Source organism: Moschus berezovskii, chromosome 5 (genome assembly GCF_049115385.1).
Source record: "Moschus berezovskii isolate FMDL1 chromosome 5, NW_MosBer_1.0, whole genome shotgun sequence".
Taxonomy (NCBI): domain Eukaryota; kingdom Metazoa; phylum Chordata; class Mammalia; order Artiodactyla; family Moschidae; genus Moschus; species Moschus berezovskii.
The window spans coordinates 77327530-77399618 of record NC_142464.1 but is presented as its reverse complement, the minus strand read 5'-3'; positions in this window follow the sequence as shown (position 1 = coordinate 77399618).

Below are 72089 nucleotides of genomic sequence, written 5' to 3'. Positions count from 1 at the left end.
TTTTGGTATGTGTGTGCTGGTGAGTTTAGGCCTATCCTCCTTAGAAAAGCACTGTTAGTAGAGTTCAGCTATTGTTCAGTGTCCCTCCAAAATTATACATCAGCCACTAAGCCAGAATGACCAGGCTCCACCAAAGAGTACTGAACTGAACAAATCAGGAAAGCTTCCTATACTCTGTAATTTCCTAAGTCAGCCTTTTTGACACTTTGAAGGATGAGGTAGGGAAACTGCTGGTCTCCTGGTAATTATCACCACCTGTTCTCTAAGCAGCCCTTCCCCAGTTACATCTCCCCACAGGAAAGCGAGGGAGGGTGGAGGAAGAGAGCCAGCTATACAGACTTGGCAGGTCTGCCTGGCAAGTGTCATTTCTGCAGACCCTGTCTGCAGAGTCACATTCTCCCGTTCTGGGAACCCGCCAGCCCTTGGCAAAATTGGGAAATGACCAACACATATTCGAGGCTCCCTGTCTCCTTTTAGTGCTTTCTTCTAAACCAGCTTTCTCAACTTTCTATTGATACCTTTCTCAGGCTCCTGGAGGCTGCCCAGCCCAATTCTCCTGCCAGGATCTCATTCTGTAAGATTATGTGAAACACCTCATCGTGAAGGTTATCTGGATCATGCCAACAGCCTCTGTTTAGCTTTCCTGCTCCCAGCTGTACTCCCTTCAAGGCAGCCCTCCACACTACCACAGTCTGAGCTTTGGAAAGCGTGAACTTGTTCCATAACCCCCTCCCACCTAGATTAAAGTCCTTCAAGGATCCCACATTGCCTGATGAATAGAGTTCACGTTCCTTGATATGATGCAGACCAGTGACTCTCAAAGTGTGGTCCCCAGACCAGTAGCAGCATCCCCTGGACCTCTATCCAGATCAACTGAACCAGAAACCCTGGGATGGGGTCCAACCATTTGTGTTAACGAGGTCTCCTGGTGGTTCTGATGTAAGGCCAATTTTGAGAAGCATTCATGTAGGCAATCCCTGCCCACTGACCCAATATACATCCCATGGTTTTAGCTCAAATAGGCAAAGAGACTTCACCTGATCTATCAGTCGAGAGGTTTTGGTGTCTATCTGGTGTGCTGTGCTGAAGATGCTGAAGCCTTAGCCTGAGTGTATCAAGCAAGAAAATGGCTCTGCAGTTGATCAGTGAAGTCTACGTGTGTAAGGAATAGGGTAATCGTGGTACAATGCCAGGCACTGTCCAGTCTCATTCTAGCCACAGATTACCAATCCCCCAATTCACCAAGGCTTGTGTTGAATTGACTTGATGGAGATAACCGGCTACCCTGGAGGAAAACCGTGTCTTTCAAAAGATGACAGGCTGGAGAGAGTTTAGTGTTAGCTGTTCACTCATGTCTGACTCTTTCTGACCCCATGGACTGTAGCCTGCCAGGCTCCTCTGTCCATAGGATTCTTCAGGCAAGAATACTGGAGTGGGTTGCCATTCCCTTTATCCAGGAGATCTTCCCAACCCAGGCATCAAATCCAGATTTCCTGCATTGCAGGCAGATTCTTTACTGTTTGAGCCACCAGGGAGAGGGTTAAATTTAGCCCTAAAGAACCAATCTCGAAGAAGGAAGTGACAGGGTTCAGGTACCTGGGTAGAGGCTGAGGCGAGAGGTGCTCTACCGTGGAGCCACGCTGTACCTTTTCTTTCTGGGCTGAGCTGTAACTGATTAGGGGAAGGGCTCAGCCCCAGGGCAGCAAGGAGACCCCATGGGAGGCGAGCCAGCCCCCATCGTCTGCTGCTGGAGATGGATGCTGTGGCAAGGCTCCTGCTCAGGATCCCTAAGTCCTAAGGGGGAATTTAAGTGTGATACTTAATTTGTCCTCCACAAGAGGCAGAGGGCAGGGAGGCCAGACGGGGAGGGGCCAGAGGGGCTGCAGGAGCCAACACAGCTGGAAGTGATTAAGACTCAGCCTAGAAGGCAGCAGACAGGTAATAGTCTGGGGCCTGGCAGAGCTACAGCAAGAAACCTTTGCCCCAGAAGTGTTTGGCAGTCCCTTCTGCTACACTTTGACTCACTGTTTGACACGGCTATGGAGGCATCACAGTGAAAAATGAAAAGTGTTTAGCAAGTTCCTCTGCACTCTGGAGATGGGGAGGCTATTTCTCATTGTTTCACATACGCAAGGGGCCAGATGCTCCCTCCAGACCTACCTGGAGAAAAATACAGCTTAGAATTTCCTGTGAACCTTTTTCCTTTCCTGAAGGCTGAGGTTTCCATTTCCTGCTTGGGCCATTCAGCTGCACTTTCTTTCAGATGACGCTACAAGGTACGCATGGTGCCTCTCCTTTGTTCCCTCACGTCCTCCCTCACCCAGATTTGTCCCAGACCTGGCCCGGCTGGGTGACCTTGATGGCAGCCAGTTCCCTCTCTCCCCTCTACTTTCGAAGTTTCACACCTTCCTGGAAATTCTCAAGCTTAGCATTCCTCTTGGACATTATAAATGTAACTCTTACACTGGAGTTTTTCAAGGAAATCTATTTAATAAAAAAGAGAGCTCTACGTTCCTCTTTATGATGGGAAAAAAGTGCCCCAGGATTTATTTACAATGATCCACACATGAAATATTCCAGTACAGCCTGCAGTAATTCCCTTGTCATAATTCACGAAGGAGGAATGCCAACAAAAATGGGATTGTGTTTTATTTTAGAAATTTCACCTATGCACCTTCTAAGAACAAACTTAAATGCAGAGGCAGTTGAGGAACCCTGCTTGACACACTGTTTGCCCTGAATTGAGCCTGCTTTGCAGGAGTACAATCTGTACTCCATTATGCCTCATTTTCTAAGTCCTTGCTAAGTAGTATCAGGCCTGCCACCCTGGCTGTTAAATGTCAGTTAAGACCTAATTAATCTAACTGCTCTGACAAGTTTAAATTAGTTCCCACAGAGACCATAATTTGCCTTTTCCCAACTGATAGTGCTACAGGCATATTTTTAAAAGACTTTTAAAAAGTTAACCAAGTAGTACATGTTCATCATAGAAAAATTTAAAAAAAATAACTGACATCAAAATAAGATTTTTAAAAATCACAGTTTTGTCATACAGTTTTAAGCACTATAAACACCCTCATGTAAATCTTTTCCCTTTTTTGGTATGTGTCAGGAGGTGATATTTCAAAAACGATTAATGAGCATTTTTCTTTTGCACTTACATGTTCATGACTCAAATACCATTTTACAGGCAGGGACTCTTAAAGCCAAAGTGAAAGTGAAAGTGAAGTCGCTCAGTCGTGTCTGCCTCTTTGCAACCCCATGGACTGTAGCCTACTAGGCTCCTCCATCCATGGAAATATCCAGGCGAGAATACTGGAGTGGGTTGCTATTTCCTTCTCCAGGGGATCTTCCTGACCCAGGGATTGAACCCAGGTCTCCCACATTGCGGGCAGACGCTTTACCTTCTGAGCCACCAGGGAAGCCCCTCTTAAAGCCAAGTTTTATTCAAAGAGAGAAGAATTTTTTATTGAGATACAAATGACATACAACTTTACACTGGGCTTCCCAGGTGGCACTAGTGGTAAAGAACTCGCTTCCCACTACAGGAGATATAAGAGACACAGTTTCGATCCCTGGGTCAGGAAGATCCCCTGGAGGAGGGCATGGCAACGCACTCCTGTATTCTTGCCTGGAGAATCCCCATGGACAGAGGAGCCTGGCGGGCTACAGTCCATAGGGTCACAAAGAGTCAGAATGACTGAAGCAACTTAGTAAGCAACTTTATATCAGTGTCAGGTGTAAAACATGGAGATTCAATATTGTGAAATGATCATGACAAGCCTACTTACCATCTGTCACTATGCTGCTGCTAAGTCACTTTAGTCGTGTCCAACTCTGTGTGACCCCATTGACGGAAGACCACCAGGCTCCCCCCTTCCCTGGGATTCTCCAGGCAAGAACACTGGAGTGGGTTGCCATTTCCTTCTCCAATGTGTGAAAGTGAAAAGTGAAAGTGAAGTCGCTCAGTTGTGTCCGACCCTTAGTGACCCTGAGCAGCCTACCAGGCTCCTCCATCCTTGGGATTTTCTAGGGAAGAGTACTGGAGTGGCTTGCCATTGCCTTCTCCGTCTGTCACTAAGCTTCTGCTGCTGCTAAGTCACTTCAGTCGTGTCCGACTCTGTGTGACCCCATAGATGGAAGCCCACCAGGCTCCCCCGTCCCTGGGATTCTCCAAGCAAGAACACTGGAGTGGGTTGCCATTTCCTTCTCCAATGTGTGAAAGTGAAGTCGCTCAGTCGTGTCCAACCCTTAGCGACCCCATGGACTGCAGCCTACCAGGCTGCTCCATCCATGGGATTTTCTAGGCAAGAGTACTGGAGTGGCTTGCCATTGCCTTCTCCGGTCTGTCACTATACATAGTTATAAATTATTTTTCTTGTGACTAGTAAGATCTATTCTCCTAGCAACTTTAAAAATGTATATTTATTTATTTATTTAATTTGGCTGCACCGGGTCTTGGTTGCAGCACTCAGGATTTTTCCTTATGGTATGCGGGCTTCTCTGGTAGCAGCCCTCGGGCTTCTCCCTCGTTGCGGTTCTTGGATTCCAGAACTTTCGGTCTCGGTAGTTATGGTGCATGGACTTAGTTGCCCTGAGGCATGTGGAATCTTATATCCCTTCAGTTCAGTTCAGTTCAGTTCAGTCGCTCAGTCGTGTCCAACTCTCTGCGACCCCATGAATCACAGCACGCCAGGCCTCCCTGTCCATCACCAACTCCCGGAGTTCACTCAAACTCATGTCCATCGAGTCGGTGATGCCATCCAGCCATCTCATTCTCTGTTGTCCCCGTCTCCTCCCACCCCCAATCCCTCCCAGCATCAGAGTCTTTTCCAGCGAGTCAACTCATCGCATGAGGTGGCCAAAGTATTGGAGTTTCAGTTTTAGCATCAGTCCTTCCAATGAACACCCAGGATTGATCTCCTCTAGAATGGACTGGTTGGATCTCCTTGCAGTCCAAGGGACTCTCAAGAGTCTTCTCCAGCACCACAGTTCAAAAGCATCAATTCTTCGGTGATCAGCTTTCTTCACAGTCCAACTCTCACATCCATACATGACCACGGGAAAAATCATAGCCTTGACTAGACGGACCTTGGTTGGCAGAGTAATGTCTCTGCTTTTTAATATGCTATCTAGGTTGGTCATAGCTTTTCTTCCAAGGAGTAAGCGTCTTTTAATTTCATGGCTGCAATCAGGATCTGCAGTGATTTTGGAGCCCAAAAATATAAAGTCTGACACTGCTTCCACTGTTTCCCCATCTATTTCCAATGAAGTGATGGGACCAGATGCCATGATCTTTGTTTTCTGAATGTTGAGCTTCAAGCCAACCTTTTCACTCTCCTCTTTCACTTTCATCAAGAGGCTTTTGAGTTCCTCTCCACTTTCTGCCATAAGGGTGGTGTCATCTGCATATCTGAGGTTATTGATATTTCTCCCAGCAATCTTGATTCCAGCTTGTGCTTCTTCCAGCCCAGCGTTCCTCATGATGTACTCTGCAAAGAAGTTAAATAAGCAAGGTGACAATATACAGCCTTGACGTACTCCTTTTCCTATTTGGAACCAGTCTGTTGTTCCATGTACAGTTCTGACTGTTGCTTCCTGACCTGCATACAGGTTTCTCAAGAGGCAGGTCAGATGCTCTGGTATTCCCATCTCTTTCAGAATGTTCCACAGTTTATTGTGATCCACACAGTCAAAGGTTTTGGCATAGTCAATGAAGCAGAAATAGATGTTTTCTGGAATTCTCTTGCTTTCTCCATGATCCAGCGGATGTTGGCAATTTGATCTCTGGTGCCTCTGCCTTTTCTAAAACCTGCTTGAACATCTGGAAGTTCACAGTTTACATACTGCTGAAGCCTGGCTTGGAGAATTTTGAGCATGACTTTATTAGCGTGTGAGATGAGTGCAATTGTGCGGTAGTTTGAGCATTCTTTGGCATTGCCTTTCTTTGGGATTGGAATGAAGACTGATCTTTTCCAGTCCTGTGGCCACTGCTGAGTTTTCCAAATCTGCTGGCCTATTGAGTGCAGCACTTTCACAGCATCATCTTTCAGGATTTGAAATAGCTCAATTGGAATTCCATCACCTCCACTAGCTTTGTTCGTAGTGATGCTCTCTAAGGCCCACTTGACTTCACATTCCAAGATGTCTGGCTCCAGGTGAGTGGTCATGCCATCGTGATTATCTTCATCGTGAAGATCTTCTTTGTACAGTTCTTCTGTGTATTCTTGCCACCTCTTCTTAATATCTTCTGCTTCTGTTAGGCCCATACCATTTCTGTCCTTTATCGAGCCTATCTTTGCATGAAATGTTCCCTTGATATCTCTAATTTTCTTGAAGAGATCTCTTGTTTTTCCTATTCTGTTGTTTTCCTCTATTTCTTTGCATTGATCGCTGAGGAAGTCTTTCTTATCTCTCCTTGCTATTCTTTGGAACTCTGCATTCAGATGCTTATATCTTTCCTTTTCTCCTTTGCTTTTTGCTTCTCTTCTTTTCACAGCTATTTGTAGGGCCTCCTCAGACAGCCATTTTGCTTTTTTGCATTTCTTTTCCATGGGGATGGTCTTGGTTCCTGTCTCCTGTACAATGTCACGAACTTCCGTCCATAGTTCATCAGGCACTCTATCTATCAGATCTAGTCCCTTAAATCTATTTCTTACTTCCACTGTATAATCATAAAGGATTTGGTTTAGGTCATATCTGAATGGTCTAGTGGTTTTCCCTACTTTCTTCAATTTCAGCCTGAATTTGGCAATAAGGAGAGTTCATGATCTGAGCCACAATCAGCTCCTGGTCTTGTTTTTGCTATCTGTATAGAGCTTCTCCATCTTTGGCTGCAAAGAATATAATCAATCTGATTTCAGTGTTAACCATCTGGTGATATCCATGTGTAGAATCTTCTCTTGTGTTGTTGGAAGAGGGTGTTTGCTATGATCAGTGCGTTCTCTTGGCAAAACTCTATTAGCCTTTGCCCTGCTTCATTCCGTGCTCCAAGGCCAAATTTGCCTGTTACTCCAGGTGTTTCTTGATTTCCTACTTTTGCATTCCAGTCCCCTATAATGAAAAGGACATCTTTTTTGGGTATTAGTTCTAGAAGGTCTTGTAGGTCTTTATAGAACCGTTCAACTTCGGCTTCTTCAGCATTACTGGTTGGGGCATAGACTTGGATTACCATAATTTGAATGGTTTGCCTTCGAAATGAACGGAAATCATTCTGTCGTTTTTAAGATTGCATCCAAGTACTGCATTTAGGACTCTTTTGTTGACCATGATGGCTACTCCATTTCTTCTAAGGGATTCCTGCCCACAGTAGTAGATATAAAGGTCATCTGAGTTAAATTCACCCATTCCAATCCATTTTAGTTCACTGATTCCTAGAATGTCTACGTTCACTCTTGTCATCTCCTGTTTGACCACTTGCAATTCGCCTTGATTCATGGACCTAACATTCCAGGTTCCTATGCAATATCGCTCTTTACAGCACCGGACCTTGCTTCTGTCACTGGTCACATCCACAACTGGGTATTGGTTTCGCTTTGGCTCTATCCCTTCATTCTTTCTGGAGTTATTTCTCCACTGATCTCCAGTAGCAATCTGGGCACCTACCAACCTGAGGAATTCCTCATTCAGTATCCTATCATTTTGCCTTTTGATACTGTTCATGGGGTTCTCAAGGCAAGTATACTGAAGTGGTTTGCCATTCCCTTCTCCAGTGGACCACATGATCAAACCCATGTTCCCTGCCTTGGAAGGCAGATTCTTAACTACTGGACCACCAAGGAAATTTCCTCTCTCAGCAACTTTTTAATACGCAACACAGTATTATTAACTATAGTTAACCATGCTCAACGTTACAACCCCGTGACTTCTTCATTTTATAACTGAATGTGGTGGGGGGAGTTGAAAGCCCACATTCAAGTGCAGATAAACTACACAGAAAGACAGGGAGAAAGAGGCCAGATACGGACACACAGAGCTCAGTCTCTCTGCTTCAAGACATAGGAGTATGTCAGGTAGGATGAGAGGAACCCCAAGGATACAGGACTTCTGCCCACAGGATACATCTTAGTTACTCAGTGTAAGGCCAGGTGTGGTTCCTCAGACAGTAATCAGTTCCTTGTCTCTGATGTTGGAAACTTGCTGCTGAAACCAAGGACCTGACTGTCCATCATACTGTGACGGCTGTCTCAGGGATGAGAAGTAGATGAGGAAAAAGCCTGAAAAACAGTACATAGACCCACAAGGGACACGGTTGCCTAAACAGACTGTTCCTAAAATGGAAGAGTTGATCAAATTGGACTAAATGTATCCAACCCAATAGTTACCCAGCAGGGTAGGGAGCTTGTGAGCAAACTCAGATGAATCATCAGTTAGTAAAGAAACTACTGTTTTTTCCCTGCACATCTGAATATAGTCTGAATGAATTTTACCAACCCAAAGCTGACATATAAAAATGTCTGGAGGGATATCCCTGGTGGTCCAGTGGCTAAGACTCCATGCTCCCCATGCTGTGGGCTCAGGTTCCATCCCTGGTCTGGGAACTAGATCCCACATGCCACAACCAATGATCACATGTGCTGCAACTAAGGCCCAGTGCAGCCAAATACATAGATAGGTATTTTTTAAAATGTCTGGACACGCTGGAGCTGGGATTAGAAACAGCAGGCTGATGATATAAGCTACTTCTCATCCTGTCCTAGAAATTTGTCACAGAGACCCCAAATCACTTAGCTGCCTCAGAATACCTACTGGATATCAGGGGTCCCGTAGGAGGACACTTGAGCCTTGTAGAACTGAAATTCAGACATGAGTGGTAGATGGGGTAGGGACAGGGTCAGAAGTTTGATTTCAGGGACCCATGAATGAAGAAGGCTCCAGCGCAGGGGCCAAGTTCAGAAGCAAGACCTGGAGATCCAAAGGGAGAAGGTGTCTGGGTAAAGAAGAAGCTAGGTGTGAATCTTTACAATCCAGACCCCCTGTAGCTACTGTGAGCCCTATGAAGGAAGGGGGCAGGTTAAAGGGTATACGAAATCCTGGGAAAGGCATTCGAACTCCAATCTCTTAAAAGCAATTCTAAAGTCCCCAAAGTCTGAGCAAGAGAAGTTATTTCCAACTTGGACACAAAACTCATTAGGAGGAAACCCTCATCTACACTAAGCTGAAGCTCTTTTGGGGTTTCTATGTAGCCCACTTAGTATGGTTATTTCACTGCAGAAATAGTCATAACCACACACTAGGGGTATTAAGTAACACACTGTGTACTTACCACATTACCTTTCTCAGATCTGAACTTTTCTGAATTTGAAACACCTCTAGCTGTGTGTTTCAGATAAGGGATGCATAACATGCATTTTGACCCCTGGGTTGGGAAGATCCCCTGGAGAAGGAAATGGCAACCCACTCCAGCATTCTTGCCTGGAGAATTCCATGGACAGAGGAGACTGGTGGACTACAGTCCGTGGGATTGCAAAGAGTCAGACATGACTGAAGCGACTTAGCACAGCACAACATGTATTTCAGAATTCCCCTTGCCACCCATGCAAGGCACAGTCTTAATTGAATAAACTTCTCTTTGCTGTCCAGGCATTAGATTTTAATACTTTCAAAGAGGTTATAGAGTTTTATCTAACAGAGATACAACTGAGATTTATTTTCTTTATCTGATTCTTAATGCTGATTTAATGGATGAAGAAAAATTTAGCCAGCTTTTAAAAATTTCTAGTTTATGAGAAATTATGAGAACTTGGGAAATGCCATTTTGACTTACTTTCCTTTTTATGGTTTATTCAGATTGTATGGAGGAGCAATGTCATCAGACAATAGATGGGTAGATAATTATTTTTGCAACACTTAGTATTTGGGGATGCACTTTGGAAACATCTACTTAGGCTAGAGGTTGTAAAGGAGAAGAGATTAAGACTATCTGCTACAAGCCCCACTTTCTCCTGTACCATTTAATGTAACCTCATTACATTTACCATTTAATGTATTTACTATAATATTCACGAAATGATAAAATGGTAATTTTACCATTGCTATTAATGAAACCCCCATGAAAATTTTCTCAAGTAATAGTCCCATTTGTGTAGCTGAGTAAACCAAAGCTCAGACAGGTTAAATAAATTGCCCAAGGTCACACAGCCAGTAAGTAGCAGAGCCAGGATTCCCTGTCTCCTTCCTTCTTTTTAAAAGTAAATTTATTTATCTTTTAATATTTATTTGCTTATTTTTGGTTGCACTGGCTCTTTGTTGCTGTGAGGGCTTTTTCTAGTTGTAACAATCAGGCATCTCATTGCGATGGCTTCTCCTACTCGGAGCATGGACACTAGAGTGTGAGGGCAGCTCGCGGGCTCTAGAGCTCAGGCTCAGTAGTTGTGGCTCATGGGCTTAGTTGAATCTTTCCAGACTAGGGATTGAACCCACGTCTCCTGCACTAGTGGGCAGATTCTTAACCACTGAACCACCAGGGAAGTCCTCATTCCTTCTTAAGAGCTATGGCCTCCTAGCTGGTCTCAACACCACTGGTCTTGCCCACCTTCAGTCCCCCCTCTATGTGCCTTGAATCCATCCTCCAACACATCTTTCCAATGTTCATTTCTGTTCATGGAACTTCCCTGCTGAAAATTCTCCAATGGTTTCCCTCTGCCCTCAGAATAATACCTATTCTCCTTATTCTGGTATAGAAGACCACTTATCATGTGACACTTTCCTACCTTTCTAACTTCATGTCCAAGCTACAAAGAACTGCTTGACATTTCCCAAAATGTCTGTTCACTCTTCTTGTTTGCACAAATTATTTCCTCCACTCAGAAGACTTCCCACTGCTGTTCCTCCAATCCTTCTCACTAATTCAGTCTCATCTCCCTGCCACCATGGTCTGGTGACTACTGCAGAAGCGTATGTTTGTTAGCAACTGCCCTTTCACAAAAAGCTTTAGCTTCATGTCATTTTTGTCCACATATCTGTTCCCAGAGTTCCCAAAAGCCCAAGCTCAATTGTCTACACTGTAGTGCTCTTTACTGAAAGACCCCTCAACACAGAGCAACTATTCAGCTTACTGGGTGAGAGGGACTGCTGCTGCTGCTGCTGCTAAATCACTTCAGTCGTGTCCGACTCTGTGTGACCCCATAGATGGAAGCCCACCAGGCTCCCCCATCCCTGGGATTCTCCAGGCAAGAACACTGGAGTGGGTTGCCATTTCCTTCTCCAATGAAAGTGAAAAGTGAAAGTGAAGTCGCTCAGTCGTGTCCGACCCTTAGCAACACCACGGACTGCAGCCTACCAGGCTCCTCCATCCGTGGGGTTTTCTAGGCAAGAGTACTGGAGTGGCTTGCCATTGCCTTCTCCGGTGAGAGGGACTACTAGCCCTTTTTACCTTAAGGAACTGGGCCCAAGAAATAGGAAAGGACATGAGCTAAAGACCTGAGAGTGAGAGATGTTCTTAGGATTTCATCTTCTAGCCTAGGTCTGATGGACTCATCCACCCTGGCCTGTTACTTCCTGGGAAGCCACCTGGAGTCCCTACGTGGTCATTTTCTTCAGCTTCTCCCCTTGCTCTGCCCCTCTCCCACCCCTCCCCTCGTCAATGTGTTACTGACCCTGTTGGCTTCCCCAGTAAAGGAAAGGATATCTGAAGATGCTGATCACCCTGAACTAGTGCTTTCTCATGTATTGAACTCTTAAAAGTCCAGTGGAAAACCACATGTAATTTATTTTTCCGGTTTTCTGATTTTAACATAATACACATACATTTGTGGAAATTTTAGGAAATGCAAAAAGGACAATGAAGAAAATTAAGGATGCCAGCATTATCACGCCACAGAAATAACCACTATTAATATTTTTTAACATTCCCTTCTACTTCATATAATCATAATCAACTTCCTATGCCTATCATGTTTAAGTCTTCCTCTTCCCTTGTTTAGGTGCTCAATAAATGAATGAACACGTAGTTCTGCTTTTTTCCCAAAAGTGGGTTCATACTATGCATATACTGTTTTGTTATTTACCTTTTAAAAACCTAGCATCATATCAAGAACATCATTTCATTGAGCTTTTTCTACAAAAATATTTTAATCATTTAAAACAACCTGTATTGGACTTTTAAAAAAATATATAGCTGCCTAATATTCTAAAGTATAGGTACAAGTTTTTAAGCAATCCCTCATTGTTGAAAGATTTAGATATTTTTGCCTTCTTTTCTCACTTAAAATAACTCTACAAGGCTTTTCACTTAAAAATTTCTCACTTAAAAATAGCACTACAAGACCTTAGTGAGTATATATGATTGTTTCTACAGTATTCATTCCTAGGGGTAGAATTACCAGAATTACACATGCTTAACACTTATGACGTGCATTGACAACTTGTCCTCCAGAAGGTTGGTCTAGTCTATCCTCCCCAGTTGCCGCAGTCGATCGCCGAAGAATTGATGCTTTTGAACTGTGGTGCTGGAGAAGACTCTTGAGAGTCCCTTGGACTGCAAGGAGATCCAATCAGTCCATTCTAAAGGAGATCAATCCTGGGTGTTCATTGGAAGGACTGATGCTAAAGCTGAAACTCCAATACTTTGGCCGCCTCATGCGACGAGTTGACTCACTGGAAAAGAATCTGATGCTAGGAGGGATTGGGGGTGGGAGGAGAAGGGGACGACAGAGAATGAGATGGCTGGATGGCATCACCGACTCGATGGACATGAGTTTGAGTGAACTCTGGGAGTTGGTGATGGACAGGGAGGCCTGGCGTGCTGTGATTCATGGGGTCGCAAAGAGCCGGACACGACTGAGTGACTGAACTGAACTGAACTGATCCTCCCCAGTAGCGAGGCATGTGGGTGCCTTAGTGTTGCCTGGAGTTTAGTGCTTTTGAAGTATCATTTAAATCATTCCAGGGTAAAGTGCTATCAAAGCAAGATGCATTTACCACCTTATTCCATCTATTTCAGCTGAACATAATTGCTCTGAATAGTTGCGTTTTTCTTGTAAAAGGTATGCTTGTTGCTCGCACATCTTCGTGTCACCCAGAGGACAGGGGGACTTCACTGGTGATCCACTGGTTAAGAATCCACCTTCAATGAAGGGGATGTGGGTTTGATCCCTGGTCCCAGAACTAAGATCCCACATTCTGTGGGGCAACTAAGCCCTTGAGCCACAACTACTGAGCCCATGCCTAAACTAGAGAACCTGGGTGCCATAACTAAGACCTGAGAAAGAAAAAAAGAAAGGAAGGAAGAGAGAGAAAGAAAGAAAACCAGCTAAAGGACCAACTCTCCACTCCCAGTCTTAGACGATGTGCATCTTTGTAGATTCACAGCCTCCTCAGCCTGCCTTTGGTCAAGATGTCGATGATTCCTGGTTTTAGTTCAGATGAAAACACATCATGGCTGCTGCTGCCAATCCCCCTTACAGGAAGCTGAGCTCCTGCATGACTCCAGGTCCCTTCGGGATAACAAGGTGGGACGTGGGATACATCTTAAGACGTGTTCAACTTTGAGGTAGCCAGCTAGGCTCAGCTAGCCTCTGAGGCCTGTGCCAGAAACCTCCTCAACAAACAGTCCCGCCCAGCGCCTGAGGGTCCCCAACCAAACCTCCTGCTTACCTGCCAGATACGAGCCTTCTGCTTTACAATAAGTCCATTCAGCCTATCCTTGTCTGTGCTCTTTCTAAATGAAAAAAAAGTACTCCCAAATTCATACCTCTTTGTGTGCTCTCAGCTTCTTCAGTCGTGTCTGACTGCTTTCGACACCATGGACAGTGGCCCGCTAAGCTCCTCTGTCTATGAGATTTTCCTGGCAAAAATACTGGAGTGGATTGCCATGCCCTCCTCCAGGGGAGCTTCCTGATCCAGGGATCAAACCTGTGTCTCTTGTATTGTAGGCAGATTCTTTACCTGCTGAGCCACCAGGGAAGCGCCATACCTCTTTATAACCTACTAATTATTTATAGAAGATAAAGTGGAATGATTATCAGATCAGATCAGTTCAGTCGCTCAGTCGTGTCCGACTCTCCACAACCCCATGAATCAAAGCACGCCAGGCCTCCCTGTCCATCACCAACTCCCGGAGTACACTCAAACTCATGTCCACAGAGTTGGTGATGCCATCCAGCCATCTCATTCTCCGTCGTCCCCTTCTCCTCCCGCCCCCAACCCTTCCCAGCATCAGTCTTGACACTGTTTCCACTGTTTTTCCATCTATTTCCCATGAAGTGATGGGACCAGATGCCATGATCTTTGTTTTCTGAATGTTGAGCTTCAAGCCAACCTTTTCACTCTCCTCTTCCACTTTCATCAAGAGGCTTTTGAGTGCCTCTTCACTTTCTGCCATAAGGGTAGTGTCATCTGCATATCTGAGGTTATTGATATTTCTCCCAGCAATCTTGATTCCAGCTTGTGCTTCTTCCAGCCCAGTGTTCCTCATGATGTACTCTGCATATAAGTTAAATAAGCAAGGTGACAATATACAACCTTGACGTACACCTTTTCCTATTTGGAACCAGTCTGTTGTTCCATGTCCAGTTCTAACTGTTGCTTCTTGACCTGCATACAGGTTTCTCAAGAGGCAGGTCAGGTGGTCTGGGATTCCCATCTCTTTCAGAATGTTCCACAGTTTATTGTGATCCACACAGTCAAAGGCTTTGGCATAGTCAATGAAGCAGAAATAGATGTTTTTCTGAAACTCTCTTGCTTTCTCCATGATCCAGCGGATGTTGGCAATTTGATCTCTGGTGCCTCTGCCTTTTCTAAAACCTGCTTGAACATCTGGGAGTTCACGGTTTACATACTGCTGAAGCCTGGCTTGGAGAATTTTGAGCATGACTTTACTAGCGTGTGAGATGAGTGCAATTGTGCGGTAGTTTGAGCATTCTTTGGCATTGCCTTTCTTTGGGATTGGAATGAAGACTGACCTCTTCCAGTCCTGTGGCCACTGCTGAGTTTTCCAAATCTGCTGGCATACTGAGTGCAGCACTTTCACAGCATCATCTTTCAAGACTTGAAATAGCTCAAGTGGAATTCCATCACCTCCACTAGCTTTGTTCGTAGTGATGCTTTCTAAGGCCCACTTGACTTCACATTCCAAGATGTCTGGCTCTAGGTCAGTGATCACGTTATCGTGACTATCTTGGTCGTGAAGATCTTTTTTGTACAGTTCTTCCATGTATTCCTGCCACCTCTTCTTAATATCTTCTGCTTCTGTTAGGTCCATACCATTTCTGTCCTTTATCGAGCCCATCTTTGCATGAAATGTTCCCCTGGAATCTCTAATTTTCTTGAAGAGATCTCTTGTTTTTCCTATTCTGTTGTTTTCCTCTATTTCTTTGCATTGATCACTGAGGAAGACTTTCTTATCTCTCCTTGCTATTCTTTGGAACTCTGCATTCAGATGCTTATATCTTTCCTTTTCTCCTTTGCTTTTCGCCCCTCTTCTTTTCACAGCTATTTGTAAGGCCTCCTCAGACAGCCATTTCCCTCTTCTGCATTTCTTTTCCATGGGGATGGTCTTGGTCCCTGTCTCCTGTACAATGTCACGAACCTCCGTCCAGAGTTCATCAGGCACTCTATCAATCAGATCTAGTCCCTTAAATCTATTTCTTACTTCCACTGTATAATCATAAGGGATTTGATTGAGGTCATATCTGAATGGTCTAGTGGTTTTCCCTACTTTCTTCAATTTAAGTCTGAGTTTCGCAATAAGGAGTTCGTGATCTGAGCCACAGTCAGCTCCTGGTCTTGTTTTTGCTAACTGTATACAGCTTCTCCATCTTTGGTTGCAAAGAATATAATCAATCTGATTTCGGTGTTGACCATCTGGTGATGTCCATGTGTAGAGTCTTCTCTTGTGTTGTTGGAAGAGGGTGTTTGCTATGACCAGTGCATTCTCTTGACAGAACTCTATTAGCCTTTGCCCTGCTTCATTCCGTGCTCCAAGGCCAAATTTGCCAGTTACTCCAGGTGTTTCTTGACTTCCTACTTTTGCATTCCAGTCCCCTAGAATGAAAAGGACATCTTTTTTGGGTGTTAGTTCTAAAAGGTCTTGTAGGTCTTCATAGAACCGATTAACTTCAGCTTCTTCAGCATTACTGGTTGGGGCATAGGCCTGGATTACTGTAACATTGAATGGTTTGCCTTGGAAACGAACAGAAATCATTCTGTCATTTTTAAGATTGCATCCAAGTACTGCATTTCGGACTCTTTTGTTGACCATGATGGCTACTCCATTTCTTCTAAGGGTTTCCTGCCCACAGTTGTAGATATAATGGTCATCCGAGTTAAATTCACCCATTCCAGTCCATTTTAATTCACTGATTCCTAGAATGTCGACGTTCACTCTTGCCATCTCCTGTTTGACCACTTCCAATTTGCCTTGATTCATGGACCTAACATTCCAGGTTCCTATGCAATATTGCTCTTTACAGCACCAGACCTTGCTTCTATCACTGGTCACATCCACAGCTGGGTACTGGTTTTGCTTTTGCTCCTGCTCCATCCCTTTATTCCTTCTATAGTTATTTCTCCACTGAGCTCCAGTAGCATACTGGGCACCTACCGACTTGGGGAATTCCTCATTCAGTATCCTATCATTTTGCCCTTTGTTACTGTTCATGGGGTTCTCAAGGCAAGTATACTGAAGTGGTTTGCCATTCCCTTCGACAGTGGACCACATTCGGCTGTGGTCCATGTGATCAGATCGACTAGTTTCCTGTGATTATGATTTCAGTGTGTCTGCCCTCTGACGCTCCCTAGCAATACCTACCGTCTTATTTGGGTTTCTCTTACCTTGGTCGTGGAAAATCTCTTCACAGCCGCTCCAGCAAAGTGCAGCCGCTGTACCTTACCTAGGACGAGGGGTATCTCCTCAAGGCCGCCCCTCCTGACCTTGAACGCGGAGTAGCTCCTCTCGGCCCTCCTGCGCCCGCACAGCCACCGCCTGTTGGATGTGGGGTAGCTCCTCTCGGCCGCCGGCCCTGGCCTCAGGCGTGGGGTAGCTCCTCACGGCCGCGCCTCTTTGCATGGTTCGTTGCGCCGGGGCCCGGCGTCTCTCGCGTCGCGTCCGCGCCGCCGGGGCCCGGCGTCTCTCGCGTCGCGTCCGCGCCGCCGGGGCCCGGCGTCTCTCGCGTCGCGTCCGCGCCGCCGGGGCCCGGCGTCTCTCGCGTCGCGTCCGCGCCGCCGGGGCCCGGCGTCTCTCGCGTCGCGTCCGCGCCGCCGGGGCCCGGCGTCTCTCGCGTCGCGTCCGCGCCGCCGGGGCCCGGCGTCTCTCGCGTCGCGTCCGCGCCGCCGGGGCCCGGCGTCTCTCGCGTCGCGTATACATGCTCTCAAATAATTCTCAGCTTGTTCCTTATTCCATTGTCTCTGCATCCAGACTTAAGTGGGAGGTAGCAGGGAGCTAGCTTATCTTTCAGTTCATTGCATTGCTCAGAATATCCCAAATCAGTGAACGCTGGGCTCCCTGCTCCCTGATCTCTTCTTCTCTCTCACCTCTCCCTAGGGAGGTTGTCACTGAAAGAGATTTGCCCCAGACAAGTAAACCCTGGGTAAGTGGGAGGGAGGAAGCCCACTGACTTAGGAAAAAACATATAAGAATTCCTTTAAATATATAATCCTTTTAATATACAGGGCAATAGAAAAGGTATCTAAGTAGCCATTTTTGAAATAAATATTCTGTTAGTATATCTTAAAATTCCATTTCTATGTTTTAATTTAATTTTATTATTATAGTATAATCAGCTAACTATTAGTAGCTATATACTTACGCATGCTCAGTAGCTTCAGTTGTGTCTGACTCTGTGTGACCCTATGCACTGTAACCAGGCTCCTCTGTCCATGGGATTCTCCAAGGCAAGAATACTGAACTGGGTTGCCATGCCCTCCTCCAGGGGATCGTCCCAACCCAGGGATCGAACCTATATATTATACCTCCACATTAATAGATGCCTGATACTGAGGCTGCCTGAGGAAATAGCTCTCCATCAAACATTTTACAATATTTAAAAAAAATTTTTTTGGCTGCACCACGAGGTATGTGGGATCTTAGTTCCCCAACCAGGGATTGAACGCACACCTCCTGCTTTGCAAGGCAGATTCTTTACCATGGTACCACCAGGCAAGTGCATATTTTGTGCAATATGAAAATGACATTTGTCATTCTCCTCCTTTATCCTCATCCTGCCTTACTACTCTCATACTGTTCTTTTGCTAAATGAATTCTTTCCCCTATTCTTTTGCTAAAAGGAATGAATTTTCCCTATTTTGTTTAGTGCTTTAAAGAAAGTGACTGATTTCAAAGACAGAGGAAAATAGACTTCTTCACTCTCGTCCAGCATAGGTCAGGGAATGGACCAGGAGAAACCAAAAGTTCTAAAATGATGTGAACACGCATCTGAATATTCTACCCATTGGGAACCTGGCCCCACAAGGCTCCAATTATTATTAGAGGAAATAACAGGACACAGATGCAAAACTCTCTGACCCAGCCTCTGCGGTCATGCAGGGCCAGGCCTCGCAGAAGGCTCTGGAGTGGCATGGCCTTCTGCACTGGCCTGGAGGCCTGGAGACTGACCTTTAAGAGAGATGCAGGCCCCCTCAGGAAAACAGGGCTCTCCTTGGCACCATCAGAACTGACTAGTGTGGCTCAAAGCTGTGCAGGCACATTTTCTTGCCCCAGTAAGAGTCTCAGGGGATGTCATGCAGCTGTGAGAGCTCATAAAGCCAATGTGGTGACTTCATCTCTGGCCAGCAAGCAGACCATTAACAGAGCAGGAGCCAAATAGGGGTGAGCAGGAAAGCCTGGAGAAGATGGAAGAGTCACCTGTGGGTGTTAAAAACCACACCCTACCAAGAATAAAATCATTCTACTATAAATTAACAATATCCCACATAAGCGTTGAGGGGACTGATGAGAATTCAGGCACATGACTCAGGTTTTCTTTAACAGATGCCCAGTGTTCTTCATCTGGCTCCTCAATGGCTGACTGGGCCCCCATAGGACAGGGAGTTCATTTGTTTTAAGCTGGTTTCATTCATTTCCTAATGCTGGGGATATGTGTGTTTGCTGCTGCTGCTGCTGTCACTTCAGTCGTGTCCGACTCTGTGTGATCCCATAGACAGAAGCCCACCAGGCTCCCCAATCCCTGGGATTCTCCACTGGAGTGGGTTGCCATTTCCTTCTCCAATGTGTGAAAGTGAAGTTGCTCAGTCGTGTCCGACCCTTAGCGACCCCACGGACTGCAGCCTACCAGGCTCCTCCATCCATGGGATTTTCTAGGCAAGAGTACTGGAGTGGCTTGCCAATGCCTCCTCCGTATGTGTGTTTAGTAATGTCCATTTATGTAGGGAGCTTGCGAGATCTTCCCCTTTATGTTTTTTTAAAAAAATTATTGGAATATAGTTGATTTACAACATTATGTTAGTATCTGCTGTACAGCAAAGTGATTCAGTTATATATACACATATATTCACTCTTTTCCAGATCCTCTTCTCATATAGGTTAGCACAGAATGTTGAGTAGAGTTCCCTGTACTACACAGTTGGTCCTTGTTGGATATCTTGTTGTTATTGTTGCTGATGTTGATCAGTTGCTAAGCAATGTCCAACTCTTTGTGACCTCATGGACTGTAGCCTGCCAGGCTTCTCTGTCCGTGGGACTTTCCAGGCAAGAATACTGGAGGGGGTTGCCATTTCCTCCTCCAGCATATATAGTACTGTGAGTATATTAATCCCAAACACCTGATTTATCCCTTCCCAAAATTTCCCCTTTGGTAATCACAAATTTGTTTCCAATGTCTGTAAATCTGTTTCTGTTTTGTAAATTAATTTGTATCTTTTTAAAAAATTAGATTCCATATATGAGTGATATCATATAGTATTAGATCTTCCCCTTTAGAGCATCTTCAGAACCCCAAAATTCTCTTGCTTTGGAAAGAGAAATTTGGGACTTATATAGAGCATGTAATAATCTGTGGTGAGGACTGGTTCTGAAAATGCTATTGGTGGTGGTGCTTTTGACACTGAATAGCAAGGCAGCTAAGGTCAAATTCTCTCAATTGATCGTGTGGCTTTTCCATATTATTTAGGTCAACACATTGAAACAACCCTTCATTTTTGGACATTGTGATAGGTGCATATGTATTTAAATTCTAATTTCTGAATATTGAATGATATTTTATAAACAATAGGGCATTATGTTATTTAAAGGATATTCTGTGAATCCTTTTGTTTGGTTGGGCTTGGGAGAATAAACATTGACTCTCCTCAGACAAAAGAAATATCCTAGTAATGGATAGTCTTATTAATAAAAACCAGAATATATCAACCTTATTTACAAAGTCCTTCAGTGTTTTTTCAAAATAACAATATATTTTTCTTATCACTTTTTAATGGTACACTCCATCTTGTAATATTTTTCAAAGGATATTTTTTTAAAAACATACATCAAAGGACAGCTTTCAAAGTACCAGTGTACTAAATAATGGCAATTTTTTCACTTGTTGCTCAAAGTATTTTATGAAGCTGTGAAGTCCCTGGTATGTTCTGTGCACTACAAATTGCCCCTAATTGCTCTTTTCTAGGTATTTCCAGGTAGAAAGTCATTTAAAGCAAGGTTTGCCAGCTGAGATTGCCTATCCCAAGCTAGCTCTTAGTTACTCAAACATAGTGAATCTGCTGTACCATGGGTGACCTTCAGGACTGGTGGGATGTCACCAGGGCCATCTCCTTCTCAACTCTGGGATTAAATAAGGCTCCTTTAGAGTACAAGTCCAGAAAAGGCAATGGCAAGCCACTCCAGTACTCTTGCCTAGAAAATCCCATGGACGGAGGAGCCTGGTAGGCTGCAGTCCGTGGGGTCACTAAGGGTCGGACACGACTGAGCAACTTCACTTTCACTTTTCACTTTCACACATTGGAGGAGGAAATGGCAACCCACTCCAGTGTTCTTGCCTGGAGAATCCCAGGGACGGGGGAGCCTGGTGGGCTTCCGTCTATGGGGTCGCACAGAGTCAGACACGACTGAAGTGACTTAGCAGCAGCAGAGTACAAGTCAGAATTCTCTATGAGCCAGACTGCAGAATCCCTAGAGATCAGCTGAGAGACTAGGAGTCTCCAGCTAAGAAACAGTCATAAGAAAGAATGGAAGGAAGGTGCGGTGGTAATTCGCGACCTTTGCTGCATGCAGTCTACTTTCAAAGATGAGAGAACTGAGGCTGAGAGAAGTTATCTGCTTGATTTCAATAGTTGTAACTATTTAAACACCCATTTGGAGCCAAAAGTCGTGCTTTTCTTTCTACTATTCAACATGTATTTGTTCCCCAAGCACTGAGCATCTTCCATGAACTAGCACATTTCTGTGGCGTTGGAGAAGTGAACAGAGGCCAGGCTCTGAAGAGGCTTTGCATCCAGTGGGGCAGACAACCAGGAGTCAGGTGACAAACATTGCTGTGTTCTGTTGCTTCTTATACTATGGCTTTCCTTCCTCTTTGGTCTAAATTGAGATTGTTACCTACACTTGGTACAGCTCCATTTTTCCATCCCCTTCTTGTTATCAATCCTCAAGTGTTCCTCCCTTTATTTTCACAGGAGGCAATAGTGACATGTCCTAAGGGTACTTGCGTGCTAAGTCACTTCAGTCATGTCCAACTCTTTGAGACCCTATGGATTGTAGCCCTCCAGGCTCCTCTGTCCCTGTCCACGGGATTCTCGAGGCAAGAATACGGGAGTGGGTTGTCATGCCCTCCTCCAGGGGATCTTCCCAACCCAGGAACTGAACCCGCTTCTTCTGTGTCTCTTGCATTGCAGGTGAATTCTTTGCCCATTGAGCCACCTGGGAAGCCCCTGTCTGAAGGGTATAAGCCTTGATTTGCCTTATGGTTGTGGTGATGAGTTTCCACGAACACATTTGGCACTCATTCCATCCATCTTTTAATTAAGGATACCTTTCAAATAGCAAAAACTCTACAAATATTGACAGATTGACCCACTTTGGAACACAATCTGGACTTTGAAATGGAAAAGACCCAAGTTAACAATAGAATAAGGAGAATGGCTACATACAGGGACTGGATCATCATCTGCAGCTGTCTAGTTCATACTGTTTGATCGAATTCCCTCACTGGAGTGCAGCCAAAGCTGCATATCTAGCCACATTCCTGGCTTCGTTTTAGAACACCTCCCTCGTTTTCCTTTCTTTCATTCCTCTCTCAATTTATGTTTCCCTGCAGTATATGTAAATCCTTTTCAACTTTAATTTTTCCTAGAACGAGGGAAAACGTAAATTAGTAAAGGCTAATCAGTAACGGTGGTCATATTTCTTTGTCTTCTCCGCTCTCTTGGCTCACTGCGCTGGCTTCTGCCTGCTCTGCCTCCCGTCATGGACCTGTCTTCGGCCACCAGACTCTCCCTAGTGGCTTTTCTCACGCCTTTTCTCCGTGCCAGTTTAGCCCTCGGTCGTGGTAGTCGTCTCCTTGTCCTCTTTCTCAGTCTCCATTGTGATGCCTGGTTCTCTTCTTATCTCTTCAACAGCTTATTTGAGGACCCTTTTCTAGTTCCTCTTTCCAACCCCATTCACTAATTACGATTCTGAGAGTCAGTTCCTGGCACGCGTATTCTGCCATCTCAAAGAGAGCTCACTTTCTGCCATGGACCACAAACCCCTTAGGGACAGGGACCATATATTTTTCAATATCACAGAAGGCCTGGCATATACTCGGAGCTCAACACTCATCACTGCCTTAAACTTGATAATTCCAGGAGTGGTGGTCTATAGTGTCCCTCTAGAAAGTTTAGAGAAGAATTTTAAGAAAACAAACTACCTAGTCATGGAATATATATAATTTATGTTGTCCACTGAAGTCTCTAGTCTCATAAAACTGTGAAATGAAAATAGGCAAGGATTAGATTGAAATCTTTTATTATGACCAGCATTAGTTTTAGTACGTCTTACAGAGTGACACAGATGCAGTTTTGGCTGTTGCCATTGTTGTGTGTTTTCATGTATATATTTCTAAAACATATCTCAAATCCCTCCTCTCTGCCCATTCTCACTTCCATGATGCTGCGTGCTGTTTGCAGCCCTGTCACCTGCTACTTCGATGACCCAACGGCCTCTGACCGGTTACCCTGATGTCTTTACCTCTCATGTATTCTCCACACAGTAGCCAGAGAGGTCTTTAAGCAACCTGCGTGTGTTGTTCCCCTGCCCCATTACCTTTCCTGGTTCCCTATTGCTCTGTGGATAAATATCCAGTTGTGTGACCTGCAAGGCATTCCATGACCTCAACAGCTTTTCTCAGTTCCTAGGATGCTCCACACTCCTGACCTATGCTGTTACATGTCCTTTTTGTTGGGGAGACTCTGAACTTACCCTTAAGGGCTTGGCTTCTGCAGAGAAGCCGCCCTGACTCCTCAGATTGGTTCAGAAATGCTGATTATTGACTGTCATTCTTCACTATGCTCTTCTTCCATAGGACTTATGACAACCAGAAGGAAGCAACTATTTGGCTGTTTATTTGTAGCATAGTGTCTGCATTCCCCTGCTGGACCAGAAGCTCTCCAAAGCCAGGCTTGCTGCCTCTCTTGCTCACCACTTTATTCAGAGGAACTAGCCTGGCACATATATGTTTGTTGAAGGTATAGAAAAATAAAAGTTGTTAAAGAATCAGACCTTGCTGTCTGGTGTCCCAATAAAACCCTCTAGTTTAGAAAAATGTTAAAGGCATGGCTGAAGCTGGAAATTAAAGAGGCGGGCTGCGTTGGGAGTGATGTGGTGAAGGTATGCTTGAAACAGGTTCTGCTAGGTGCTGATTGGAATGTGAGTTGAATGAGGGTCCATGTGAATGTTGAGCAGAGAGGCCCAACTCTGAGAGCCAAGGGTCTTTTCCTCAGTCGTGGAACTCAAAGACTTATCTGATCTTACTTGCCAAGCCTATACATAAATGCCTTGATTTATTTCTGCATCCTATTTTTCACATAGTAGATAAATCTGTGATTATCTTTTAGGAATTCTGCTAGATGGAAGCCAACACACTAAATAAGTCACAAGTCATGATTCTTTTCAGAAAGAATCACAAGTTGAGTTTCACTTCACCTTTCCCTGGCTGATTGTTGGAATTTTGACATACTATCATCTCAGGATAAATTAAGAGCTTGGGGAAATTAAAAGCAGCATCTATGGTTTGAGAAAAGTAGGCATTAACTGTCAGATACTAACATCCCTGTAGTTCTCAATGTGACTGCTTTTTGGAGCCCCAGAACTGACTTCACTGCATCTTCTATTTGGTGACATTGATTTTGTTATTTTTGAATATATTAGCCATGGCAAAATACCTATGTGAAGCTTTTTAGTTTTTCATTAAAAAGACAGATTTTTTAACCAAAGAATAATTGGTTTTACAATGTTGTGTTAGTTTCAGGTATATAGCAAAATGGCTCAGTAATATATAAGTATTCTTTTTCAGATTCCTTTCCATTATAGGTTATTACAAGACATTGCATATAGTTCTCTGTACTATATATTAGGTCCTTGGTTTTTAAATCTATTTTATACATAGTAGTGTGTATTTGTTAATCCTTAACTCCTAATTTATCCATCCCCTGCATTCCCCTTTAGTAACCAAAAATTTGTTTTCTTTGTCTGAGTCTGTTTTGTAAATAAGTTCATTTGTATCATTTTTTAGATTCCACATGTAAGAATGGTATTTGTCTTTTTCTGTATTACTTCACTTAGTATAATAATCTTTAGGTCCATCCATGTTGGTGCAATTGGCATTATTCTGTTCATTTTATGACTGAGTAGTATTCCATTGTGTATACACACACATCTATACATCTGTCATCTGTCAATGGACATCTTGGCTACTATAAATAGTGCTGCGATGAACACTGGAGTGTATGCCTTTTAGAATTATAATTTTTGAAAAAAACACAGGATTTTTTTTATTTTTTATTTTGGCTCTGCCAGGTCTTATTTGCAGCTTGCAATATCTAGTTCCCTGATCGGGGTGGAACCCAGGGTCCTTGCATTGGGAGGTCAGAGTCTTAACCACTGGACCGTCAAGGAAATCCCAAAACAGGATTTTTAATTTTGAAAGAGAAAATTTTGGTGGGACCTTTCAGAAAACACAGAATGTGCCCAAGGATGTGCATAATTATTCTCTCAAAAGGAGTGCCCTGGCTGTCTGCACCTGACAGGGACTGAGAAGTGAACATTGGTGCTGCAGGAGACAGAACAAGACTCAAAGCCAGGCTTTGCTCTCAAAGTACTTAAATCTAGTGTGGGAGACGAGATAAGGAAACACTACTCAAATCTCTAGTTCAAAGAGGTATACTTACTTACTTTGTAAGTATTACAAAGGCACACATGCAATTCTGCGTATTCTACGTATGTTTTATGTGTCTTCTACATACGCTTGGGTATGGGAAAGATTGTTTCCAGATAGCACTGTCATGAAAGATTCTGAAAGGAAGTAAGATTTTAAACTGGTCATAAAAGATGGTAGGTGTTCTTTTCTTTTGCTTATTAATTTATTTATTATAGAGAAATAAATACATGTAGACTTCCCGGGTGGTTCAGTGGTAAAGAATCCAGCTGTCAATGCAGCAGATGCAGGAGAGGCAGGTTCGATCCCTGGGTCAGAAAGATCCCCTGGAGAAGGGAATGACAACCCACTCTGATATTCTTGCCTGGAAAAATGCCATGGACAGAGGAGCCCGGGGGGCTAGCATCCATGGGGTTGCAAAGAGTCAGACACGACTGAGCAGGCATGCAGACAGTATAAATGAGTGAAAAGGATCAAATAAAAACTTAGTAATATCACTAATCGGAGAAGGTAATGGCAAGCCACTCCAGTACTCTTGCCTAGAAAATCCCATGGATGCAGGAGCCTGGTAGGCTGCAGTCCATGGGGTCGCTAAGGGTCGGACATGACTGAGCGACTTTGCTTTCACTTTTCACTTTCCACTTTCACACATTGGAGAAGGAAATGGCAACCCACTCCAGTGTTCTTGCCTGGAGAATCCCAGGGAAGGGGGAGCCTGGGGAGCTTCCGTCTATGGGGTCACACAGAGTCGAAGACGACTGAAGTGACTTAGCAGCAGCAGCAGCAGCAATATCACTAATCACTGTTAACAGTTATTTTCCCTCTGTATATATTTATGATATTGTTTTTACAAACTTGGGATCATACATTGTATAACACTGATAATCTGATTTGCTCATTTAACATAAACATCTCTCTGTGTCTGCTTCTCGGTCAATACACGGATATATTTTTGACTGGGTAGCAGCTAGGCGGGAAATGCCTAAATCTGAGCTGCAGCATCTTCGAGAACAAAGTTTAGGAGCAAAGTATAGTCTTTGCAGGGAGAGACATGCTCAGCAAGGGCCAGGGAATCCCTGCTGAGTGTACAGTTCCAACTTGGCCATTTCTCTTCTTGGCATCAGACAATGCTGGCTGTACTTAGAAAACACAGTAAAGTGCACCTTGCCATTCTGGTTAATAACCTGGTCTATGCAATCAGCCCAAGTGCTACTGAGATGCTTGGGGAGACTAAAAGGTAAATTCTCTACCTGATGGAGCAGACCTGTGGTCACCACTGAGAGTGTGCCTGACTTTTGATTCATTGCCAACTGGAGCAAACGTGGCATGTGGGTGGCTGTATTTTTATTCAGAAAAGCACTGCCAATTATCTGGCAAAAGCCTGCAATTTTCTAAATGTTTATAATCTTAGTGGGTGTGCTCAGGGTGGGGTTTGGTGAAAAACTGAACACTTGAAAATGGGCTGACCAAGGGCCATGGTACATGGTCTGGTTGTTTTCCTCCGAAACAGAATAAATGTTAAAGTGCCCGATGTGAATGGAGGGTGATTCAGAACGTCTGACCTTCAACACAGGAAGTTAGTGTTTGCCTCCGTGGCAGGATTGTATCCATACGGATACAAATTGTGGATTGAAAATAATTAGCTGTGTGAACTTGGACAAATTATTTAACCTCTCAGGACCTTGCTTTCTGCATCTAAAATGGAGGGAAAATAATGTTATCTACCTCCTAGATAGATAAATACCTAGAATTATCTATGTTGTGAGGATTAAAAGACATAATACTCTTGAAATGCTCAGAGGTGTTTCTGGCACTTTGCTCATATTTAACATTAACTTTTATCATCATTTTAAAGTTATTATCATTATTACAGAATTGGAAAGGCTCTTGAACATTTACTATAATTTTAAAACTATTATTACTGTTTTAGAGCAGCATGGATGAACCTAAGGATTATCACACTAAGTGAAGTAAGTCAGACAGAGAAAGACAAATATCACATGGTATCGCTTATATGTGGAATCTAAAAAAATACTCAGTACAGATGAATTTATTTACAAAAAAGAAATAGACTCACAGACAGAAAACAAACTTATGGTTATTAAAGAGGAAAGCAGAGGGAGGGGTAAATTAGTTTGGAATTAAAATATACACACTACTACAGATAAAATAGAAGGTCAGCAAGGACCTACTGTACAGCACAGGGAACTATACTCAACATCTTGTAATAACTATAAGGGAAAAGAATCTAAAATAAATTATATATTTATATATCTGAATCATTTTGCTGTACACCCGAATCTAACACAGCAGTGTAAATCGACTACATTTTGATAAAAATTGGCAACAATAAAATGAAAAATTAAAGTTGTTATTACTAGTACAGAATTAGAAAGGCATGAATTTCATACCCTTTTGGCCATGGATAGTGTTTGTTACTCTCAAAATTTAGTGACTATACAGAAACTCTTCTATCCTCTTTTTCTAGCCCATCTCCCCCCTGACCATTCATCAGATAATGAGTGGAAATCAGAAATGAAGTCTTTGCTCTGGATCTAAACTGAAATTAATTTCCACTTTAGTTTCCTTGCCAAATCCTCTGGCTGGAGGGACTAGTGAACGCTGAAAGATTTAGAGCTGTAATTAGGGGAGAGAGTGTGGTTGGGAGCCTACAGCAGGGAACAAACGATGGAGAGGGGGCTCTGACCCTGGGTTCCCTGTGTCCCCCCCCCGAAGTCTCCTTTGTGCCCAGAGCAGTTGATTCAGATGAACTCCTGAGTGTGGTGGTTGTAGTTGCCTTTTGGAGTTGTTAGGATCTGAAGTATTATTTCAACAATGGCTGCGACATCTACTCCAAAGTTTTGCCAATGACATAAACCACCGACTCTTCCACCTTTGGTTTTATGGGGACTTTTGCTAAATAGTTTTCCTGTGCCCTCATGTCTGGACATTCCTCTGCTTCAAGTTGAGAAAATGATCTCTACTATGATTAGGAGACACCAAAGCATTATATTAAAATTTGATCAGGGTATCACATATTATTCCACAAGCCAGAAAGGAACATATAGGCCAGAGTGGCCTTTTAGGACTGCTTTATTCCAGACAACCCAAAGGGAATTTGGTTGGGAAATAGGGTGGCAGGCCCAAACAGATTTTTTTAATGTTCACCAGAATCTGCAAATTGCTAAGTAGTACATAAAGGTCACACTAAAGGCATTCTGATTTCCCAGGTGCTTCTAGTCGTAAAGAACCTGCCTGCCGAAGCAGGAGACATAAGAGACACAGGTTCGATCCCTGAGTTGGGAAGATCCCCTGGAGGAGGGCATGGCACCCCACTCCAGTCCATTCTTTCCTGGAGAATCCCCATCGACAGAGGAGCCTGGAGGGCTACAGTCCATGGGGTCGCAAAGAGTTGGACAATACAGAAAGTGAAGAGGAACTAAAAACCTCTTGATGAAAGTGAAAGAGGAGAGTGAAAAGGTTGGCTTGAAGCTCAACATTCAGAAAACAAAGATCATGGCATCTGGTCCCATCACTTCATGGGAAATAGATGGGGAAACAGTGGAAGCAGTGTCAGACTTTATTTTTGGGGGCTCCAAAATCACTGCGGATGCTGATTGCAGCCATGAAATTAAAAGACACTTACTCCTTGGAAGGAAAGTTATGACCAACCTAGATAACATATTAAAAAGCAGAGACATTACTTTGCCAACCAAGGTCCGTCTAGTCAAGGCAATGGTTTTTCCCGTGGTCATGTATGGATGTGAGAGTTGGACTGTGAAAAAAGCTGATTGCTGAAGAATTGATGCTTTTGAACTGTGGTGTTGGAGAAGACTCTTGAGAGTCCCTTGGACTGCAAGGAGATCCAACCAGTCCACTCTAGAGGAGATCAGTCCTGGGTGTTCATTGGAAGGACTGATGCTAAAGCTGAAACTGCAATACTTTGGCCACCTCATGCGACGAGTTGACTCACTGGAAAAGACTCTGATGCTGGGAGGGATTGGGGGCGGGAGAAGAAGGGGACAACAGAGAATGAGATGGCTGGATGGCATCACCGACTCGATGGACATGAGTTTGAGTGAACTCTGGGAGTTGGTGATGGACAGGGAAGCCTGGCATGCTGTGATTCATGGGGTCGCAAAGAGTCAGACACGACTTAGTGACTGAACTGAACTGAAGCGACTTAGCACCCATGCATGCAAAGGCTTTCAGCATAATTCAAAATACAAAACATTTAAAAATGTGCATGGTAGATTCTAATAAAATCTGGCACAGTTATGAGTATTTCCCATGAAGGGGATTTCTCCTTCAGATTCTGGCTCCACTATTTATCATCTGTGTGACCCTGAATCAATTTGCTGACCTTGCTACGCCAGTTTCCTCATCTATCAAATGGGAATGATAGTAGCCACCTCCTAGGGTGAAGTAAAGGAAGTAATAGTTGCAAAGCCCTTCAAGCAGCTCTTGGCTCAAAAAACCCCTCAGTTGATCTGAGTTATAAACATAATTTTACTTTCCAAGTGTCTTGTCAACCACCTGAGTAAAATCACAAACACATCTACCTTTAAATGCTTAAAAACAATGTATTTTTTAAAATCTTTTCATTAATATCTGACCAATGGGAAAAAATTACAACAGTAGTTTTATTTTTCGAATATATACAGACATACCATAAAGAAAGAATGTTTAAAAGTATCAGTTCAGTTCAGTGGCTCAGTCATGTCTGACTCTTTGCAATCCCATGGACTGCAGCATGCCAGGCTTCTCTGTCCATCACCAACTTTTAAAGCATAGGTTTGGTAAAATACTTTATCTAAGTAAAAATATCATAAGATTTCTCTTCTTTCCCTTGATAAAGAAGAAGAGGATGTTGACTTTCAGCTATGCTTCAATCTAGAAAGTTCTAGAAGGTTGCTGTCTATGGTCCATTGAGTGTTCTACCAAGTGAGCACCAAATGTTATCTAATACTCTTCAGATGTGGGCATGAATGGCCAGGGCTGCCAGCTTTCCATCCTTTCCCCAACAACCAGAGATCTTTATGTGAAACTACATGTCCCTCCTCTTCTCAATCTATTCTCTGGCCCGTGATTTTTTTAAAAAATATTTATTTGGCTGCACTGGGTCTTAGTTGCAGCCTGTAGGAACTTTAGTTGCAGCATGCAACCTCTTAGTAGCTACATGTAGAATCTAGTTCCTTGACCAGGGATCAAACCCAGGTCCCCTATATTAGGAGTGCAGAGTCTTAGCCACTGGACCACAAGGGAAGTACCATAGCCCATGGTTTTAATTACCTTCTCTAGAACACTCATTTTTTGGGCTCCAAAATCACTGCAGATGCTGATTGCAGCCATGAAATTAAAAGACGCTTGCTCCTTGGAAGGAAAGTTATGACCAACCTTGATAGTATATTAAAAAGCAGAGACATTACTTTGCCAACCAAGGTCCGTCTAGTCAAGGCAATGGTTTTTCCAGTGGTCATGTATGGATGTGAGAGTTGGACTGTGAAGAAGGCTGATCGCCGAAGAATCGATGCTTTTGAACTGTGGTGTTGGAGAAGACTCTTGAGAGTCCCTTATACTGCAAGGAGATCCAACCAGTCCATTCTAAAGGAGATCAATCCTGGGTGTTCATTGGAGGGACTGATGCTAAAGCTGAAACTGCAATACTTTGGCCACCTCATGCGACGGGTTGACTCACTGGAAAAGACTCTGATGCTGGGAAGGGTTGGGGGCGGGAGGAGAAGGGGACGACTGAGAATGAGATGGCTGGATGGCATCACCGACTCTGTGGACATGGGTTTGAGTGAACTGCGGGAGTTGGTGATGGACAGGGAGGCCTGGCGTGCTGTGATTCATGGGGTCGCGGAGAGTCGGACACGACTGAGCGACTGAACTGAACTGAGAACACTCATGTATTTATTGCTCGAGCCCAGACTTTCCAAGCTCTGAACCGTCTCTAACTTAATAAGTTCTCTAGGGTGCCCAAGAAACCTTGAAATAAATGTAACTAAAACTGAACTCATCATCTTCCTTCTCAAACTTGATCCTCTTCCAAGTATTCCACTATTTCACTGGATGGTACCACCATCCCATTGTTATTTCATGATTCAACCATAACCTTCAGCTCAACCCTGACACCTCCTCTGCCCTCACCTTTTACCCAACTTTTCACCAAATCTTAAATTTCCATGCATCTACTTCTGCATGCATCTACTCCAATCTCCACTGCCTGTACTTAAGTTCACACTACCTGTATTGCTTATCTGAACCACTGCCTTTTAGCTGGGTTTCCCAAATTCACTCTAGGTGAGTAACCTTTTCAAATCTAAGTCACCTCCCTTCTTAAAAGACAGAAATGATTTTTCATTATTTTTAGGATAAAGACAACTTTTTGACTTCTTAATTCAGCCTGCGAGATTCTACATGGTCTGGCCTCCACCCTTCCCTTCCTCTTTCATCTTGCAATCCTATTTCATTTGGTCTCTCCTCCTCTGCCCTTCAGGCCATCTTTCTGTCCTTTATCTTTTTTCATATTCCCTCTTGCCACAGAGTCTTTGCACGTTTTACCTTGAATGATCTCCCATAATTTATCAGCCTAATTCCCACTTTTCTTCTCAAGTTATCTCTTCTGCAAGGAAGTATTTCCTGACTTCCCTGATGAATCAACTAATTCTAATAAAAGATCTGAGAACACTGAGTACTTCTGATAGCACTTTATTAATACTTTCATCTAAAGAATATTTACTGAGAATCTACAATGTGTCAAGTTCTATTTTAGTTACTAGAGCCGCGTTACTGAACAGGCAGACAACATCTCCCTTATGGAGCTGCCATTCTAGGATGGGAAACAAACAGTAAACAAATAAATATAAACATCACAGAATAAGTACTTTTAAAACAGATAAAGCAGGGAAATAGAACAGAGAGAGACAGGGGGTGTCAGATTTGCAGTTTTCCATTTGTTTATGTGGTTACTTGATTTATACTTATATTCCTCACTAGACTGTAAGCTCCAAGAGAGCTGGATTTTCTCACCATTTATCTGCAGCATTTAGCACATATATGAGATAGTGTTGATCTAGTAAAAGACATCCAGTAAAAATAATTGAATAATTTGCCTTCTAACTAACAGCAATTATACAGAATGGAATGCAACACTGTTGGGTTGGGTTGCCTTATGTGAGTAGATATTAATATACTTTATGAATAGTATGTCTTACTTCAAAGTAATTTAACTTTTTAAACCCCTATATTTGAATGTAACACAGAGATCTTGGGAAATTTCACACATTGAATACTTTGAGTGCACTTTGTTCTAAGATGAAAAAAAAATCCTAAACACATTCTGCACTTTCTTAATTCTTATACTTGTAAATGATTTTCAAATTGAAAGTTAAAAAAATCAGTTAAATTAGTGAACTCTTCTGTGACCTAAAAAGCCAGCTAGAATGTGGTCCTGCTTCACAACTGGGTTTGCACCTTTGGAAAGAGTGTTCAGTTCAGTTCAGTTCAGTTCAGTCACTCAGTCGTGTCCAACTCTCCGCGACCCCATGAACCATAGCACGCCAGGCCTCCCTGTCCATCACCAACTCCCGGAGTTCACTCAAACTCATGTCCACAGAGTCAGTGATGCCATCCAGCCATCTCATTCTCTGTTTCGTCCCCTTCTCCTCCCGCCCCCAACCTTTCCCAGCATCAGTCTTTTCCAGTGAGTCAACTTGTCACATGAGGTGGCCAAAGTATTGGAGTTTCAGCTCTAGCATTAGTCCTTCCAATGAACACCCAGGATTGATCTCCTCTAGAATGGACTGGTTGGATCTCCTTGCAGGTAACTCTCCCCAAAGAACGGGTGATGGCCCTAAAACCATACACTTTAACTTGAGATTTTAAACTATTTCCAGGAAGCAAGACTAGCTACACTTCCAAGAGATCTTATTTTTCTTCTCTATAAAGACAGTCAGTGCTTTTGAAGAAACAGGGTTTGTCTGCTAAGCATATGTGGGTAAGGCAAAGTGCTCTCTGGTATATCTGCTTTATTTCTCAATTAGAATGAAAACTAAAATAGGAATGAGAATAAAAGGATGGTGAGGAAAAAGTAAATGCAAACAGGATTTTTTGTAACATTTAATTTTAAAAGCAGTAAATCTATCTACAATACCTATCCAAAATGTTTTTGTGAATTTATACTCCATAGCAGGTTTTCTCTTGGTTTTCACATTTTCTACTAAAGGAGCCCTTGAGAAGAATGATTTTGTAGAAATTCCTCCAGAAAATGAAGAGGAGGAAATCTCCAATAAGGCAAAAAATTGGGCTGAAAGCAGAATTCTAGAGAGATGGATATGAGGGTGGGTATGGGTCAAGGACCCATGAATTCATGGCCATTTGGTAAAATATGCAAAAAAGCAAAAGCACAACTAGTTTGAAATTTTTTCAAGAATGGATCATTGCCACCAGGCAGTGATACCAGTTGAAACATAGAGCTCTACTGACATCTAGTGCACAGAAGCATGATGACTTTCTATGAAATGAAACACTCTCTGTTGTCAAATAAACTAAAAAGTAAATACATATCCATATAGGTCTGGTCGTCATGTACTGATGTGAGAGTCGGACCATAAAGAAGAAGGCTGAACACCGAAGAATAATTCATTTCAAACTGTGGTGTTGGAGAAGACTCTTGATAGTTCCTTGGACTGCAAGGAGATCAAACCAGTCAAACCTAGTGGAAATCAACTCTGAATATTCATTGGAAGGACTGATGCTGAAGCTGAAAGTCCAGTAGTTTGGCCACCTGATGCGAAGAGCTGATTCATTGGAAAAAGACCCTGATGCTGGGAAAGATTGAAGGCAGGAGGAGAAGGGGACGACAGAGGATGAGATGGTTGGATGGCATCAGCAACTCAATAGACATGAGCTTAAGCAAACACCAGGGAAGCCTGGCATTCTGAGGTCCATTGGGTCGCAAAGAGTTGGACACAACTAACTGTCTGATCAACAACAACAGATCAAGAGAAACCACAGCAAGTCCTTCAGTGGTGAGCTTTCTTATATAACATTTGACTTCATTCCTCTGCAATCACCCTGCAAGGAAACCAGGAAAAGTATCATCAGTCTCATTCCACAAATGGAAAACCGAGAATCAGAGAAAGAAAGGTGACATGCCTAGTAAGGAAAAGACCAGGACAAAAACAAGAGACTTCTTCCATCTCAGACTTCTCTCTTCTCCAAACCTCTGCACTCCCAGCACTGCCCTTCTAGCCTCAGAGGACGTTGGAAGACATCCCCCTTTGGGAGAGGGGGAGGTGGGACAGGCGTGGTCTGATCTCAATCCCAGGGAAACTGACTGAGTTGTCACGCTAAATTTGTGCTCTCCTGGCCTCTAAAACCACAAATTAGAAAAACCCAACTCCCTAATGAAAACGGTCATTGAAAAGTAACAAACTTTACTGTTTTGTAGAGTAAATGTCCTTCTCCCCACTATTCAAGGGCTTTCCAGGTGGCACCAGCGGTAAAGAACCTGCCTGCCGATGCAGGAAATGCAGGGACTGGGAAGATCCCCTGGTGAAGGGTGACGCAACCCACTCCAGTATTCTTGCCTGGAGAATCCGATAGACAGAGAAGCAGTTCATGGGGTCACAGTCGGACACAACTGAAGCGACTTAATAGCCCCCCAAAAGTTAGAGTTTTTCCATCAGTATATTTTACACTGCAGGCAGATCCCAAGCATCTAATTTTAAGTTTCTCCATTTACTAGCACACAGTAAATAAACAACAACAAAAAGAATGCCAGATAAATAGTAAAGAAATTATAAGAAGAGTAACTGTGGGAAGTAAAGATGGTAGAGAGGACATTTGCTTTCATTTGGGTTTCTAAAAGGAGTTATCTGCAGATCGACAGCTCCAATTCAGACTTCTGACCTGATTTCAACCTTTCCAAAGGCTTTTTTAAAATGTTTAAGCTCTCATAGTTAAAGTACTATAAAGTCAACTTCTTATGAATGAAATTTAATAATAACTACACACTAAAAAGTGAATTGCTATGAATAATCAAAGTATTTGGGGGAATTACAGCTTTTCTTATTCATCTAGGGGACTCGTGATATGCTTAATGAGCATTATTAGAGCATTTTTACTGGTGAAAAAGTCATTACGTATGCCCTCATATATTTTAAAAGACATAATCTCAACTTCTTTAATTATAGCTCAAAGAGCAATCAACAAAAATGTACATTTGATCTTCATCTGACCTATAACCTGGATTAAATGTTCTGCAAAAAATACTTTTAATATCTCATTTTGAAATCTGATTATTTTGCACTTAGTTGATTTTTTAAAAATGTCCAAGAGAACACTCCAGAAAATTTAAAATAAGACGGGTATTTATAACATAAAGGTTTTCCCAGGCCTTCAATTTTAAGGTTTGACCCATTAGTGTATGTTTTCATTGGAATCCTAAAAGCAGAGAAAAGACTTTAATTGAGGGGAAATGATGGTTATTTGTTGAAACAATATAATTATTTGTTCAACCAGAAAATTACTATAATTAAACTCCCATCCAGTTCAGGATTTCATTTTCATATCTGTTCTTTTGTCATAGAAAATGAACATATTGGAAGCTGCTGAGAGATTTATTCAGTTCAGTTCAGTCGCTCAGTCATGTCTGACTCTTTGCGACCCCATGAATCACAGCACACCAGGCCTCCCTGTCCATCACGAACTCCCAGAGTTCACTCAAACTCATGTCCATCGAGTCGGTGATGCCATCCAGCCATCTCATTCTCTGTTGTCCCCGTCTCCTCCCACCCCCAATCCCTCCTAGCACCAGACTCTTTTCCAGTGAGTCAATTCATCGCATGAGGTGGCCAAAGTATTGGAGTTTCAGCTTTAACATCAGTCCTTCCAATGAACACCCAGGACTGATCTCCTCTAGAATGGACTGGTTGGATCTCCTTGCAGTCCAAGGGACTCTCAAGAGTCTTCTCCAACACCACAGTTCAAAAGCATCAATTCTTCAGTGCTCAGCTTTCTTCACAGTCCAACTCTCACATCCATACATGACCACAGGAAAAACCATAGCCTTGACTAGACGGACCTTTGTTGGCAAAGTAATGTCTCTGCTTTTTAATATACTATCAAGGTTGGTCATAACTTTCCTTCCAAGGAGTAAGCGTCTTTTAATTTCATGGCTGCAATCAGCATCTGCAGTGATTTTGCAGCCCAAAAAAATAAAGTCTGACACTGTTTCCACTGTTTCTCCATCTATTTCCCATGAAGTGATGGGACCAGATGCCATGATCTTTGTTTTCTGAATGTTGAGCTTCAAGCCAACCTTTTCACTCTCCTCTTTCACTTTCATCAAGAGGCTTTTGAGTTCCTCTTCACTTTCTGCCATAAGGGTGGTGTCATCTGCATATCTGAGGTTATTGATGTTTCTCCCAGCAATCTTGATTCCAGCTTGTGCTTCTTCCAGCCCAGCGTTCCTCATGATGTACTCTGCATATAAGTTAAATAAGCAGGGTGACAATATACAACCTTGACGCACTCCTTTTCCTATTTGGAACCAATCTGTTGTTCCATGTCCAGTTCTCACTGTTGCTTCCTGACCTACATACAGGTTTCTCAAGAGTCAGGTGAGGTGGTCTGGGATTCCCATCTCTTTCAGAATTTTCCACAGTTTATTGTGAGAGATTTATTAGAATGTCTTTAAAGCAAGAAATAATTAGAAATTGATTACCTGCCAATTTTGTGTATTCTTAAGAGTTTATGTTTTGTGCCCATAAAAGTTTTAGCCCAACAAGCAAAGAAGTGGTTTGGCAATTGCTGTGCTGATTTTAACAAGGAGACGCCAACCCAGGTCATTAAACAGCCACCTGGTTTGGTCATGGTCTACAGTGACTGAATTAACCTAATACTATACTTCCTCTGAAAGGGTGCACAATAGTCAGAAACCTAGAAGGAGAAAGAGGGATGAGGTTATTAGAATCTGATATGAGAAGTTTGTTTCAAGAAACTAATAAGACTTGTGACAGTCAAGAAATTACGCACAACAGGAGCCTTAAATTTAAATATCCTGATCTGTCCCTGGTGGGTAAGCAGTGAAGAATCTTCCTGCCAAGCAGGAGACCTGGGTTCAATCCCTGGATTGGGAAGATCCCCTGGAGAAGGAAATGGCAAACCATTCCATTATACTTTCCTGGGAAATCCCATGAACAGAGGAGCCTGGTGGGCTGCAGTCAGTCAGACACAACTGAGTGACAGACTTTAGGAGCCACAGATGACTTGGAGGAGAGGTGATGACTGGAGTGATCACCAAGGGTGGTAAAGAATATGACAAATTGGACCACACATGCCCTGATTCAAGAGGCATCATCTACTACCCATCTGTAGTCAATAACATGAGGTAAGAATGTCAGAAGGGGTCAGAAATCAGGAGTTTTCATTGAAATCGCCCAACTTTTAAAATATTTAAATAACAATTTTAACCTAAAAACTCAGACAGGGTCGAATCAAGAATGTCTGCAGATTGCATTCAATACATGAGTCACCAGTTTATGATATCTGACATGTAACATCTGGGCTGCATCAACTTTGCATTTCTTAGTGTGTATATATGTGTGTGCCCCTGTGTGTGTGTGTGTGTGTGTGTGTGTATACAGACATAGATTTACATATCTTAGATCTATCTACATAGCCAAGGATAAGTCAATTTGATGAATTAAAACAACAGTCCTCACCCCCCACAATCAGTCTGCTTGATGGATCTCCTTCAACTATGTGATAGACAATGGTAAGGTAAATAGGGTCACCCTCCATCAGATCCCCTCCCCTCTCAATTCTTGGACCTCCCAGCTCCTGCCCTCTCCCCAATTTCCCAACTTTGCTGTGGTATGGCATCCAGTAGGGAGACTCCACAGCTCTTCTGTGCAGGACACCTTAGACCAACTGGAGTCACTTTGCTGACAGGTGCAGAGAAACAGCGGCACAACCTCTGTAGGGCAGGCAGCCCTTAACAACCGACTTTCCGGCATGGGAGTATGAAAATCAGCTCCCCTGCCTTGGACTGGGGTAACTTTGAACTAGAACATCCACCCCAGAACTCCCCTGCAGGATTAGGGTGATGCTTCCTTCCTCAGACTTTGTCTCCATCGGACCCTTGTTTGGCTTCCTCCTCTTCCCCTTTCTGCTGCCCTCACCCCCACTGGTCCCCCCTGGGAGTAAGCCCTTCCTTACTAAATCACTTGCACATGAACCTTCATCTCAGAATTCTGCTGAAACCAACCAAAGAGCACCAGCCTCCACTGTTTCTTCGTTTCCTCTTCCTTAATATGAGGACAATAATGTTGCGTCAACTGTAGGTGATTGTGATGATAAAATGACTTCACATGTATAAAGAGCTTAGAACAATTTCTGGCAACAACTATGTAAGTGTTGGCTAAAAGTATCTCTCCTGATATTTAGAAAATACAAATAAAAATGAAGCCATCATCATGTCTTTCAGCAAAGTTCTGTCTCCTGATGCAAGCACATATTGATTGAAACTTTGGAGGTACATATATATACATTTATATATATATATATATATATATATATATATATAACTCAATACATCTCTCTGTTCTCCAGGATGCACACACGACTTCATGACATACCTCTGGGATGAAGCAGGACCCCAGAAAGAAACCCAACCTAAGTGCAGAGCAGGGGGTGTGTTTATAGGTGGCAAAACCACCAGACCGTGGCATGGGACACACAGATACCCCAGACATCCTAATGAAGCATCACAATTGATTCAGCTGCAGCCCATCTGTCAAATAAACAGGCCATATCTTAACTCCCATGGTCCATTTGTTTTTTCTACATTGACGTGGCTTAAGCTTTCTGTCTTTCCTGCAGAAATACGCATCTCTTTCCAAATTTCTCCATTGTTGTCAACAGCACCATCATCTTTCTAATCCCTCAAGATTACAAGCTTAGGATAGTTTATGTCCAATTTTATCCTCCCAAACCAATCTATCATCATGTTTTACTTATTGGTTTCTCACGAAGCCCAGCAGATCTTTTCCTTTCTGAAGCTGCCCCAGTAATTAATATAAGCACTAATACGTCGTGTTCAGAAAACAAAGATCATGGCATCTGGTCCCATCACTTCATGGGAAATAGATGGAAAAACAGTGGAAACAGTGTCAGACTTTATTTTGGGGGGCTCCAAAATCACTGCAGATGCTGATTGCAGCCATGAAATTAAAAGACGCTTACTCCTTGGAAGGAAAGTTATGATCAACCTTGATAATATATTAAAAAGCAGAGACATTACTTTGCCAACAAAGGTCCGTCTAGTCAAGGCAATGGTTTTTCCCGTGGTCATGTATGGATGTGAGAGTTGGACTGTGAAGAAAGCTGAGCACTGAAGAATTGATGCTTTTGAACTGTGGTGTTGGAGAAGACTCTTGAGAGTCCCTTGTACCGCAAGGAGATCCAACCAGTCCATTCTAAGGGAGATCGATCCTGGGTGTTCATTGGAAGGACTGATGCTAAAGCTGAAGCTTCAATACTTTGGTCACCTCATGCGACGAGTTGACTCACTGGAAAAGACTCTGATGCTGGGAAGGGTTGGGGGCGGGAGGAGAAGGGGACGACCGAGAGTGAGATGGCTGGATGGCATCACCAACTCTGTGGACATGAGTTTGAATGAACTCCGGGAGTTGGTGATGGACAGGGAGGCCTGGCGTGCTGTGATTCATGGGGTCGCGGAGAGTCGGACACCACTGAGCGACTGAACTGAACTGAACTGATGTCGTGTTTGGGAATTCCCATTGTTGACTTATTCTCTTACATTCTTGTCTATTCTGTCTTCAAGTCATTGTCAATATAGCTGGTAGAATACTCTTTTAGATTTTTCATTTCTTTCTATAACCAAAGTGCACATGTAACCTGATCAGATTATTTAAAATACAAGAATATGGTACACAATATATGTGCGGGTTGTAAGTTCTTTACAGATATGATCAATCCTCTGAAAGTGAAAGTCACTCAGTCGTGTCTGACTCTTTGCCACCCCATGGACTGTAGCCCCCCAGGCTCCTCTGCCCATGGGGATTCTCCAGGCAAGGATACTGGAGTGGGTTGCCATGCTCTCTTCCAGGGGATCTTCCCAACTGAGGGATCGAACCCAGGTCTCCTGAATTGTGGGCAGATTCTTTACCAACTGAGCCATCAGGGAAGCCCAAGAATACTGGAGTGTGTAGCCTGTCCCGTCTCCAGAGGATCTTCCTGACCCAGGAATCAAACCAGAGTCTCCTGAGTTGCAGGCAAATTCTTTACCATCTGAGCTACTGGGGAAGCCCCAGTCCTCTGAATAAGGTGCTATTACTCCAGTTTTACAAATAAGGAAGCTGAGAGATACAACTTACCTGAGGTTATCAAGCTATGCCAGAGCCACGACTCAAAGCCGCAGTGGTCTGGCTCCAGAATCCATGCACTTACTGTAAGGCACTTAGTGAGGATACTGCAAAACCAACCCCACCTCCCAATCAACGCTGGCTGTCACCATCATCAACCTTTACCACTACCTTCTCCCAAACCTTCAGTTATCATTTCTGAGCTACTGTGTGTCACTCTGTAGGCAGAACAGGACAAGAAGTGTTCTGTGAATAGTGAAAAGATGGCTTGTTTGGAAGATTTAAGGAGGAAAGTCATAGGAAATAATGCTGGGGTTGGGGTAAGTGATATCTTGGGAAAGGATCAGGCTACAACTATAGGCTGATCTGCTCATGAACGCACACACTAGTGAATGTATCTATCGCTGGCTCTCAAAATGTTAATCATCTCAGTTTTCCTGCCTCCCACCTTGAAATCTGTTTCTTAGGGAACTTGGCCAGAGGCTATTTTACAGTCCCACCAAGTGCTTTGCCCCAGAGACCAGGAATCAACCTCAGAAAGAGCCTATGGGTAACACTCATACTTTTGGATTCCTTAAACCTCCAAGACTCTTCCTCAAAGGTTGGAGCAGGGGTTATCTCTCTTTGCTTGAGAGTATTAGTTCCAAGTTTTGTTTGAAGGTAAATAAGAATATATGTATTTTTAACTTAAAGACTTTGAGGATACAAGTAATATTTCCATTATTACCACACTGATGTATATTATTTCATGTTCAGAAGGCCTATCCAAATTCTTATTTACCTTCAAATGAACTAAATTTGACTGTGGTCATAAACCTTTAGTAATTTGCCAATCCTTGCCATAACTACCACCCACTCCAGTTCATTTTCAAAGTAATTGCTTAAGTAATCTTTCACATCTTCCTTGCTGCTGCTAAGTCACTTCAGTCGTGTCCGACTCTGTGCAACCCCATAGATGGCAGCCCACTAGGCTCCCCCGTCCCTGGGATTCTCCAGGCAAGAACGCTGGAGTGGGTTGCCATTTCCTTCTCCAACGCATGAAAGTGAAAAGTGAAAGTGAAGTCGCTCACTCGTGTCCAACTCTTTGTGACCCCATGGATTGCAGCCTACCAGGCTCCTCCATCCATGGGCTTTTCCAGGCAAGAGTACTGGAGTGGGGTGCCATTGCCTTCTCCACACATATTCCTTAGGAACACATTAATATTTACTGAATCTTTTAACCAAAATAGAATTACTAGGAGTGGTTTCACAAACAATTATAATTAAATGCTAAAAATCAACAAAAATATGATATAAAAGTTTTGCAACATAACTATTAACTGAAGAAAATAAATGAAAGACTTCAAATGTATGTGGTTCAGTCACCATCTGGAATGGCTTAATATAAAATACAAAAAGCAATACTATAGACTGCATGTTATTGTATTTCTTCAAACTAACTCAATTAAAGAGCCATACAGTGGGAGCAGATTGTGGTTATTTGGCTAAGGGGAACATAAACTTTTAAATTACTGTTTTCATTTTGAACCCAAAGGGAGGTGACAAAGAAGAGTTGGACATTAATCCCTTTAAAATTATCTCTTGAGGGAATATAGCAACAATTTTATTTCTCTATAACTAAGATGTAATTTCAATATGGCTCCCCAGCTGAATCAAACATGATGCGTGACAGAGCCATTGGCAGTAGATGGCATGAGGTCAAAGCATGAAGTGGGCAGAAGGTACTCAAAGTCAAATTCTCTTGGCCTAAATTATTGCGGATTATAAATATTCCTTACAATACTGTCTCAGGATCAGAGCAAGATGGTAAAGAGTCTGTCATTTTAAATAAAGTTCTGCTACTTCCTGAAATCTTAACTCTAACAATCAGCTCTGGACCACATCACCCTAGATATCGCTCTTAAATAATTCCTGGAGGGTATCTTTAACAAAAGATTAGTTTACAGTGCCAAAACCCATTTTAAAACATCACCACTATATAAAGCTTTGTTGTTGTTGTTGTTTAGCCACTAAGTCTGACTCTTTTGCGACCCCAAGGACTGTAGCCCACCAGGCTCCTCTGTCCATGGATTTCCCAGGCAAGAATACTGGAGTGGATTACCATTTTCTTCTCTAGGTGATCTTCCAAACGGAAGGATCGAACTTGTGTCTCCTGCACTGGCAGGCAGATTCTTTGCCACTGAGCCACCAGGGAAGCCCTTTCATAAAGCTTGCCATACATTAATTTGGGCATCCATAATCACTATTTAAGCATTAATTCACACCAAATCACATTTTTTAAATAGTGTAATTTGCATTATTAAAATATAAAGAAATGTAGAAAATTGTTTTAGTTGCTCAGTTGTGTCTGACTCTTTGAGACCCTGTGGACTGCAGCCTGCCAGGCTCCTCTGTCCATGGAATTCTCCAGGCAAAAATACTGGAGTGGGTTGCTGTTCCCTTCTCTAAGGTATCTTCCCAACCCAGGGATTGAACCTGGGTCTTCCCACATTGTAGGCAGATGAGCCACCAGGGAAGCCCCAGTAACAGAAAATTAAGAGTAGTAAAATATTTGAAAGCAAGGTTGCTGCTGCTAAGTCACTTCAGTCGTGTCCGACTCTGTGCGACCCCATGGACTGCAGCCTACCAGGCTCCTCCATCCGTGGGATTTTCTAGGCAAGAGTACTGGAGTGGCTTGCCATTGCCTTCTCCGGAAAGCAAGGTTAGTACATTAAAATATAATGTACAGTTGCCAGAAGTCAAAGCAAAGAGAAAAATGCCTTAATGTATAAAATTCACAGAATTCATAAGCATAAAAATGGATTACTTTTTCAGTTGATACCAGCCTTTCTTGGTATTAAGATCTGAAAGTAATTTCTTCTGTAATTCCTTATAAAGGAGGTCTGGTCAAATTCAATTTTAGCCACAGAATCTTCCTTAACAGCGCAGTACATGTGCTCTTTCTTTTTACTGAGTTCTTAATGTGTTCATTTGCCTTTTATTCCAAAATGTTGATTGAGAATCTAGCATTTGTGTCAGATGCTGGGGAATTTATGTCAGATGCTCAGTCCTTGGGCAGAACAGACACAATCATGCTGTAGAATTTATAGTCTGGTAAGAGATGAGATTTTTGAAAACCACAGAAACAAACATGTAATTATACCATATATCTATTATGTAATACGTAAATATATATAATTACAAACTATGATCAGTGCTATAAAGGAAATCTCTGCAGTACTATGAAAACAAGTGGCTTGATCGACCCTTAAAGGCCAAAGAACACATCCCTGAGGAAACAAATGAAGCACGTGCTTAGAACTATAAAAGGAATATTATCTCATTTAATACTACATTATGCTGGGGCAGATTTTTTTCCCGATTGTTTAAGGGAGATAGAATCTGGTCTTGTTTTCCAAATTCCTGTGGAGATGCTGAGCCCTTCTGGGCATCAATTAGGCCTTCGTCTGTATCTTCCATCCTGCCTCCTCCATGTCAGGAATACTGCAGTGCTCAAGAAACCCTCAGTTCAGTCAACTGTAAGTAAAGAAGAATAGAATATATTCAATACCACCACCACCAAAAGTGCTCAGCAAGAAAATACAGCTCCCTTTAGCCTCAGTGCTTAGTACTTTGGACTAATGTTTTAATTGACAGGAAATTCAAATACATCTTCCAAGCATTTTATTATTATTACAAGTTTTTGGAGGGATTGGAGTTCCCCTGGAGAGAAATTTAAGCTGGAGAGCTGGAAAAACCCAGGCTTTGTTACAACCTGGGACTTTCTCTTCACATGCTGTTTTTCTTCTGCTCGCGGTAACTGATATTTCAATATTCCCTCTGCAGCAAAGAACCAAGAAGCACCTGCAGACCTGTTCTCTTGTTCCTACCATAACAAATTGTTAATTATTCACAAATACTGCCAAATTGTTTTAACATGTCACTGAGATCACTTGAGCGAGCCTCGACTTCTCTCATCCCCATTTTTCCTTTTTCCCCTTCCCATCTTTCTTCCCTCCCTTTTCTTTTCTTTCCCTTACATGAATCTCTCTCCCTGTCTAAGCTACCACCTCCCCTTCTCAGGATGTAAAAATAATAAGACTTGATGATGCTGCATCATGACACAAAGCCTCTGGAGATCAGTGATTATGTGCTTAGTGACTTCCCCCTAGACTAAGGCTGTTCCTGCCTGGATGTGCAGGAGATGAGGCTGGCCTCGAGTGGTCCCTGCAGGTTTGTAGGGCCTTTCAGGTACAAGGAAGGAAAGAAGGGCTGGTGGAACAAAAGGGAATTGATGTTTCTGTCCCACATGGGAGAGGAGCAAATATCAGGGTAATATAGTAATAATGAAATCAATAGGAATGGGCAGAAAGTAAGGTTGAAATGCAAAGAGAAAGTCCTCAATGGGGAATGAGCAAAGTATAGTTAGAGACATTGGGTTAGAAAACAGGATTTTGAGAAATTCCCAGAGCCAAGGACATAAGAGTTAGAGAGCTTAGTCTTGAGTGGAGTGTGGAAGGGGGAATTGATATTGAGGGTCCTTTATCCAGGCAACTCCCCCACCCCAGGTTTATTAAAATAAAATTGATATTGTATAAGTTAAAGGTTGTAAAGAGTCAAACATGACTGAGTGACTTTAAATGTAAATAAATGTAAGGTGTACAATATTGTCAGTTTGATACGCTTGTATATTGTAAAATGATTATCACCATGGCCTTGGCTAATGTCTCCATCAGGTCGCATGACAACCATGGCAGAATGATGATGGAGTGTGGGCTTAACTGTAGAGTTCTAAATTCAGATGACCCAAATTTGAATCCCGATCCTGCTTCTTAAGCTACATGACCTTGGGCAACTGACTCACCTTCTCTGAGTCTCATTGCCCAATCTGTAAAATGGGGAGAATAGTATGAACCTGGGCTTCCCTGGTGGCTCAGCAGTAATGAATCTGCCTGCAATACAGGAGACACAGAAGACATGAGTTCGATCCCTGGGTCAGGAAGATCCTCTGCAGGAGGACATGGCAACCCACTAAAGTACTCTTCCCTGGAGAATCCCATGAACAGAGGAGCCTGGCGGGCTATAGTCCGTAGGGTCACAAAGAGTTGGACAAGATTCAAGTGACTTAGCACACACACAATATGAACCTACAGTGGCAATTGCCCAAGAAAAGGTAGCTGTTATTATTTCTTCTACTACTATTACTATTCTAACAATATCTAGCATATGGTAGGTACTAAATTTTGTCGTTGTTGACTGTGGAAGGGATATATGTGCTATCTATGAACAGTAAGGAAAAGTTTTTCTCATAGGACAAAGTGCAACCAATCAGCTTAGACTTTAAACAGCTTCTTTCACATATTACAAACATTGGCTGTACATTAAAGAGTTTGTTTTAATCCTTGACAGTCCCCATGTGGCCGCAGAGCACTGTCCTGTGCTTATTTTTCTGGAGGTCCTCCTATCGTACAATCGGGTTTGCTTCATTCTTTGGGAGCAACATGCTGCCAATGGAAACATCAGCATCCTCTTCCCTCGGGCAAGCAAGTTATGAAATAGAAAGGAAAACAGCCCTCTCGACCTGCACTTAGATGCAACCTTGATTTTGGGCAGCCAGCAGCTGAGAGGCTGGACCTGTATGTTGATGGTCTCTGGGCAAAGTTCACAATGCTGATGATGTGGATTTCTATCAACAGCATGGTAGGAAAAGGGACTGTATATAATCTGTGCTCTCTGTGACCCTGATGACATGACTGTTACGGCCACCCTTGCCAATTTGGATGACTGAGAAGAAGCCTCAAATAAACCAAGGAGAGATGTCAAAATATTAGGGTGGTCATATTCCTTCTGGCGTACTGTGCTGAATTTTGGAGACCATATTTTAAATGACTATCTTATAGTGTCCCAAGGATAGCAATAAGATGAGAAAGATAGTGATAATTTATGGATCACAGCACACAGATGTGTCAGGTACTGAATTAAGAGCTAAAAAACACTAACCAAGCATCACCCCATGAAATGTTCGCCACTATCCCGTAGTGGCTAGTGGTCCCCACGTGACAGATAAAAACATAAGTACTAGAGAACTATCAAGCAGTGCTTCTAAAGTCACAGCTAAAAAGCTTTGAAGGTGAGTTACAACCTCAGGTCTGTTTCATTCCAAAGTCTTTCCTCTTTACAATTACAGAGATTTGAAACATGACCTTTCAGAAGGGGCTGGATGTGCTTGAGAAAGGCTAAAACAGAAGAACTGACAAAGCCAAGACATGACACTTGTATTTATTGTAAGAAAAATGCTTTTTTATGTTCAGTTACAGACTTTGATTCTAGGATGGAAGCTTCTTAGAAACAGTTTTGACTTAATTTAAGTAGAAATTCTCTAACAGCCAGAGCTGACTTACAGAGAAACAGGTACTCTTGGGCATGTTCTGAAAGTTCCAGCATATTCAAGAAATGGCCCAGGCTTCTTCTGACAAGAAACCTGGTAGACAGAACCTTGCATCAGGTTATGGCCAGACCATAACTTTCAAGATCTCCTTAATACCAAGATCATGCAGTCCTAAGTCAGCATTTGCACTGTGTGTTATCAGGTCATGCTACACACACAGCAGGCAATTCTTGCATAGAGCATTGTCTAAAGGAGGACTCCTCTGATCTTAAATGATAGAAGCCCCAACTCAAAGAGGCCTGAACAAGAAATGATAAAAATGGAAATAAATAAACCAATGGGAACATACTGGCTCAAGCAATTGACAAGAATGTGGCTATGGATGTGGCTAGAAATACCACAAGATCTAGGATCACAGATAATAGCTTCGAGATCTGACTTCCACGTTTTTATTCCTCAGCTCTGTCCCAACTCTCTTGAGTGACTCTTATAACATCAAGATGGCTTCCAGAATTTCTGGGGGGGGCCTACATCTTTCTAGGTTCAAAACGAGTAGAAGAAAAACTGGGCTGACTCTGTTTGTCCCAACATTTCCAATGAGTTCTGTGAGTCACTTCGATAAAACTGGCTTTAGGACTTATGATGTTCCGAAAAATAAGAAAATCTGATTGACTTGGGCCAGGCCCTATGTTAAATTCCCAGGAAAACCACACAGACAGAATTGGGAAAAGAGTAGCTTTTTTAACTCATTCAATGAACATTATTTTATTTAAAAAATTAAATAATGCCATTTGCAGCAACAACCATTTGCAGCAACAAGTTGGACATAGAGATTGTCATACTAAATGAAGTAAAGACATGTTTCATATATCACTTATATCTGGAATCTTTAAAAAATGATAGAAATGAACTTATCTTTAAAACAGAAGTGGACTGTTATAAATAGAGTGGTTATCAAAGGGGAAAGGTTGTTGTTGTTTAGTAGCTAAGTCATGTCCAGCTGTTTTGAAACCCCAAGGACTGTAGCCTGCCAGGCTCCTCTCTCCATGGGATTGTTCAGGCAAGGATACTGGACTGGATTTCCATTTCCTTCTGCAGGGGATCTTCCAGACCCAGAGACTGAACCCACATCTCCTGTGTTGCCAGGCGGATTCTTTACCACTGAGCCACCAGTGAAGCTCCAAAGGGGAAAGTGGGAGAGGGATAAACTGAAAATTTGGGATTAACAGACATATACTTCTATATATAAAATAGGCAAACAAGGACCTACTGGATAACACAGGGAACAATACTCAATATCCTGTAATAACCTATAATGGAAAATAATCTTATATATGTGTGTTCAGTTTAGTCGCTCAGTCGTGTCTGACTCTTTGTGACCCCACGGACTGCCGCACACCAGGCCTCCTGTCCATCGCCATCTTCCAGAGTTTACTCAGACTCAGGTCCATTGAGTCGGTGATGCCATCCAACCATCTCATCCTCTGTCATCCCCTTCTCCTCCTGCCTTCAGTCTTTATATATGTGTGTGTGTGTGTGTGTGTATATATATATATATACACATATATACATTTATATATTACTGAATCAATTGGCTGTACATGTGAAACATTGTAGATCAACCATATTTCAACTTGAAAAAACTGAGCATTATTTAGTACCTATTATGTGAACAGCACACTGTGCTGAGCACCAGTGGGCATGCTATAGATGACTAACAAACGTAAAGCTGTTGTATACAGCAACTAAAGACAAGGATGGTTCATTTGTACTGAATGCCATTTAGGAAGCAGGCTATAGTCATCATTCTGCCTCTGTGTAGGAAATCTTATTTTTCTAATGTTTTGAAATCTGGGGACCTTCTCACTGGTTCCTAGACAAGGCAGTTTTACTGTCCAGCCCCTTCTGGGGGAAGTTTGACAGCATCTGGAAACATCTTTGGTTGTCGCAAGCAGAGGAATGCTTCTGGCAACTGGTGGGAGGAGGCCAAGGTGCTGCTAAACTTCCTATGATACACAGTACAAGTCCTGAAAACAAAAATATCCAGCCCTAAATGCCAGCAGCACTGGGTTGAGAAACGCTCTTGTAGTGGAAAATACATAAACATGCATTTGCAATGTCCAGAAACTTCTCCATCACAGGTAAAAGTCTACGGTACTTTAATAACTGATAGCACTGTAGCATAGCTCTAAACTGGGAGAGGCATGCCACATTCAAGTTGGAACAAAGGGTAGAGAACCAGGCCTGGGTTTTGCTTCATGCAGAGGCACTGCTAGTAATTGCTCACAGGTGGTTGGTTACCTACTCTCTCATTCCAGTGAAACCATCCCCAGCTGGAATGCATGCCACATTACCTTCTAGCTTCCAGACTGATCACCCAACAATCAGTAACTCAACAGTCACTAGGAATTCATACCTGCTGGAAACTAGCCAGACAGCTAATGAATTGCACAGGGTTGCTGTCAAACACACGTCTTTAATTGGTCAGGAGACCTAACTTCATTTCAAAACTATTTGCTTGCCTCTTGGATGGGTGTTCCAGATGTCAAAGACAGAATCCTGTTGATGATCCAGGAATCATGCCAAAAATATTTGCTGGCAGCACTCCAAGGAATTGACTTCACACTCTTTGCAGTGGGCTAGAGTCGGCCAGTGGTCATATAAGCATTCTTATTGAATTTGTGCTGCACAGCCAGACCTCACAGTCCAGAAACTTCATCAGCTTACAATGGAACTCTGTCTATACTATTACTTTAGCGAGTCTGAAACAGACTGGCAGACTGAAGGATGAAACACGAAAAAAAAAAAGACTGAAACTATATTATTTCAAACCAACATCCCCTCCTTCTGCCTTTCTGTTTCATTCTGAATTTGCAAAATCCTGCCATAATAAACTAATCCATAAGTAGGCGAAGATAATCACTTTAGACCGAACTGGGGTTTAGTCAAAACCCCCAATACAATCATTTAATTATTCAGTTTTGTCAACAGTTCGGTCACTCAGTCGTGTCCGACTCTTTTGATCCCATGGACTGCAGCACGCCAGGCTTCCCTGTCTATCACTAACTCCTGGAGCTTGCTTAAACTCACCAGGAAAACAAATCAACTGTTTGACTAATTTAGCATTGATTTTACTTAAATCAGTAGTTCTCAATCTTGAATTATATTGGGACTACTCATGGAGCTTTTGTAAGTCCTAATACCCAAACCACTCCCTAAGAATCTATGGAGGTGGAAACCAGGTATTTTTAAACTTTTCTGGTGATTCTAAAGTACTCCCACCTACATGTGTGTACTTCCCACTTTATGATCTGGTTATCATGAATGACTTAGGAGGCATAGACTAGCAGCATAACCTGGGCCTTACCACTAACAAAGGAAAAAGCAAAGTAAGAAGGAAGGAAGCAGGAGAGGAAAGGAGGGAGGAAATTCATTTCTGACCATTGCCATAGGTTCATTATACTTGGAATGTGGGTTTCACGTAAACATAACTTCGTCTCATTAACAAGAGAAAAGTAGCCGTTCAATTCTCTTGTGCAGCAGTAATTCTAAAAAGTCAAAGTGTTTTCCTACAGTTTATGCAACTGGAAAAGAAAATCATAAACATTTCAGACCAGATAGTGTGGCCAACCCTGAGATAGATCATTTTCTGGTATTACTACTTGTTTGCCCATGTTAATAAAAATATTCAGTGACAGGCAACTGCATGGTGGTAGGGGATGTGGAGGGACTGTTCAATCTCATGCTAGTCAATTTAGGGGAGAACAGATGACTTCTATGTATTTGTATTAGTCTTAACAAGAGACCGCAGCTCTCTTATGGATTCTTGGATTCTCTTGGGTCATTAAAGCCAAGAGATGCCACCCACCTCCTAGAGCTTAGAGTTTCCTAAAACTATGGGACATAAAGACGCAGGATGAACATTCTTCCTCCCTGATACTGGAGAGTTCTCTGGCAATTAGCCTCTCTGCAGGATTGAAAATTCCCCTTCAAAACTTTATAAATTCCTGCTTGAGAGTTATGTTTTTCCAAGCCTGGGTTGCTAGTACAAGCTGTTTCCTGAAATTAATGACCAGCTGGAGAGAATACATGTTTGGAGTCTGTATCTATGCAGGCTGTATATCCATCTCAGGCCTAGATCCCTTTTCCTGGGAGTGGTATGCTTCTCACAGCACCTGATAGCTCATCATGAAAGGATGTGGCAAAATTACTTCCTGTCACTCCCAGTGGAGTCGGGAATGTTTGGTACCATTTCTGGCAATGAGGAGAGGTGGGTGGCAGAGCAAATGCAGAGAAGATCTGGAGCAGTAGGCCTTGGCTGAGGCTTCCAATGTACACTCAACTTTATCTCAAAACAGGGAATAAATAGCCACCAAGATGAATGGGAAGATTCAAAGGAGATATTCATTGCATCTGTTTAATTGTACCCCATTAGCCGTCTATGGTGCTTCTAATATACTATGAATTATTAATTTTTAAAGTACTTATTTATTTATTTGGCTGCACCAGATCTTAGTCATGGCACACAGGATCTTCTTTAGCTGTGGCATGAAAACTCTTAGTTGCGGCATATGGGATCTAGTTCCTGACTGAACCTGGGCCACCTGTGTTGGGATCACAGAGCCTTAGCCACTAGATTGCAAGGGAAGTCCTCGAATTAATATTTTTATTAATTCTGAGATTCTTATGAATAGCATCATTACATTAATTATTTCTTCATGTGTTAAAAATGTTACTATATTAAACGTAAATATTTACAATATATTACAATTGAAAAAAACATGTTGTGATATGTCTATCTTTTTTAAATGAGCCCCAAACTATGGAAGTGGTCAAGGTCTCTCTCAAATTCTGAGGGGCCAGGGTAAAGGGGTGTGCATCAGGAGACAGTCAGGGGAACCCTTCCAGCAAGAGCGAGGTACTCCATGTGGCTCTGTTCTCTGAAGCTCAGCTGGGGCTGGGGGTGGTAGCCCTTTGATCTCCCATGTGCTGACAGAGCCGCATTTAGCTCTCCCTCAAGCTGGCATAAAGGAGAGACCGGATCCCCTTTGAATGGTTCCTGCTCAACAGAATGCACACAGATGCTGGAGGAGGAGGCGCCCCCAGCACGGAGGCCTGCCAGGTTAAATCTCTATTGGTGGGCTGATGTTTCACACCTCGCCTGGTGAGCAAGCGGAGGCTGAGTTCAAAGGACACGCAAGAAGGACCCTTGGCCCCACGGGTGAGTACTCCAGTGCCATATGCTGAGAAGCTAGATGTGCCCTAGACCTTGAAGACTTTAAACGGATGTTTATCGATTTTCTCAGATGATGAAAATTCTTCTCAATACCCCAGCACCATGGTTAGAGGTGCTATTGCTAACAGGAATGGGGGAATACATGATTAGGCTAAATAATAACGAAAAAAATAGCCACTTCTGAACTAGCTGGAATAACAGAGCCAAGGATGCTATTGTAGTTTTCTACTCCAGCTGTAATTACCACAAACTTAGTGGCTTAAAACAACATGAACTTAATATCTTATAGTCCTAAAGGTCAGAATTCCAAAATAGGTCTCCCTGGGCTAAAACAGAGGTGTCAGCAGAATTTCACTCCTTATGAGGCCCTAGGGGAGAATCTATTTTCTTGTCTTTCCCAGTTTCTAGACACACATTCCTTGGCTTGTGGACCCTTCCTCCATTTTCAAAGCCAGCAACATTAAGATGAGTCCTTCCCACAAAGCATCTCTCTGGTTCCAGCTTCTGATTCCCTCTCCTACATTTACCTTGTGATTACATCAGGCCCACCCAGATAACTCAAGTTAATCTCTCTATTTTATTTTTAAACTTTTTTCTTGGTAATTTTTCTTTATTTTTTCCTAGTTTTATCAAGATACAATTGACATAGATTATTGTATTAGTTTAAGTTGTACAGCATAATGATTTGTGTATATATATACACACTGTGAAATGATCATCCTGATAAGTTTAGTTAACATCTATCATTTCACACTTAAAATTTTTTTTTCCATGTGTTGAGAATTTCGAACATCTATTCTCTTATCTATATATTTGTATTCTATGAAAATACCATAATCTCTCTATTTTAAAGGCAGATGATTAGCAAGTTTAATTCCATCTGCAATCTTAACTCCCACCTTCCTCCCAAAATGTAACCTAGCATCTTCACAGGTCTCAAGGACTGGGAGGTAGGCATCTTTAGAAGGTCATTATTCTGCCTCTCGCATATGACATGTTTACACTACAATTGGAGATCAGTCATTTATTAACAGACATTTCAGTTCAGTTCAGTTCAGTCGCTCAGTCGTGTCCGACTCTTTGCGACCCCATGAACTGAAGCATGCCAGGCCTCCCTGTCCATCACCAACTCCAGGAGTTCACTCAAACTCATGTCCATTGAGTCGGTGATGCCATCCAGCCATCTCATTCTCGGTCGTCCCCGTCTCCTTCCGCCCCCAACCTTTCCCAGCATCAGAGTCTTTTCCAGTGAGTCAACTTGTCGCATGAGGTGGCCAAAGTATTAGAGTTTCAGCTTTAGCATCAGTCCTTCCAATGAACACCCAGGTTGATCTCCTTTAGAATGGACTGGTTGGATCTCCTTGCAGTATAAGGGACCCTCAAGAGTCTTCTCCAACACCACAGTTCAAAAGCATCGATTCTTCGGCGATCAGCTTTCTTCACAGTCCAACTCTCACATCCATACATGACCACGGGAAAAACCATAACCTTGACTAGACAGACCTTGGTTGGCAAAGTAATGTCTCTGCTTTTTAATATACTCTCAAGGTTGGTCATAACTTTCCTTCCAAGGAGTAAGCGTCTTTTAATTTCATGGCTGCAATCAGCATCTGCAGTGATTTTGCAGCCCAAAAAAATAAAGTCTGACACTGTTTCCACTGTTTCCCCATCTATTTCCCATGAAGTGATGGGACCAGATGCCATGATCTTTGTTTTCTGAATGTTGAGCTTCAAGCCAACCTTTTCACTCTCCTCTTCCACTTTCATCAAGAGGCTTTTGAGTTCCTCTTCACTTTCTGCCATAAGGGTGGTGTCATCTGCATATCTGAGGTTATTGATATTTCTCCCAGCAATCTTGATTCCAGCTTGTGCTTCTTCCAGCCCAGCGTTCCTCATGATGTACTCTGCATAGAAGTTAAATAAGCAAGGTGACAATATACAGCCTTGACGTACTCCTTTTCCTATTTGGAACCAGTCTGTTGTTCCATGTACAGTTCTGACTGTTGCTTCCTGACCTGCATACAGGTTTCTCAAGAGGCAGGTCAGGTGGTCTGGAATTCCCATCTCTTTCAGAATGTTCCACAGTTTATTGTGATCCACACAGTCAAAGGCTTTGGCATAGTCAATGAAGCAGAAATAGATGTTTTTCTGGAACTCTCTTGCTTTCTCCATGATCCAGCGGATGTTGGCAATTTGATCTCTGGTGCCTCTGCCTTTTCAAAAACCTGCTTGAACATCTGGGAGTTCACGGTTCACATATTGCTGAAGCCTGGCTTGGAGAATTTTGAGCATGACTTTACTGAACACTAATTTACAAAGATCATGGCATCTGGTCCCATCACTTCTTGGGAAATGGATGGGGAAACAGTGGAAGCAGTGTCAGACTTTATTTTTGGGGGCTCCAAAATCACTGCAGATGCTGATTGCAGCCATTAAATTAAAAGACGCTTACTCCTTGGAAGGAAAGTTATGACCAACCTAGATAGCATATTAAAAAGCAGAGACATTACTTTGCCAACAAAGGTCCATCTAGTCAAGGTTATGGTTTTTCCCGTGGTCATGTATGGATGTGAGAGTTGGACTGTGAAGAAAGCTGATCGCTGAAGAATCGATGCTTTTGAACTGTGGTGTTGGAGAAGACTCTTGAGAGTCCCCTGGACTGCAAGGAGATCCAACCAGTCCATTCTAGAGGAGATCAACCTGGGTGTTCATTGGAAGGACTGATGCTAAAGCTGAAACTGCAATACTTTGGCCACCTCATGCGACAAGTTAACTCACTGGAAAAGACTCTGATGCTGGGAAAGGTTGGGGGCAGGAGGGGAAGAGGACGACAGAGAATGAGATGGCTGGATGGCATCACCGACTCTATGGACATGAGTTTGAGTGAACTCCGGGAGTTAGTGATGGACAGGGAGGCCTGGCAGTCTGTGATTTATGGGGTCTCAAAGAGTCAGTCATGACTGAGCAACTAAACTGAACTGAATTTGCACCAGGCATGTCAACAGACACAAAGAAAGAAGGCAGTGAGAGAAGCAGCAGGATGGAGGCCTCTGCCAAGAGAAAGAAATGGCTCTTTGACTTGGCAGGACCGGGCAGCCCTCACATGCAACAAGGTCTTTATCCAAGAACGTCACTTACTTCCACCGCTTTCCTGACAATCATGTCAGAGCTGCAAAAGTAAGCAGACAAATGGGCTAGTGGACCATCGTCATCATTACTAGTGTTTAGTGGAGCACATGCTGAGTACCGGGTACTCTCCTAAGATACTTTACTTATACCAACTCATTGAATCCTCACAATGATCCGGTGAGGTAAATACTAGTCTCTTATTTAGTAGAGAAGGGAGGAAACTGAGCCCCAGAATAACTTGCCCAGGTTCACAGAGCTAGAAAATACTCTTGCCATTCCCCCTTCTGGTGACTGTGTCTGTCCTTGATTTGGCAAAAAGACAGGCAGAAAATGGTAATAATAGTAAAAATAGTCACAGCAACTGTTTATTAAGTGTTTTCTCTTTTCCAGGTGCTTTTCTGTATGTACTACATACATTATCCGACTTAATCCCAGTAACACCCCGGGGATGTAATTATTATATCCACTGTACTAATAAACACAGAGAAACTCAAAGACATCAACTTGACCATAGTTACCTAATCAGAAAATAATGTTCCACCTGCTATATAATGTAGGGAGCTCAGCTCGGTGCTCCGTGGAGTCCTAGAGAGGTGGGTGGGATGCGGGGATGAGAGGGAGGTCTAAAAGGAAGGACATATATATCCCTCCCTCGTTCTTTCAGCACGTCACCTATGTGGAACTTTGACCTTTCCCATCAATAATCATGTGAAAATTTTCACCATAGAATCTGATGTGATCATGGAATCAGGCCTCCCAGAAACCTGGGAAGCAGTTTCATCTTAGGAGAGCCTTACTGAAACCAATGCTTCTTCTCCCAGATTTTCTGGTAATAGCAGTGGGGACGAAAAGGCTTCAAAAACCTGGTAGGTTTGTGAGGACTGAGAAAAGAGCTTGGAGACATGAGGATTTAATAAACACATTTTTGTTCTTTAAAGGGTAAGTATTGTCTCATTTCAAACATTTCTCTCATTCATGTCCTTGAAACAAAACCAGTGCCAGGGTCTTTTAGATCTGGTGAAAGACTAGCTTCATTTTTCCCAGAAGGAGTTCACCCCTCTGCTATTCTCCTCATCCCCAAGGCAGCATTAGTCACTGATCATAACCCTCAGCTCGCACTCTCAGACATGCCTGGGAGATTTCTCTTTCAAGATGCTAAAATCGCCAGGAAGAGCCATAGACTCCAAGAAATTTTTTGGTTGTTTAAACAACAAAATTGACTTACTGAACATTTTCAGTATTATCTCCTTTGGACACAAAATATATTCCCAGGAGTACTCTTGCCTGGAAAATCCCATGGATGGAGGAGCCTGGTAGGCCACAGTCCATGGGGTCACAAAGAGTCAAACACAACTGAGCAACTTCACTTCACTCACTTAGGAGAGTTAATCTGATAAAATAAAATGAGAAGCCAAGGTCATGATTCATTAAAAAGATAATTCTTGGAGAAGTACTATCCAGGAGTTTAAGGGCTGACAAATACTGGGAAAGCACGGCACTGAATATCAGGGAAGCCTGGTGTCTGTTATGCAAGACTGTGAGAAAACTGGAGCTTAAAAAATGGTAAGTCTGAGTCCCTATTTCTTAAACATTGCAGTCTTGTGTGTGCTTGTACACACACAAACTTGCATGCACACACTTTAAAAATGGTACTCAGAGTTTATTTTGATCATACATGGTAAACCATGATAACATGGAAATGCTGCCACAAAACAAGAAGTTTCTTATATTCACACATCCTAGAAACAGAGGGCATGCCACACCAGATGGGGCCACCAGGGTTGGTAAGGAGGCAGAAGAGGTGAGAGGAAAACCTGGGCAACAGCCTTTGCTATGGTTTTTGTGGAAAGGAACCAGTGAGGAGGGGTAATCTGAGGTCCCAGAGCACAGGGGTTGTGCCTGTACCTTGTCCCTAGCAAGGTACCTGGGGTTGAAGTGATCAGGAAGGGCGGATAGTGGCCCAGAGTGTGAGAATCCAGTAGTGAAGGTATTTAGGGGAGAGAGTGTACTTTGCGATGATTGGTTTGCATTTAAAGGCACGTTCCTGGGCAAGTGGGTGCTCTTTCTAGGAATTAGCTAATCCTGAGAGGGGAGTCCCTCCAGGGCCAGCAAGGCCCCAAGATGTCAAATCATCAGAATTTGGAAACTAGGATCACATGATTAATATACACACAAGTGCACACACGCAGAGCTGGGAAATCCTACAGCACAAGACTGTACATCAGGCAGCCGTTTGGTTTCAGAGTTGCTTTGGGTTTCTTCCCTGGACCCTTTGCTAGAAGTAGATGCTTTTTCTCCCCTTGCAAGTGACTGGCTTGGTAGTGAATGTCACTGTCCTGTCTACGCCATCACATGTTTTTATCACCAGTGTAGTGGTGGGAGGGTAGGGGTTGGGGGTCTTAGTTCTGCAGAGTATTCTAGGGGCTGCCCCAACACTGAAAGAAAGGCGAGACCTCAATTTGGTGTAAGTCTGATGGGAAAGAAGAAAGGCCTCATCAGAGATTGCTGATGATAACAACTCCTTATATCATTGGCACAAAAAGTTTCAAGGATTTTGGCAAACATGTGTTCTCTTAATAGCCTCAGTAGGCAAATAAGGGGCATAGGCAAGCCTTGGTCTTTGTTTTCCAGCACTCACCTCCTTGCCCCTTTCTGATACCACCCTCGATTGACCCCTTCTCCCATCAATACCACCATCAAGGTGGGCATGTGACCCGGCTAGGCCAATCCTAGTTCCCATCTTCCCAGCCATCAGGACCTTCACCCACACTGGAACAAGCCCAGCCCTTCTCTGGGATTTCTCTGCTGGTGTCTTCTAGGTTCACAGAGCCAGAATAAAAGAAATGCTTTTAAAAAATCAGGAATAATAACTAATATATGCTGAGTGATTATTAGGTTTTCCTGCTTTCTATTATCTGTCGTGTCTGACGCTTAATGACCCCATGGACTGTAGCCTGCCAGGCTCCTCTGTCCATGGGATTTCCCAGGCAAGAGTACTGAAGTGCATTGCCATTTCCTCCTCCAGGGGATCTTCCCAGCCCAAAGATCCAACCCAAGTCTCCTGCATTGATAGGCAGGTTCTTTATCACTGAGCCACCTGGGAAGTCCTTATTAGGTGCTGCTGCTGCTGCTGCTAATTTGCTTCAGTCATGTCTGACTCTGTGCGACCTCATAGATAGCAGCCCACCAGGCTCCCCTGTCCCTGGGATTCTCCAGGCAAGAGCACTGGAGTGGGTTGCCATTTCCTTCTCCAATGCATGAAAGTGAAAAGTGAAAGTGAAGTCGCTCAGTCATGTCCAACTCTTCGAAACCCCATGGACTGCAGGCTACCAGGCTCCTCCACCCATGGGATTTTCCAGGCAAGAGTACTGGAGTGGGTTGCCATTGCCTTCTCTGTATTAGGTGCTAGATGTAATCAAAGCATTCTACATAGGTTATTTGTTTTGGCTTGATCATCACAACCACCCTATAAAGATAAATACTGCTATTATTCCTAGTATAAAAAGAGGAAATTGAGGCACAAGGTATTTAAGGAATTTGCTCAAGGTCACAACCTTGTGAGTGGCTGAGCCAGGATGCTGCTTGAGGCAATCTGACTCCTTGAACTCCTCTAAATAATTATTGTCTACTTTCTCTGGAATTGCTGGCAGCTGTGTTGCCTGCTGATTGAGGGAAACTGATATATGGTAGAAGAGAAAACGAAATTGTTTCCCATTAGGACTTGTTTTCAGTTGCATATAATAGAAAACCCAAATGCCAGATAGTTAAATAGGAGGTTGGTTACTTTTCTCTCATACAATGTGAAGTGCAGAAGTAGGCAGTCTGTGCTGGAATGTCAGATTTTCTATGTCATCAGGGATGCAGTCTCTTTCTTCTTTTCCATTCTTGGTGAATGGTTTCTATCATCAAGTTTCCCTCATCATCCCAGATGGCTGCTGGAGCACCAGCCATCAGGTTATGATTCCAAGCAGGAAATAGCAAGCATGGGGGAAGAGAGGAAATGGTGGTTCTATCAACAGAGCCAACTCTTAAAGCCCCATCTGAAAACTTTTGCTTATATCTCACTGAGCACTCTGGACTGAAGGGAATTGGGAATACAGTCTTCAAGGTGATATTTCCAAGAAAGGAAGATAGAAGAGCCAGCCGTTTTCAGTGTCTGCCACAAACACAGATATGTTCTAACAGGACACTAATGACCAAGCAAGTTTTGCAAATATGAGCAAACCTGGACATTTTCATGTCCAGCTTACTAACTCATACTTGCAAGACTGGGAAAAGATTTTACTCGTCTCTACTCCAGTTCAGGGAATTTATCATCACACAAAAAGCTCACCTCCTAAAAGCAGGAGCCAGTGTTGAATTTGGCAGCCTTTGAAGCCCAGGAAAAGCTGGCAAAATTGAACAGAATATACCAGCATCTCTGCGTTATCTTGGGGCTTGTAGAAAGACTCATGCAGGAGAACTAGCTTGTTAGACATGATATATGCAGCAGGACAATGCCAGTTTTCTTCAGTGACTGCCAGAGACAGCGCTGACTGACATTCCAGGCAAATCACACGAGCTGGCTTTGAAGTTCTCTTGCATATCCCAACCCACCAAGGACTTAGACCACCAAATCCATTCCACAAGAACCCCATAATGCAGTTATCAAAAAGCCCCCAGAGCAAATGAGAATGCTTTGTTCACAAAGTCCAACAGCCCTTGTAAACAGGCCCTGAAGCTAGATTTCTCTGTAAATTTATGAGAGCAATGAATTTATATTATTTCATATATCATATAAAAATGGACAGTGCTGTGACATTTATAAGACCCTTTCTCTCCCGTGTTATTCTTTCATTGATATATATTCATACAAATATCGTTAGTTAGACTTGACTCATTCTTGAGGAAATATATCAAGAATGCAAGAGGGAGGGCATTGCTGATAATTAACCCTACATGTCTCTCTGTCGTTAGAAGATGGAAGAAGCCACTGATTCTTCACAGATGTGCACACACCGTATGCGCATGTTTACATGGTCTTTAAGCAGCCGTTGCCTGACCCTTCACACCTCATGGGTTTTGCTTATTTGCTTGTTCATTTTGGCTTCTATGACTTTGCATGGGCTTTTCCCTCTGCTTTAAAGCACTTTTCTCTACCTATTTGTTCTTCAAAACTCCACTTAGAACTCACCCTTTCTGATAATTCTAAATTCCTCAGGATTCTCAAAAGAAATTCATTACCAATAAGAACATACTGTATAGAACAGGAAACTAAATTTAATATTTTATAATAACCTATAAGGGAAAAAATATGAAAAGAATTTAGATTCAGCTTTATATGTACATCAGTTTTATATATATATATACACATACATATATATACATATATATAAAAATCACTTATATATATATATATATACACACACGGGCTTCCCCAGTGGCTCAGCAGTGAAGAATTTGCTTTCAGTGTAGGGAGACTCAGGAAACATGGGACATGGGTTTGATAACTGGGTCAGGAAGAGCCCCTGGAGAAGAAAATGGCAACCCACTTCAGTATTCTTGCCTGGAAAATCCCATGGACAGAGCAGCCTTGCGGGCTACAGTCCATGGGGTTACAAAGAGTCAGGAATGGCTGAGGGACTGAGCACGAGCACAATAACTGAATCGCTATGCTATTCACCTGAAACTAACATGATACTGTGAATCAGCTGTGCTTCAGTTAAAAAAAAAATCCATTGCTTTCTCTCCTGTGCCATGCAGGTACTTAGCATAATTATCACAATCAATTGTACTTATTTGTTTTCATGTCTGTCTCCCTGACTGGACTGTGAGCTCACCGGTAGGAACTATGTTTAACTTACTTGTGTATTCAGTGCTGGATATGCAATAAGTACTCAAGAATGGTCAAATTTTAAAATGAATTGAGTTAGACAATAGCTCCCATCTTATACTGGCGTTCCCTGAGCTTATGATCCCATGGTATTGTTTCCCTGACTCACAGACTTGTATTCCTCAAAAAATTGTGTTCAATCTCACAATGCCCAAGTCGCCTCATTTGCTTTAGCACCTGGGTCCAAAATTCTGAAAGCTTCAAACTCCGATGTCAGGAAATACACTTCCCTTTTTGCACCTTGACTATTTTTACTTAGCTTCTCTAATGCCTCCCAAAAATCAGAACCTGTGAAAGAGGAAAATATTTCTTCTAACTAAGCACTTGCAGATAAGATTTTAACTTTAATTAAAACTCCCTATCTGATCCAGGAAAACACAATGGATATTATTAGATCAGGAAAGTTCCGTAAGATACTCCTTATCTCTAAGTCAGATTGGCAAACTCCAAGCTCTGCTGGAGCCTGTGGTCTGTGGTTGGGAGGCTGTGGTGGGTGGAATAGAGGAACGAGTGAGTGTATTGGCAAAGGACACTTGAGGGAGGGTGGGCAGGATGCCCGGATCAGATATGGTTCATGTATAAGGTTCTTGGACTTAGTTTTAGAATGAATTTTACATGGTTGTTGGATATAAGGAGGCCCAGCTTTGGAACTAGCCAGATTAAGGTTTGAATGATGGTTTGGTCAATGACTAAGCTTGGTTAATTACTAAGTTTTTGAGCTTGGGCATATTCTTTACTGGACCTTAGTTTTATCATCTCAAAAATGAAGACAGTACTATTCATAGGGTGTCTGCTGGGATAGGGTAAGGTTATCCATTTAAAATATCTAGGGACACATAACCAAACATAGCAAGCTGAGTGTTACTCTCCTTCCATCCTCTTTGAAAGACTTGGTCAAAAGAGGCAGAGATCATCTTCCCTAACTACCCTCCCACTCAGCTCTCTCCCCCAACCTTTGGAAGAAAAAGGAGACTTTTGACCATTGAATAGGACCAGTGTAGGCACTTTGATTCACTCAACAAATACTAGTCAATGAATAGCTAATGATGAATTGGACTATGTCCCTTCTCCAGAAGAACTTACAGTCTAGAGAGAAAGACTCATCCATAAGGAGTTAAGATTTTATCCCCAGGGACAATGGAGAGCTATTGAAGAGATAATCATGTGTGGATAGAGTGTAGAGAATGGATTGAAGGCAGAGCAAAGTGATGGCCATACTCGCAAGAGGTATTTGCAGTCAGATGGAAGGGGTTGCAGTGGACAGTAATGGAAGGAGAGGTGGGTGACAAAACTGCATAGATGAAATGTAAAGGAGAGGAATCTTAGCATTTTTTATGAGATAAGAATACAACAGAAGGAGCCTGTTGTGGAAGTTAGAAAGAAGAGTTGTCGTTCAGTCAGTCATGTTTGACTCTTTGCGACCCTATGGACTGCTACACACAAGACTTCCCTGTCCATCACTGTCTCCCAGAGTTTGCTCAAACTCACGTCCATTGAGTCAGTGATGCCATCCAACCATCTCATCCTCTGCCAGCCTCTTCTCCTCCTGCCCTTAATCTTTCCCAGCATCAGTGTGTTTTCCAATGAGTCAGTTTGCATCAGGTGGCCAAAGTATCGGAGCTTCAACTTCAGCATCAGTCCTTCCAATGAATATTCAGGGTTGATTCTCTTTAGAATTGACTGGTTTATCTCCTTGCTGTCCAAGGGACTCTCAAGAGTGAAAAAGTTCAGTTATGGACCCTGAGTTTGTGATCCTCTGGGATCTCCAAATAGAGATGTGCAGCAGACAAATGGATGTGCATTTCCTAAACACAGCAAAGAGGTGCAGGCTATGGGTCAGACTTGAGAGGAAGAGTAGAGGTAGCAGAGATCTCATGAGATTATCCAAGAAGGATACATAGATCTGTGGCTTCAGTACCTATTAGCTGTGACCTGGGATCTCTATTTTCTAGTCTTTAAAATGGAAATAATAATCCTACCCAAGTCACTGGGTTATTGTGAGAATTAAACACAGGTAAGAGTCGGACACGGAGAAGGCAATGGCAAGCCACTCCAGTACTCTTGCCTAGAAAATCCCATGGACGGAGGAGCCTGGTAGGCTGCAGTCCATGTGGTCACTAAGAGTCAGGCACGACTGAGTGACTTCACTTTTCACTTTCACACATTGGAGAAGGAAATGGCAACCCACTCCAGTGTTCTTGCCTGGAGAATCCCATGGATGGGTGAGCCTAGTGGGCTGCCATCTATGGGGTCGCACAGAGTCAGACATGACTGAAGCGACTTAGCAGCAGCAGCAAGAGTCGGACATGACTGAGCGACTTCACTTTCACTTTTCACTTTCATGCACTGGAGAAGGAAATGGCAACCCACTCCAGTGTTCTTGCCTGGAGAATCCCAGGGACAGGGGACCCTGGTGGGCTGATGTCTATGGGGTCGCATAGAGTCGGACACGACTGAAGCGACAGCAGCAGCAGCAGCAGAGTGCCTAAAACAGTGCCTGACACATAGTAAATGCACAATAAATGCTCAGCATTATTATTTACCTTACTATTTCTAGATGTTCCTAGAAGGAGGATAGTATGCTCAAACTTGTCCCAGTCTCACATAGTCATTCATCCAAAGAAAATATCACAAATATAGAGTTAATTAAGAAAAGGTAACTGGGAGTATGACAGAGTCAACTTTGAAGAGCTAGAATTGGAACTCTAGTGCCTACAGTCTGGCTGGCGACCTCTTGGAGAAGCTAAGACATCAATACATTATGAAAAGACCCAGAGCACTGCTTAGAGTCCAGTTAGCTCTGACCAGCCACATTCTAATGACCTGGGTGCAAATGAGTTAAAAACACATGGACTAGATTTCCTGTCCAATACACATGGGTTTCAAAATTAAGGGGAAGGAGCACACGCCAAAATGCAATTCATAATAATCAGTGTAATAATGAATGGTTCATTGAGCCAGAAACATCAATGGATCATCTGTGATGCTCATTAGACCCACGAGGCAGCAGGTTGAAATACTCAGGAAACAGAGATCAAAGAGGCTCGATCCCATCAGTTCTTAAAGTTGAAATATGACTAGATTTGAGAAGAAAAAGAAAGATGGTTCTTAAGTCCGGTCAGGAGTATGGCACTAAGAAAGAAAGAAAAAGATAGGTTGAAAGGTGACTACATGCAGCTCTGGACTGGGTGCTGGAGTGCACCTTGGGAGGAAGGCGGAATCCTGTTCCAGCTCCTCCTGATTAGCTGCTGAACCTTGGATAGGTTCTTTCACCTCCTCCAGCCTGTTTCTTCACCTGGAAAGTGGGGCTTCTGGATTCAATATTCTCTAAGTTCTCCTGGCATGGTGAACATCAGTAAGCATTTTTAAGCAGAAAATAGGGACTTGAACCCTCTTGGTGTCTAGTAAGAAAACATCATTCCAAACTATTATAGAAACAACATGTTTCTATATTATAGAAACAACATGTCAGGGACTTGAAGACTTGGAAGAAAAGAATGCTCGAGAAGAGAAAACTTTCCTGATCGTAGCAGATCTCTGCTTTTGCCAGTTGAATGCCTCATTGAAGAAAGCTGAAAAACATATCCAGATGGGAATGTTTTAATAAGGCAGTTTTGGCCCAATCTCCTGCTGCTGCAGTCAACAGCAGTTTTTGCTAATGAGCTTTGACAGGATTAGAAATATTAAAGTAAATTAGACATGTGGCAAATACACATTTTGACTGTATTACAAATGTCTGGATAAAAAAAAAAATTCACCTAAAGCCAAATATCCTAATCAGAGAACTTATTTCTGGGATAACCACAATAAATATAAATAACAATAATTATTATTATCAAACTTTTATTGTTTAGCCTTTTATTAGCTAAATTGTACAAATTTACCATTAAGATTTAGAGCAATAGTTTCTGAGCTCTGTCAGTTGCTAGATTGCTCCTGGGGTTGCTTGCTTCATGTTTGCTGCATTGAATAGTCACTCACTTTAAACTGACAGCAGGAAAGGAGGAAGGAGTTTTTTAGATACTTCCTTTTTCTCTAGTACTATCTTACTTCCCTCATAGTGTATATTTTTTTCTCTGGATCAATGGTAATTTACCATGGGTGCTGCTGTACCTAATTATGAAGATTTTTCCATCTTATATAATTTTGAGATGAAAAAGCTGGCCTTCTGCTTTTAATTCATTCATTAAAACTCTTTAAAAAGGTCTTTGTCTTCCAAGAAGCATAACCCAATGGGGGTTAAATCACTCAAAATTAAATGATTCCTTTAAGATTATTTTGTTTATTGTTAGGAATGCTAGTACACCAAATGATTCCATAAAGATTCTGATTATTAATAAAGTTGAGGTTTATTATTCAGACTTGTGTTATTATTTTAATTTTTATAAGCATTTATTGACTAAAAAAGGATATAAACTTCTTCCAAAAAGTTGTCTAGCTAATACATTCTTTTAATGTTCATACAATGAATCAATTTATCAATTTAATTGTTTGAATATTCTTTTTGTCTTTATCTGTAAAGTTAACAACTTTTACAATAATTCAGTTCAGTTCAGTTCAGTTCAGTTCAGTTCAGTCGCTCAGTCGTGTCCGACTCTCCGCGACCCCATGAATCACAGCACGCCAGGCCTCCCTGTCCATCACCAACTCCCGGAGTACACTCAAACTCATGTCCACAGAGTCGGTGATGCCATCCAGCCATCTCATTCTCCGTCGTCCCCTTCTCCTCCCGCCCCCAACCTTTCCCAGCATCAGGGTCTTTTCCAGTGAGTCAACTCGTCGCATGAGGTGGCCAAAGTATTGGAGTTTCAGCTTTAGCATCAGTCCCTCCAATGAACATCCAGGATTGATCTCCCTTAGTAACACATTATACTCTTAAAATTAGTAAGTGCACCCCTACTTTAAGAAATAATAGAATTTCAACATCAGTTCAGTTCAGTCGATCAGTCGTGTCCAACTCTTCGCGACCCCATGGACTGCAGCACGTCAGGCCTCCCTGTCCATCACCAACTCCCAGAGTTTACCCAAACTCGTGTCCACTGAGTCGGTGATGCCATCCAACCATCTCATTCTCTGTTGTCCCCTTCTCCTCCTGCCTTCAATCTTTGCCAGAATTAGGGTCTTTTCAAATGAGTCAGCTCTTCGCATCAGGTGGCCAAAGTATTGAAGTTTCAGCTTCAACATCAGTCCTTCCATGAATATTCAGGACTGATCTCCTTTAGGATGGATTGGTTGGATCTCCTTGCAGTCCAAAGGATTCTCAAGAGTCTTCTCCAACACCACCGTTCAAAAGCATCAATTCTTTGGCGCTCAGCTTTCTTTATAGTTCAACTGTCACATCCATACAAGACTACTGGAAAATTTCAACATATAACACCCATAAAGAGATTTTTAATCCAAGTTACATCAATGAAGCTTATCTGCATTTTAAAAAGTGAGTATTCAAATATTAATAAATTTGATTAACACGCTTTGCTCATATTGTAGACTTTGTTACAATGATTAGATACCATAGATGTGATTGGAACTTACCCAGTCACACAATCACTGGGTGCACACAAGTTCAGGAAGGTCAGAAATGACACTGAAGAAGAATTTTGCTGTTCAGTATTCCAATGGTGGGACACAAATGTCTAAGTTAAGGGCAAATTTTGGCCAAAGTCAACCTGAAATGCATTTCTGCAATGTCCACAAGCTTCCCTCTAAAGCCTCTTCAAGAAAATTCTTCGCTCAATCCATTTCTGGGCCTTAATTTCACTATTCAAGGCTACAGGTGGACATTTTTAAAAATGAAGAGCTTACATTTGTTTATAAGAGAGAGGCATGGACCTAGGTCTGGAAAGTGAGAGAGATCAGCTGAGGCTGGAGAAAAAGACAGACTAGAGATTGTCAGGCGGAAGCTGTAATGAGGCAACTCTGGTAAGAGAGAGAGAGATTTAATTAGGAATTTTTCCTGTGTACTATGTGGCAAAGTTTTTTCTGTTAGCTCCCTCTTCAAAGAGACTTTCATAAATTTTCTTTTGAGACATTTTGATATGAAATTTCTTTTCCTTCTAGATGAATCGCAGGCTTATTATTTTGAGAACAAGAAGGCTTAGTCTTATTCAAATGGAAAAGAAGGAAGCCAAAATCATGCTGTCCTTGCAACAGTGTTCACATATAAATACTTCTTGGTTAGAAATAACAAACGGAGATATATTTCAGGCAAATATAGAAATTTTTATTTGAGTAAGCTAGAGTAATTAGAAATGTAGGCAAAGATCTATGTGCACAGGTATTCATTACCATTATTTGTAGGAGCAAAAATAGTGGAAATCTACAGAAGAGAAATGGCTCAGTAAATTATACATAATCACATGATGGAATGTTATATATCTATTAAAATGATGCTTTCAGAGAGACATTAATTTGGAAAAGTCTTGTGTGTTTAAAGGTTATTTTTTATCAGTATGAAATATAATTTTACGACTGTGATTATTTTTTACCAGTAAAAAATGAATGCTTTACACAGATGTTTTGCTTGTATCTTCCTGAAAGTTTTCCAAGCTAAAACAGTTTTGGCCAGACTAATGGAACAGGACTTCAAGTACCCATCTGTCTGTGCTTTGTAGCCCTTTGATAACAATTTCCCCAGGGAAAAAGCCTGGCTTCCCCAATTGGGAACAAGCACTTCTTCAGCTCACTTCTAAATAAATAATGGAATGATCATCTGAAAAGATAGATGAGGCTAGGCCACTTCATTTTTCCAAGAGGATTTCAACCCCAACTCGGAATCCCAACCATGGTCACCACCCAAACTGTATCTTAGAAACTCATGGGTCAATACCACTGGTTCTCAAAGAGTGATCACTGAAGAACAGCAGCACAGCATAACTTATTAGGAAAGCACATTATTGGACTCCACCCCAGACTTTCTAAAGCAAAACTTCTTAGGGCAAGCTGATCTAGGTTTGAATAAACCTTAGGGAAGCTACTATTAAGTGCAAGTGTGAGAACCACCATTCCATATTTAACTCTAGGCACTCAGTGGGGTTAGACCTCACTACTGTACTATCCCATACTTACCAATCCTTGGATGAAAAACATTTTACAATCATATTTACTGATGATCTGGGGCTTCCCAGGTGGCACTGATGGTAAAGGATCTGCCTGCCAGTGGAGGAGATGCAAGAGATGTGGAGTCAATCCCTGGGTTGGGAAGATCCCCTGTAGGAGGAAATGGCAACCCACTCCAGTACCCTTGGCCTGGGAAATCCCACGGATAGAGGAGCCTGGTAGGTTACAGTCCATGAGGCCACAAAGAGTCAGACACAACTGAGTGACTGAACACACAGGGCACAGATGATTAGTTACAGGATATGAAAAATCTACTTCTATAGACTATGCTGCTACCCTATGTGAATCACCTTTCCTGAATTCGACTTGGTCTTTATTGAGGGATGCTACAAACCATAGACCACAAAATTCATCTTTTGCCCCAGTTGGAATATTCCTGAAGTAGGCCTTCTCTTCTCCACTCTGGCACTCTCCCCCTACTTGAAATGACATATTTTTAATTTATTTGCTTGCTTATTGTCTGTCTCTTTCACTACAATGTAAGATCCCTAACACAAAGACTTATTGTGTACTGTGTTGCTAATATCCAGAATCATACCTGATCCAGAGTAGGTGCTTCAAGTGTGACAGTTACACAGCCATGTCCAACTCTTTGTGACCCCACGGACTATACACTCCATAGAATTCTCCAGGCTGGAATATTGGAGTGGATAGCCTTTTCCTTCTCCAGGGGATCTTCCCAACCCAGGGATCAAACCCAGGTCTCCCGCATTGCAGGCAGATTCTTTACCAGCTGAGCCACAAGGGAAGCCCAGGTGCTTAATAATAATGAAACAATAAATGAAAAGAATAAATCACATTATTAGTTACATTACATGATAACCAAGTATTTATGACTTCTGTCTGATCACAATATCAACAATAGCAATATTTCTGTTGATCAATTGATCTGTTTTTAATCTTATGAACCCCATTGTGAAAGTGTAGAAGTGTTAGTCACTCAGTTGTGTTTGACTCTTTGTGACCCCATGGACTGCAGCCCCACCAAGCTCTTCTGTCCAAGGAATTCTCCAGGCAAGAATACTGGAATGGATTGCCATTCCCTTCTCCAAGGGATCTTCCCAATCCAGGGATCAAACCCAGGTCTCCTGCATTCCAGGTGAATTTTTTTACCATCTGAGCCACCAATGAAGCCCTTATGAGCCTTTTTAATTGACAAGACTCCCCTTCTAAAATTACAAAAGGATACTACAAAGTTGGAGCAAATTTTGTGGAATGCTAGAAGCAAGGATAAAGGTTTTTATGGTTTGGAATTTTTAGTCAATTTATGATTCAGTTTATTATCTTACCTTTGTTTTTCCTTCCACTGCTCATGTTTTTGACTGATGTCATATCACCCTATTTTGTGACTTGAAGTGTGAGCACTTGAACACAGTGTTCAAATCCAAGTCTCACCACTTATTTTTTATGTGATTTTGATCAAATTGTATAACCTTTGTCTGCCTCAGTTTCATCTGTAAAATGAAGATCATGAGAGTTTTTATTTTGTATGGTAAAGCTCTTAGAATAGTGTCGAGCTTTTAATAGTAAGTGCTATCATTCTGGTGATGGTAAAAGGAAACAAGTAAACATAGAGATATAAAGAAAATATGCTCAAGTGTTTTCAGTGGTCGTCTCTCAGAGCAGAGTCAGAGAATTTGTATTCTCTTCTCATACTTTCTGTGCTTTCAAAATCTTAAACAAAGAGCATGTTTTTAAAAAAAGAAAGGAAAAAAGAAATGGCCTATGGAGTCCTGGGCTTGTGTAACTGAGTTTGAATAACATGACAGGAGAATTTACTTCAGTCAAATCCCTAAAGAGCAATATACAGATCTGTCAGAAAAACATCAGCCCCTGGTTTATCTGGCGATATATAGCTGGAACAGACAACTGTGAAAGACACAAAGAGAGATGATTCAATCATAAAGATGACAGTGTTGGCTTATTTCCCTCAAGGGTTTCTAAAATCTGAACATAGTCATGTAGGAAGGTGGTGACGGTCTCCTATAACCTTTACATGCTTCAAACACAATAAATCATGTTATTTTAGGCTTTTACTGCCACTCCTGAACTTTTACCCATTCTTTTCCAAGTTCAGCCTAATTTTAAAGTAAAAAGTAACAAAGGAAGTCGGAAACAATAAAAGGAACCAGATCTTCATTAAACTCTTGACAATGACCTTGTTGTAGAGTGAAAGTCGCTCAGTTGTTTACAACTCTTTGCGACCCCATGGACTATGCAGACCAGGGAATTCTCCATTCCAGAATACTGGAGTGGGTAGCCTTTCCTTTCTCCAGGGGATCTTTCTCCAGTTTGATCCCAGGAATCAAACCAGGGTCTCCTGCATTGGAGGCAGATTCTTTACCAGCTGAGCTACCAGGGAAGCCTTTGTTTTAGTAAAACCCATGTAAAGTGTAAGACTCATTACCCAGTTGAGATGTGCACTGAGTTGTTTCTCTTGTCCTTCCTGATCCACCCTTCACCCTGTTCTGTGTCCTGGGTCACTGACCACTATGGAGTCTATCAGTTGGGCTTCTTTGCCCTCTGGTTTCCATCTGCTTTGGATAATGACCATTGCTGGCAAGGGACTCAAGGTCAAGAGGAGAAAGATGCTGGGAAATTTGGCCTAGGCTCCTTCCCTGCAGGACCCTGGGTTGGCAGTTGTTGTGGTCCTCCACCAACAGCTACAGTTCCCATCAGGCAGCCCTCTCCTAGAGCTTCAGACACTTTCCACGTTCCAGCAACTGCTCCCCGTTTCTCCTCCAGACTCCGGCTGCAGTGGCTTCCTTCCAGCTGCAGCGAGCCATAGAATGTCCCACCATAACTCACTGGCTTCCCTTAACCTTCCCCAGATCTTCATCAAACTCTTGACAATGACCTTGTTTAAGCATCAGGAGGGCCAAGACCCTGACTGATGTGTAGGGAAATGTGCCAGAAGAGTTGCAGTGAAAGAAACCAATCGGACTTGTACACAGTACATAGTTCCAAGCCTCCTAGCAGCCAAGTCAGAAAGAAGAGCATGATGGAGTACTTGGCTCTCCTTATCTGACAAAAGGAAGCATATCAGGAAGCAGCAGCAGATTTTTTTTTACTCTACTTAATACTTTGTAATGATCTATATGGGAGAAGAATCTGAAAAAGAATGGATATGTGTCTAGGATATAATTGACTCACTTTGCTGTACACCTGAAACTAACACGACATTGTGAATCAACTATACTCCAATAAAATTTACCAAAAATTAAAAAAAAAAAAAATTCTTTTCTTTTCTTTTCTTTACACTGAGCCCTGAGTGAAATTTTTCACCTGGGTCTCTAGGTAGTCACGCCAAGGTTGTTTCAGCCAGTTTACGTCCGAATCACAGCACCAGATATGTCAGGGGAGTGTGTAATTTCCTTGGTTCTGTCTCGCTGCAGCAAAGATTTGAAATGGCAGACCAGTGTTACAGCTTGGTTACAGCTCAGAGTTTTATTCTGCAAGCAAAGGAAAGTACACCCTCAAGGCATGAGGGCAGTCCAGCCCCAAATGAGAGGGCTCAATCTGTCTTGGCTTCTCTTTTTGTCTCCTCCCCTCTGAGCCTGCCCTATGCAAATTGGTCTAGCCAAGAAGGGGGTGTGTTTGTTTCAACTGAAGTTCTCACTCCAGTCCGTGGATTTTCTTTTGTTCCATTTTCATAGGCTTTTCCCTT